Here is a 72,089-nt window from a genome sequence, read left to right on the forward strand (position 1 = left end):
TTTCATGTGCCTTAATAACAAACTTGTATGCCATCTGTAAATATGAATTAAATTGTTTAAAAAAAATCAGTTGGGATTTTGAAAGAAGGGGATTAGAACCCCAAAGTAATAGTGGTAAGAAAGATCATAAAGGTCCTTTCAGGTACATGGGGGGGTAATAACTTTTTGGAAACCACTATTCACACTATGTGGATTATAAACATGTAGGAGGTGTAACAGTGATGAATGGCAATTCAATGTACAACAGTAGTCTTCTGTAACAAGCAATATGAGGTAAATGTGTTTACATCCATCCATGACTGAATGGTTTGTTGAACTCCTTTACAGGTTTTGTAAGTAAGTAGTAATAGGTCCTCATTCAGCAGTCTGAATTAGCCTAGAGGCTCCAAAACATCAATGTTTACAGAAGTTTGGAGATTATTCCACAAGTAAGGTGCAAAGAGCTGATTTCCCTTATTCTGTACAGGCCAAAGGAATTCCCAGAGCTAGCCATCCCTGAGACTGTGTATGATAACGCCAACTCTTATGTCTAATGGTTATTGGAGATGTTAGCTACAGAGGGAGTTTATGTCAAAGAGAGCAATGTATGGACCTACGTGACCTACTTTCTGATAGGCTCCCGAGGCTCCCGAGTGGCGCAGCGGTCTAAGGCACTGCATCTCAGTTCTAGAGGCATCACTAGAGACCCTGGTTCAATCCTGGGCTATCACAACTGGCCGTAATCGGGAGTCCCATAGGGTGGCGTATAATTCGCCCAGCGTCGTCTGGGTTAGGGGAGGGTTTGGCCGGGGTAGGCTGTCATTGTTCTTAAAGTGACTATGCATATATGATGAACAGAGAGTAGCAGTAGTGTAAAAGAGGGGTTGGCTGGTGGTGGTGGGTGGGACACAATGCAGATAGCCCGGTTATCCAATGAGTGGGAGCACTGGTTGGTCGGCCCAATTGAGGTAGTATGTACATGAATGTATAGTTAAAGTGACTATGCATATATGATAAACAGAGAGTAGCAGCAGCGGGGGGCACACAATGCAAATACCTGCCATACCAGGCAGTGATGCAGCTGTAGAACCTTTTGAAGATCTGAGGACCCATGCCAAATCTTTTCAGATTTAGGAACATTTTGTATTCGTACTATGGTGACGACACCTATATAATCTAAAATGGGCGTAAATAAAACAATATAATCTAAGATGGGCGTAAATAAATCAGAAGTGAGACAAAAAGATAATGGTGGTGAAATGCCAAAGTGTATTAATCATTTACATAAAGAGGAGTAACTATGTATGCTATGTAAGGATAAAACTGTATAAAAGGAGTATGCTGAGACTGGAAAAGTCAGTTGCTCCATGGATCAACTCGGCTTGTTGCTTTGTAATAAAATCTATTTGAATTCACAGGTTCCGGTATCTGAGAAATATTATTGGACCAATATTTCCACAACAGTAGATAATGCATGTTTCATTTGTTTTCTTGCTGTATTTAAATATCCCGTATCCAACTGAATCTGTGGCACAAGAAAACATTTATGGTTACAATAGTATCCATTCGTCTCAAGACAAGGGTTTAGCTGTCCTAAAGTTAACCATATCTACATGTACATACTACCTCAATCAGCCTGACTAACCGGTGTCTGTATGTAGCCTCGCTACTTTTATAGCCTCGCTACTGTATATAGCCTGTCTTTTTACTGTTGTTTTATTTCTTTACCTACCTATTGTTCACCTAATACCTTTTTTGCACTATTGGTTGGAGCCTGTAAGTAAGCATTTCACTGTAAAGTCTACACCTGTTGTATTCGGCGCACGTGACAAATAAACTTTGATTTGATTTGACAAACCCCTGTTGCAAATGCAGAATCAGAGAAAATTGTAACCCTTTTCCCTTCTCCCATTTTACAGGCAGTGGTTCAGTGCCAAAAGTTCAGCCTGTTGAGCTGAGAAAGTATCTGGTAATGGTTGTTGTATGTGAGTGGTTCTATCAACTGTCACAATACCAAACCCTGCATGTTTCTTCCCTGTAGTTTGATCTATATATGCAGAACCGTCAACGAAAAGCTCCAAGTCAGCATCAGTCAGGGCAGTGTCAGAGAGGTCAGGTCCTTTTTCCCATCTTCGAATATGTACTGGGGACACTGGAGGAAAGGGTCTGGGCCTCTTTTTTGCTGATCGTCAGGAAAAGGTGTTCTGATTTCCTTGTGGCCAGACACCTCCTCTTCCCCCTCTCGGTGGTTGATTTCCTCCACGTCCTCCTTGGTGGCCAGGACCAGGCTGGTAACCTCCTTGTGCCTGCTGGGGAGATGCTCCATAGATTGTGGGTTGCTACTGATATCCACCTTGTTGTTGGTATCCTCCTCTGTTTCCTCCTCTAAAATGTCCTCTCCTTCTTCGGTTCACTCCAGGTGTTGTAGCCCATCCTTGATATTGAGGATTTTGTGGACATTGGTTCCTCGTGTGTCCAAATTGTCCACAACCCCAGCATTGCATAGGTGGCATTCTGGGTGATGGTGGGCCCCATGGTTGCGGGTTCCCATAGGTCTGAGGGGGAAATTGTGCATAAGGTACTATGGGCTGTGGTTGCGGCGCATGTCCACTTGGGGGCACTGTAGGAGCAGGAGTGTTCATCATCACCATGTCAGGCTCACCTCCTGTATTACTCTTCTCCAATTGCGCCAATAGGGCCTTTTTTACTGCACCATCAAGCCCCTGTTTTCTTGATTTCTCTGCTTTCTTATCACGAAGCCAGTTCTGGCAGTGGTGTCTCATATAGTTCTTGCGTTCCCTACCTGCATTTCCATCCCAGCCCACGACATCCCTCAGTTGCTTCTGTACTTATTCTGGGAGGTTGCGGCAGGCTCTGTCATAAAACATGTTCTCGGTGGCTTCAGAATGGTTATGGTGCTTTCCAAACTCCTCAAGCCATTTCTGTTTCAGGTTATCTATCCAATCTCCAAAAGTATAGTCTGATACTGTAACGGCAGTCTAAGTCGTCCTCCTCATCGGACGAGGAGAGGCGAGAAGGATCGGAGGACCAATTTGCAGAGTGGTAAGTTTCCATGATATTTAGTAGACACGAAAACAATACACGATACAAAACAACAAACGAACATACCGTAACAGTTCTGTGTGGCGAAACACTGACACAGGAACAAACACCCACAAACCAAACGTGAAACGCCGGCTGCCTAAGTATGATTCTCAATCAAGGACAACGATTGACAGCTGCCTCTGATTGAGAATCATACCAGGCCGAACACAAAAATACCAACATAGAAAACACACATAGACAACCCACCCCAACTCACGCCCTGACCATACTAAATAAATACAAAACAAGGGAAATAAGGTCAGGAATGTGACAGAACGCCCCCCTCAAGGTGCGAACTCCGTGCGCACCACCTAAAACTCTAGGGGAGGGTCTGGGTGGGCGTCTGTCCGCGGTGGCGGCTCTGGCGCGGGACGTGGACCCCACTTCAACATTGTTTTTGTCCGCCTCCTTAATCGCCCCCGTGGCCTCTTATGAGCGGCGATCCTCGCCGTCGACCTTGGCCTGGGGACCCTAGCCATGGGTCCCGAATGGACAGGATACTCCGGCAGCACTGGAGTGAAGGACGCCTCCGGCAGCTCCAGAGTGAAAGGCGATTTTGGCATCGCCTGGCTGACTGCAGGCTCTGGCGGATCCTGGCTGGCTGGCGGCTCTGGCAGGTCCTGGCTGACTGACGGCTCCGGCAGGTCCTGGCCGACTGACAGCTCCGGCAGGTCCTGGCTGACTGACAGTTCCGGCAGGTCCTGGCTGGCTGGATCTGGCAGGTCCTGGCTGACTGACAGTTCCGGCAGGTCCTGGCTGGCTGTACATACATAAATCCAGTGTCTTCCCTCAGGTAAGAACACCATAAATAAATCCAGTGTCTTCCCTCAGGTAAGAACACCATACATAAATCTTGTGTCTTCCCTCAGGTAAGAACACCATACATAAATCCAGTGTCTTCCTTCAGGTAAGAACACTATACATAAATCCAGTGTCTTCCTTCAGGTAAGAACACTATACATAAATCCAGTGTCTTCCCTCCAGTAAGAACACCACACACAACATTTCTTTAAAAACCCATGCCTTCCCTCAATCACTTGTCACCCAGTACCTCAGTACTGACTTGGTTCATCCTAATCTATAACCAAGTTCCTCACACAAGGTTCCATTAGACCCTCAGGAATTTCTAACTATTACACCTGGGGTTCTGTGTCATTTATCACATATACCTCATATTACGGGCTTGTACATACATTTAGGTATCGACTGTTCCTGTAATTATCAACCCCATGAGTGAGGTGCCACTTACATACTGGAATGAGTCATCAACCACACAGTGCTAATTTCATACTTTTGGATTAACAGGCGTCTGCTTGCCTTATAACTTGATGCGCTGCACAGTGGGACGAAGATCATCCAGACGCAGTGGTCACTCACTCCAGGCAAGCTCGCCAAATGTTGGGTGGTCCTTTGATGTAAGTTTCATTTAACAATCACTATTTGAGATAGATGACACAGACGCAGGAACCTTGGTGTACAACTCTTTAGTAATAAAATGCAATTGCAGACAGAGATTCACATACAGAATACGTCCGTAGTCTATAGTAAAGATCTGTGTGGCGAAACAGGAGACAACACTCTTTATACTAATGGATGTGGACAACCTACCGTCAATCATACCTTAACATTGTTGCATTGGATTAGATACAATTTATCTAAGATGAGAAAAACATATCTAGACTGTGGTTTCTCAATCTACTATAAACCAGCCTTGAGGCTGCATGACATGAGAACTAAAGCAGTACATCTCCATTAGCCAGTACTTGTCCATCTTTGCGCATTGCAAGCATACAAAGGTTATCACATATATAGAGTAATCATAGCATTGGTGTAGCCCCACACCTGATTCCCAGGGTAAACCCCAACAGAAGACCCTATAAATTGTCAAAGACACCAGCCACCCTAGTCACAGACTGTTCTCTCTGCAACCGCACGGCAAGCGGTACCAGAGCGCCAAGTCTAGGTACAAGAGGCAATTAAACAGCAACTACCTCAAGTAATAAGACTGCTGAACATCTAGTCAAATGGCATCCAGACTCAGCCACTCTCGCCCATCCTCTCTTTTTGGTCTCTGCAGTGACCCCGCAGTTATGAAGTCTCCCCAGCAGCAACCTTTTCCTGGCTGCTATTTCCTCCACCATCACTTCAAGCTCTTGTTTGCTGAAGTTTTTATGCCACTTTCCTTGGTTATCCATTTTTGGTTTTGATATAGCTAGTCAATATGGCTATAATGACTAATGTGTGAAAAACAACAAAATAACCAAATCCCAACATCCCTGTCACATAGGCTTATTTATTGTTTTCAAGCACGTCACTAACGTCAATGCCACCTGCCTCCTCGAGTTCCTTTTTTGTGAAGAAGAAGGATGGAGGTCTGCGCCCGTGTATTGACTATCGAGGTATCACCAGATCACTGTTAGGTACTGTTACCCGCTACCTCTCATAAACAGTGCGATTGAGTCAATGCACGGGGTACGCTGCTTCACCAAATTGGATTACAGGAGCGCTTACAACCTGGTGCGTATCCGGGAGGGAGACGTGGAAGATGGCTTTCAGTACCACCTCAGGGCACTATGAGTACCTCGTCATGCAGTACGGGTTGGTGAATGCTCCATCAGTCTTCCAGGCCTTTGTAGACTAGATTTTCAGGGACCTGCACAGGCTGGGTGTAGTGGTGTATATTGATGACATCCTGATATACTCCGCTACACGTGTCGAGCATGTGTCCCTGGTGCGCAGGGTGCTTGGTCAACTGTTGGAGCATGACCTGTACGTCAAGCCCTAAAAATGTCTGTTCTTCCAGCAGTCCGTCTCCTTCCTAGGCTACCACATTTCCACTTCAGGGGTGGAGATGGAGAGTGACCGCATTTCAGCCGTGCGTAATTGGCCGACTCCCACCACGGTAAAGGATGTGCAGCAGTTTCTAGGATTTGCCAACTACAACCGGAGGTTTATCCGGGGCTTTGGTCAGTTAGCGGCTCCGATTACCTCACTGCTGAAGGGGGGACCGGTGCGTTTGCAGTGGTTGGCGGAGGCGGACAGGGCTTTTGGTCAGCTGAGAGCTCTGTTTACCTCGGCTCCCGTGCTGGCTCATCCGGATCCCTCTTTGGCGTTCATAGTGGAGGTGGACGCGTCCGAGAGTGGGATAGGAGCCGTGCTCTCTAAGCACTCGGGTACGCCACCGAAGCTCCGCCCCTGTGCCTTCTTTTCGAAGAAGCTTAGCTCAGCAGAGCGAAACTATGACGTGGGGGACCGGGAGATGTTGGCTGTCGTCAAGGCCATGGATCACACCCCCATACTCCCGGCCTCTTGCCTGGTGGCACGGGTAGTGTGGGAGCTGGACGCGGACATCGAGCGGGCGTTACGTACAGAGCCCACTCCCCTCCAATGTCCAGCTGGGCGTCTGTATGTTCTGTCTGCTGTCCGTGACCGTTTGATCTATTGGGCCCACACGTCACCCTCCTCTGGTCATCCGGGCATAGGTCGGACAGTGCGCTGTCTTAGTGGGAAGTACTGGTGGTCCACTTTGGCTAAGGACGTGAGGGTTTATGTTTCCTCCTACTCGGTGTGCACCCAGTGCAAGGCCCCTAGGCACTTGCACAGAGGGAAGTTACAACCCTTATTCGTTCCACAACGGCCGTGGTCGCACCTGATCTTCCTTCCTCACAGGGTAACACCACAATCCTGTTCGTTGTGGATCGGTTTTCTAAGTCCTGCCGTCTCCTCCCTTTGCCCGATCTCCCTATGGCCCTACAGACGGCGGAGGCCCTGTTTACACACGTCTTCCGGCACTACGGGGTGCCTGAGGATATAGTTTCTGATCGGGGTCCCCAATTCACGTCTAAAGTCTGGAGGGCGTTTATGGAGCGCCTGGGGTTCTCGGTCAGCCTTACCTCAGGTTTTCACCCTGAGAGCAACGGGCAGGTGGAAAGAGTCAACCAGGAGGTGGGTAGGTTTCTGCGGTCCCATTGCCAAGACCGGCCGAGGGAGTGGGCGGTGTTTCTCCCCTGGGCAGAGATGGCTCAAAACTCCCTCCGCCACTCCTCTACTAACCTGTCACCTTTTCAGTGTGTGCTAGGTTACCAGCCGGTCCTGGCACCATGGCATCAGAGCCAGTTCGAGGCTCCTGCGGTGGATGAATGGTTTCGGCACTCGGAGGAGACATGGGACGCTGCCCATGTGCGTCTGCAAAGGGCCATCAGGCGGCAGAAGATGAGTGCCGACCGCCACCGCAGTGAGGCCCCGGTGCATACACCGGGGGATCGGGTTTGGCTCTCAACCCGAAACCTGCCCCTTCACCTGCCCTGCCGGAAGCTGGGTCCGCGGTTTTTAGGGCCATTCAAAGTCCTGAGGAGACTGAACGAGGTTTGCTATAGGTTACAGCTCCCCCCTGATTACCGTATTAACCCCTCGCTCCATGTGTCTCTCCTCTTCCCGGTGGTGGCTGGTCCGCTCCAGCAGTCTGAGGTACGGGAGGTTTCACCGACTCCATCCGGATCGCCCTGCGTCTCGTCCCCCGGATTGTCCCCGAGGCCGGTGTCGGCCTCGTCACGGGGGGGGGTACTGTCACGACTTCGAAGTTGTTCCCTCTTCTTGTTCAGCGGCGTTTGGCGGTCGACGTCACTGGCTTTCTAGCCGCCACCGATCCATGTTTCATTTTTCCTTTGGTTTTGTCTGTATACACACCTGGTTCTCATCTCATAATTATGTTAATTATGTTCCTTATTTAACCCTCTGGTTTCCCTTTCTGTTTTGTGCGTGATTGTCTTTCGTGTATTCCAGTATGTTGTAATTTTGAGTCCTGTTTTGTCCTTGTTTACAACAGGATTTTGTTACATTTTTGGATTGAGTAAATCAGTTATGGTTACTCTTATCTGTGTCCTGCGCCTGACTCCTTAGCTATCTTTTAGATAGACTCTGACACAATGTCTCCTTCTCCTAACATAAGCCAAAACCATTTGCTTATCTGTCAGAGGAAATGACTATATTTTATTCAGGCTTTCTTTTTAACTACACTGCACAATAAAAAGCAGGTTTCATGTACAACTGCAGTATATATTGCCAACATCCAAAAGTAAGAAACAAGAAACAGTCTTGCTGTGTCTCCATATGACTCTCCACAGTGTGCATTAGAGGCAATATTTTTCCTATCTACTGTAGTTATTAGCTTAATAAGATAATAGAGGTGCAGATACGTTATTAGTAAAACTACACACTGAATATTTCCATGGAAATATAGCATGACAAGTGGGGTTTCATCACTCGTGAGATGCTTGTTGTAATGGTCAGAAGCATTAATACATTTCTCATATTGGTGTTTTTGGAGGATGAATATAGATTGGTTTTCATATCTTGCTAAAATAGTCTGGTAAAGACGTTCAATTGTTTCAGTTCAATGTATCTGAGGTATCTGAGGTTTGGTTCAACAGTATTTCCATCAATCACTTCTGAACACATCGAGTCTCTTAAATGTGATAAGCTGAAATTTCAGAAGTATAGGATGCGGCAAGAGCCTTTCCACCCTGTTGTGGAGTGTGTGTGTGTGTGTGTGTGTGTGTGTGTGTGTGTGTGTGTGTGTGTGTGTGTGTGTGTGTGTGTGTGTGTGTGTGTGTGTGTGTGTGTGTGTGTGTGTGTGTGTGCGTGTGCACTCGTGCATCTGTTTTTAGGTATAGATACGTGACAGCATACATGTACTGTTTGGTATGTGATCTGTAGACTGTCTCTGACTGCTTCAGGAGAATGTAGTCATCTTTTCCCGCCTCACTGCAGAACTGACCACAATACAGAGAATCTGGATGCAAGAGCAAAATTATCAATGTCCTTGACTACATGTTGTCCATAACACCAATGGTTGGTTTCCCAGACCCAGATTAAGCCTACCACTGGAGTAAAAATATGTAAATTGTCCATTGAACATGCTTTTTAGTCCAGGACTAAGCATAAACTGTCTCTGGGAAACAGACCAAAAGAGATTCTGTTTCGATGACAAGGTAGTAATATGGTTTGAAGAAAAAAAAACATTTAGGGAAAATAGCACGTTGATCTTCACCAATGGCCTGAAAATGATGACATAGACAACAATACATGTTTTTTGCATTATCTAGAATAATCAAAATCAAATTATGTAAAATACTAACAAAGACGAGGGAATGGTTGAAGTCAATTTATTCTGCTTGCTTTTTTGTTTTACAAAATAGAACATTTCAAACAGAGCTAAAAGCATATGATTTTGTATTTGCTGTACCTCAAGGGTCTTATAGAAGAGGGATTTATTTAGGAGGTAAGCCACCCCTTTTTTAACAAACAAGGCCATCCACCATAGCCTGATCCACCAGCCTGACCGCTGGGCTCAAGTGTGAATGTACAGAATGTACAGATGTAGGATCTTATTTTGATCACACACATTTTCTAAGGATTTTCCTGCACGGCAGGAAATGCAAATTCATAGTGAATTTAGGCTTCTAAAGTTTGTCATTTCCAATTTGAAATTTCAGACTAGATTTGCCCTAACGAAAAATTGACCAACCCCTACAAAAATGTCCATTTACCTCTACTGGATCAGTATCCCGAAATCGGGACAGTTGCTGATCAGTATGCGATATTTGACGAGAATGGCTTTGTTAACAAAAGACAACTTTCCGGGACATAGACATGTCTTATATGGTCAGAAAGCTTAAATGATTTTCAATCTAACTGCAGTGTCCAATTTACAGTAGTTGTTACAGCGAAAAAATACCATGCTATTGTTTGAGGATAGTACAAAACAGCAAAATAATTTTATTGAGGAAAGTGGTTTGATACATTCACCTCTGACAGTATACAGTATAATGTACTTACATTCTGTACTCTTGCTGTGATTTGGAAATACAGCATAGTTTTGTTTGATAAAATCTATTTTTATATGCTAACATGATCCATGTTGTTTACAGTGTTTCGCATGAATTCCAACTCTTTCAACTTGCAACAAAACAATCTATGAAATCTAACCGGTTAAACCTTGGTTCACCTGGTCAAGTTCAGTTTCTGTGCAATCCTCAGACACTCTAGAAGGCAACCACATTTTGTTTCATCATTCATATTGGCAACCCAACATGTCATTTAATCCATGGAGGACAGCCATCATTATGCACCAATGAGACGGGGGGTGTTCACTTGATTAAAAGTATCTTGGTCCAATGACCACCTATCATTTTGAAACATAGCTAGCTAGATAGCCAAAGAGCTGAGCTTTATATGAGTATGCGATGGCCCTTTGTAGGACTAACGGCCATTGTCCTATGGCTGCACGCAACGCGATTCATTCTCCATTGAAATTCCAAAGGAAGCAGGGCAGTTTATGTTACGTAACGCTTGCTTTCTTCTACAAAGTTTTCTCAACACTGGAACAGTACAACATGGCTACTAAGAGTGTAAAAGCTGAATCGAACTTCAAGAATACACATTTGGATGAAATTATTACAGAAATTGACCGAGAGTCTGACAGAAGGAGTCCTGCGGGCAAGAAAGATTGGAAGGGAAATGAACATTACTTTTAGATAAGTAAGTAAAGTATATTTTTGGCTCTCGTGCTAATCCAGTTGCTTAAATAGTTGCATATTCATTTAAGATATTTGTCTTTGATTTTTATATACATTACCATTCAATACTTTGGACACACCTATTCATTCAAAGGTTTCTCTAAATATTTTATATTTTTTACTTTGTAAAATAATAGTGAAGCCATCAAAACTATGAAAAAACACATATGGAATCATGCAGTAACTAAAAAAAGTGTTAATTAAACAAATCAAAGTATTATATATTTGAGATTCTTCAAAGTAGCCACCCTTTGCTTTGATGACAGCTTTGCACACTACTGACATTGTCTAAACCAGCTTCATGAGGTAGTCACCTTGAATGAATTTTAATTAACAGGTGTGTCTTGTTGAAAGTTAATTTGTGGAATTTCTTTCCTTCTTAATGCGTTTGAGCCAATCAGTTGTGTTGTGACACGGTAGGGGTGGTATACAGAAGTTAGCCCTATTTGGTAAAAGACCAAGTCCATATTATGGCAAGAACAGTTCAAATAAGCAAAGAGAAATGACAGTCATTACTTTAAGACATGAAGGTCAGTCAATGTGGAACATTTCAATAACTTTTAAAGTTTCTTCAAGTGCAGTCGCAAAAATCATCAAGCGCTATGATGGAACTGTCTTTCATGAGGACCACCACAGGAAAGGAAGACCCAGAGTTACCTCTGCTGTAGAGGATAAGTTCATTAGCTTTACCAGCCTCAGAAATTGCAGCCCAAATAAATGTTTCACAGAGTTCAACATCAACTGTTCAGAGGAGACTGTGTGAATCAAGCCTTCATGGTCGAATTGCTGCAAAGAAACCACTACTAAAGGACACCAATAAGAGGAAGAGACTTGCTTGTGCCAAGAAACACATTAGACCGGTGGAAATCTGTCCTTTGGTCTGATGAGTCCAAATATGAGATTTTTGGTTCCAACCAGTGTGTCTTTGTGGAACGCAAAGTAGGTGAACGGATGATCTTGGCATGTGTGGTTCCCACCTTGAAGCATGGAGGAGGAGGTGTGATGGTGTGCTTTGCTCGTGACACTGTCTGTTATTTACAATTCAATGCACACTTAACCAGCATGGCTACCACAGCATTCTGCAGCGATGCGCCATCTCATCTGGTTTGCGCTTAATAGGACAATCATTTGGTTTTCAACAGGACAATGACCCAACACACCTCCAGGCTGTGTAAGGGTTATTAGACCAAGAAGGAGAGTACTGGAGTGCTGCATCAGATGACCTGGCCTCCAAAATCACCTGACCTCAACCCAATTGAGATGGTTTGGGATGAGTTTGACCGCAGAGTGAAGGAAAAGCAGCCAACAAGTGCTCCGCGTATGTGGGAACTCCTTCAAGACCGTTCGGAAACATATTCCAGGTGAAGCTGGTTGAGAGAATGCCAAGAGTGTGCAAAGCTGTCATCAAGGCAAAGGGTGGCTACTTGAATAATCTTAAATATTTGTTTAATACTTTTTTGGTTTCTACATGATTCCATATGTGTTATTTCATAGTTTTGATGTCTTCATTATTTTTCTACAATGAGTAGATGTGTCCAAACATTGACTGGTTCTGTATGTATTTATAATGTATAGACCTGAGGCATACAATATATTAGTATACTCTATGCGTCTTATTGCCTACTAATCCACATATTTCATTCATGTTAATGTCCTGCAGTTCTACACATTTTGCCAAAGGAATTGAAAGAAAATGTTGCAGTTTTAAAGCACATTTCCTGCAGTTTAACACATTTTGCTATGGGATGACGGCCGCTTACATCACTTATGAATAGAAACCATACAGCAGTAGATGTTTTAGATACATATTTACAGTAACATGATATGTGATAAATAAAGGTCATCCTGAAAGAAACAGTATTTCTGTGAGACAAAGCTACAAAGGTGTAATGACAGTGTGCCTGCAGAAGACTGTACAACCCATCCGGCTGGGCTGAGGTTGCTGGTCTGTCGGGGATTGAGCTGTATACGTGGTACGTATCAGACTAGAAAAAAGAAACAGACAGTTTAACTTCAGTCCTTTGAATCTACAGTACTGTACATGTAATGTATTCTAAATGGGTTTAACATCAATCTGAAACTGAGTCGTTCACAATCACCAAACACAGTGGCTGATTCGGAATTTACACTGTCATTTTCAGATTACTTTCCATTCTCTTCAACATGGCCTGTACAACACAGAGGGAGCTTGAGTTAAAGCTTGAGTTAAGCTGTGTGTGTGTGTGTGTGTGTGTGTGTGTGTGTGTGTGTGTGTGTGTGTGTGTGTGTGTGTGTGTGTGTGTGTGTGTGTGTGTGTGTGTGTGTGTGTGTGTGTGTGTGTGTGTGTGTGTGTGTGTGTGTGTGTGTGGTTGTGTGTGGTTGTGTGTGGTTGTGTGTGTGGTTGTGTGTGTGGTTGTGTGTGTTACTTTGCTATGCTTGCTCCTGACACAAACCACCCTGTAGACTTACAGCTCTGTTCTCTCACTCTCAAGATGCTTTGACTAACACTTTATTTTATGTTTTAAGTTAGTATAGTTGACATTGAGTGACAAAGTCAACCATTGTGCTGAGGGTCACAAATGAACGTCCCAGGTGGGGAAGACAGGGACAGGAGACATTCTGTTACAAACTCACCTGAGGGCAATAACGTAGACGGTACATAGGTGATGCGAGAATAGATCCCAGCATCCCTTGAATCCAACATGCCTGCACTGATCACAGCTACCATCAACAAATCACCTACAACATAAACAAAATGAAAATGTAATTACAATATGTGTTTGTACATGCATGTGTGTAGTTGTGTTAGTAGTGTGTGCAGTGTTTGATGTATTTTGTTTGGAACATACATTGGCTGTGATCATCCTGTCTGGCTGTAGGTCTGTACAACATAAAAGTATAAGAAGGTTGTGGTAAGAACATCTCATCATGGACAATACAGAACTAAAGGTTGATACAATCTGCATCATATTCACAAGGGGAATTCTTACCTCTGAGAATTGGTTTTCTCTGAAAAACAAATTAGGCTAAATGAATGATATTCAATACAGCCTACCCTGTACAATATGACCGTCATGAGTTGATAGATATAGCCTACCCTATACAATATCACCAAAAGGAGTTGATAGATTAACCCATGTCAACGGCACTTGGAAAATGTTTCATAATATTGTGTATAAAGAATCAGAAGTACTCACTGGTCCTCCTGCAGAGACAGACAGCTGTCAATCCCATCAGGAACACGCCCACCCCAGAAGCCACACCCACTACTGCCTGCCGTATTTGCACAGCTATTTGGTGACATTGGGAAGGTCATTAGTTTGTTTCCCCAGGATCAATTCTACATCTCAAGATTTGATCTCATAAAATGTGTCATTAAATTATGAGGTTGCATGTCTCAGTTGTGTATAAAAGACAGGTAGGCAGCTAGAGAAGGACACATACCTGGAACACTTTCCTGACTGTTTGAATTCACAACAATGTCTGTGGAGCTTTGACCTAATGTGCACATGGAAGAGAGATACCCTTTATTAACAATTTAGGTTTGAGACCTCTCCATGTTTGGATTTGCAAATCCAACAGGTGTATTGGAACGGGGAAGTGCTCGGGGGCTGTGTGTGACTGTCCAAGTAGGTGTTTGAGTGAGAAAAACGCATCGTCCCGACAACATCAAAATAGCCTTTCCAGAGTCTGAAGTCAGGAGGACTTCGAATTAGGTGTCAGACTAATTAATGACTCCCTTACCTGTAAAGTTATATAGATCACTGTGTGGAGAGAGAGAGAAAAATCCTGTGTTCTCTCTGTAGTCACAGCTCACATCTCTCCTCTCCTGCAGACGACTGAACAGATTCTTCTTAGACACACTGAAGGTACAGAGTATTCTCAAGGATGACTTCCACCTCATCCTAATGGCCTGAGCCTCTTTGTAGGCCTGAGGCTGGTCTCCAGTGTACAGGTTACAGCTATGAACATTACTGACAGACTCAGGAAGTACACAAATAATGGTGATGCCATGAGAAGATTCGTCATTGATATCAATGTCTGGTTTCTGTAGTTCACCTGTGAGGAGAAAACAACTATACTGTCGATAGCATACATTGATTAATTACATATAAAGCCAAAATGATGATGTAATGATGGATTTTATATGTGATTACAGTAAGTCAAACTCACAGTATTCATTTGAACAATAATCTCCTACCAATAGTGACAGAAGCAGTGTCACTGTACGTTGATTGTTAGTGAGTCTCTATGGTGTAGAAACATATAAATGTGTATCTTTGAACGTTGCATTTAAAAAACATTCCAGGTAATCCATACTTACTAACAGTATGGAAAATCCATAAATAAAATGTTCAACTGTGTCAGTATTTATGTTTGTACAAAGTACAGTAAATCCTATCATTATGTGAAATGAAGATGTTTAGGAAATACAACATTATAGATCACATTTCCAAGGAGAGCATAATGCATATGGTATAACAATGTATTATGGTGTTTTATACTATATATATACTATATTATACTATTATATTATAGTGTGTTACATTGTATTATAAGTGTATGATTTTATTAACCACCTACTTACCCTGAATAATGACTGAGACAGGGTCACTTAATGGAGATGTGTGAGAACTCTCTACCGCGTAGTAACACGTCAATTTGACCACAGCTGGAAATGTTTGATCTGCCCTCTTGAGCAGCTCAGTTCCTGTGAGTGTCTGAGTACAGGATGAGTCAGGCAGATAAATAAATATCCCCTCTATGTAGAAGTAACAGTGAGACACAGAGACAGATGGAGGAGTCTGACAGCTCAGCTGAACTGAGTCTCTCTCTCTGATGACTGTAGAGCTGACTGTCAGCCTGGGAGGAGGTGGGTCTGTGAGATCAGAAGAATAGTGTCTCTTTGAAAGTTGCATTAAAAAAACATTCCAGGTAACCCATACATACGAACAGTATGGAAAACCCATAAATAAATTTTTTAACTATGTCAGTATTTATGTTTGTACAAAGTACAGTAAATCCTATCATTATGTGAAATGAAGATGTTTAGGAAACACAACATTATAGATCACATTTCCAAGGAGAGCATAATAAATATGGTATAACAATGTATTATGGTGTTAATACTATATATATATACTATATTATACTATTATATTATATTGTATTATAAGTGTATCATTGTTTAAACCACCTACTTACCCTGAACAGTGACTGAGACAGGGTAACTAAAGGGAGATGTGTGAGACCTCTCTATAGTATAGTAACACTTCACTTTGACAACATCTGGAAATGTTGGATCTGCCCTCTTGAGCAGCTCTGTTCCTGTGAGTGTCTGAGTACAGGATGAGTCTGTAAGATTCTTCCCCCCCTCTATGTAGAAGTAACATTGAGACACAAGGAGAGATGGAGGCGTCTCACAACTCAGCTGAACTGAGTCTATCTCGTTGATGACTGCAGAGCTCACTGTCAGACTGGGAGGAGGAAGGTCTGTGAGATCAGAGGGATGATGTCTCTTTTCATTTAATTATAAATTCATTGTCAATGATTAAGTACTCATAGATATTGTACCAATTGATATACGTTTGAAAAAGTAAAACAATGAAGTCACTGCTGTCTATTAGAGGATAACAGTGCATCTTCAATAATGTAGTTTAGGTTAACACGATAACTTTGATTGATTGTAAAATTACTTAGTAAAAATAGTTCGACAAAAAAAAGGTAAAGAATTCCAGTTTAAAACACAACGACCTGGGTAATGAGTTTGGGCTTCGATGTATTGGAAGGTGTCTGGAAATAACAAAATAGGTCTTGATCAGGAAAATGTGCCATTCTAAATAATAAATAAACATGAGAGACAGGAACACTTTGCACAAGTTGGTAAAGTATCATATACTACAATAGATCCATGGACATGTTTTCAAGCAGTAGTCATTCTGATCTAAACAAAATACAATGACAGAGAAAAATACATCAATAAGATGATCAATGGAATAAGACACAATTATTACAGCCATGAGATTCAGAAATATATAAAGAGTTCCTGAAGTAAAATATTAAAAGAGGAGAGAGAATCCTGTAGCACTAACAGATGATGGAACTTGGAATGGAGGAATAACTCACCCAAAAGGAGGATGACCAACAACAGTTGACCAGCCATATCAGGGATGAACAACTCCATTTATCAGACAGCTACAGACTGTTAGTCTGACTTCACAGAAGATGGTGACTGTGTCAGAGAGGATTGTTTGAATAGAGAAGTAGATGCGGAGCTTGTTCACAGGAAAACCACAGACAGCAGAAACCTGTCTCATACGGAAAATGTGGCTAATGTTGCTGATGAACATTCAGAATAATTTGTAGTTATTTTTGTTGTCTGTAGATATTTGCAAAGGAAAATGAGAATGAGCGTTTCTTCCCAGTTTCAGTCCATTTTTCTTCTGTTTGGTGCCTATTGAACACGACCCAGGAGTTGAAGGCCAACAGACATCACCGATAGCAATCGATAGAGTTAAAGACTTTCTGATTCAGAGTATGAGAAGCCTAATACAGGCTGACAGATTCACTTTCTTTGTCATGTATAAGTTGCATTTGATTTATTGTATGATGTTGCAATGCAAACCTTTGGATGAAACAAAACACTGTGACCAATGTCAGACAAGACTTTTTTTTTTATTACTTAACAATGGCATTAAGTTTTTGTATTTAAGTTATTCTTGAAGACATTTTTTTAATCAGTTTGGGTTATTGAATATGTCATTTTGGGACTGTACTATTTGTAATAGTAAATGTTTTATGCTGTACAGTAAAGATTTAGGAACAAGTTGAATGTGTGTCCAGCATGCTGAATGAATACTTGTGTTGTAACGGCAGCCTTCCTCCTCTTCGTCTGAAGAGGAGGTGTAACTGGGATCGGACCAAGACGCAGCGTATTCCGTGTTCAACATATTTAATAAACTGATGATAACGTGAACACTTACAAAACTACAAAATAACAAATGTGGCAAACCGATACAGTCCTTTCTGGTGCAGACAAAACACAAAGACAGGAAACAACCACCCACAATCCCCAACACAAAACAAGCCACCTATATATGATTCCCAATCAGAGACAACACAAAACATCTGCCTGATTGAGAACCATATTAGGCCAAACAAAGAAACGGACAAACTAGACACACAACATAGAATGCCCACCCAGCTCACGTTCTAACCAACACTAAAACAAGCACAACACACAAGAACTATGGTCAGATTGTGACAGTACCCCCCTCCTGAGGTGCGGACTCCAAACGCACCCCTAAAACTCAAGAGGAGGGTCAGGGTGGGCATCTGTCCGCGGTGGCGGCTCCGGCGCAGGACGAGGCCACCACTTCACCATTGTCTTTGTCCCCCTCCTTAGCGTCCTTTGAGTGGCGACCCACGCCCCCGACCTTGGCCTAGGAATCTTCACCAAGGTCAAGACAGAGAGGTAGCTCAGGACAGAGAGGTAGCTCAGGGCAGAGGGGCAGCTCCGGACTGAAGGGCAGCTCTGGACTGAAGGGCAGCTCCGGACTAATGGCAGCTCCGGACTGAGGGGCAGCTCCGGACTGAGGGGCAGCTCCGGGCTGAGGGGCAGCTCCGGGCTGAGGGGCAGCTCATGACTGGAGGGCAGCCCATGACTGGAGGGCAGCTCATGACTGGAGGGCAGCTCATGACCGGAGTGCAGCTCATGACTGGAGTGCAGCTCATGACCGGAGGGCAGCTCATGACCGGAGGGCAGCTCATGACCGGAGGGCAGCTCATGACCGGAAGGCAGCCCCTGACTGGCAGGCAGCTCATGACCGGCAGGCGGCTCTGGCAGCTCCTGACTGGCGGGCGGCTCTGGCAGCTCCTGACTGGCGGGCGGCTCTGGCAGCTCCTGACTGGCGGGCGGCTCTGGCAGCTCCTGACTTGCGGGCGGCTCTGGCAGCTCCTGACTGGCGGGCGGCTCTGGCAGCTCCTGACTGGTGGGCGGCTCTGACGGCTCGGGGCAGACGGGCGGCTCTGACGGCTCGGGACAGATGGGCGGCTCTGACGGCTCGGGACAGACGGGCGGCTCTGACGGCTCGGGACAGACGGGCGGCTCTGACGGCTCGGGACAGCCGGTTATACCGGACCGTGCAGGTGTACTGGCTCCCTCAGATGGCGCTAGGCAGGCAGGCAGCTCAGATGGCGCTGGGCAGGCAGGCAGCTCAGACGGCGCTTGGCAGGCAGGCAGCTCAGACGGCGCTGGGCAGACGGGCAGTGCAGGCGGCGTTGGACAGACGGCCGACTCTGACCTGCTGAGGCGCATAGTAGGCCTGGTGCGTGGTGCCAGAACTGGTGGTACCGGACTGGAGACACGCACCTCAAGGCTAGTGCGGGGAGCAGGAACAGGGCACACTGGACTCTCGAGGCGCACAGTAGGCCTGGTGCATGGTACCGGCACTGGTGGTACCGGGCTGAGGGCACGCACCTCAGGGCGAGTGCGGGGAGAAGGAACAGTGCGTACAGGGCTCTGGAGACGCACAGAAGGCTTGGTGTGTGGTGCCGGAACTGGAGGTACTGGGCTGGAGACACGCACCATAGGGAGAGTGCGTGGAGGAGGAACAGAGTTCTGGAGACACACAGGAAGCCTGGTGCATGGTGTAGGCACTGGTGGTACTGGGCTGGGGCGGGAAGGTGGCGCCGGATATACCGGACCGTGCAGGCGTACTGGCTCCCTTGAGCATCGAGCCTGCCCAACCTTACCTGGTTGAATGCTCCCTGTAGCCCGACCAGTGCGGGGAGGTGGAATAACCCGCACTGGGCTGTGTTGGCGAACCGGGGACACCATGCGTATGGCTGGTGCCATGTATGCCGGCCCGAGGAGACGCACTGGAGACCAGACGCGTTGAGACGGCTTCATGGCACATGGCTCAATGCCCACTCTAGCCCGGCCGATACGTGGAGCTGGAATGTACCGCACCGGGCTAAGGACATGTACAGGAGACACCTACCGTTTTTCCGCATAACACGGTGTCTGCCCGTACTCTCGCTCTCCATGGTAAGCATGGGAAGTGGGCGCAGGTTTCCTACCTGACCTCGCCACACCACCCTTTATCCCCCCCCCCCCCCCCAATACATTTTTGGGGTTTCTTCTCGGGCTTCCAGCCATGCTTCCGTGCTGCCTCCTCATACCACCGCTCCTGGGCTTTAGCTGCCTCCATCTCTTCACGAGAGATTCTCCAATGTGAGCCCAGTGTCCTTTTCCCTCCAGAATTTCCTCCCATGTCCAGTAGTCCTGTGTAGTGGGCCGCTGCTGCTGCTGCCCGCAGCCACGCTGCTTGGTCCGAGATTGGTGGGTGGTTCTGTAACGGCAGCCTTCCTCCTCTTCGTCTGAAGACAACACAAAACATCTGCCTCTGATTGAGAACCATATTAGGCCAAACATAGAAACGGACAAACAAGACACACAACATAGAATGCCCACCCAGCTCACATCGTGACCAACACTAAAACAAGCACAACACACAAGAACTATGGTCAGAACGTGACATGTGTGAACATGCGCTTATTTCCCATGATGCTCCAGTCCTCATACATGAATTGCCTCTGCATCGTGACAGTGTGAAGTTGTGTTTGAGAGTGGTGTGTGTCTCCTCACCTATCGTGTAGACAGCCTGTGCAGTGTTATGAGAGAGGCGGCATATTTTTGGGGTGTTGCATGTGTAAATATGTGAAAAGAAGTGTGTGTGTGTGTGTGTGTGTGCGCATGCATATGTGTGTATGTGTACTTTAGGTGTCTGTGTGTGTGAGCGCATGTGTATGTGTAAGAGACAAAGAAAGAGCGCGAGTGAATCAAAACACTGTTGCAGGAAACCCCCTGAGAGAAAGAGAGAGAATGTTCTGTTCAGCATGGATACTGTGTTTAAAACCTACTGTAGGAGGCTGTCTCCACTGCCCCGGACGTTTGCTATTGTATGTGCTGTATCAGAATATTACTATTGAGTGTTGGCCAGCTTGTTTATATTCATTCAATAAAGGTGACTTTCTTTCAGACTTGTATGCTGGCTGGTCTCTATGTAAATAGTACTGTGTGTCCGGTTATAAACTACACATGAAGAACTGAGATCACATGCATACTTTCACTATGTATCATAGCTATGATACCTCTCCTACAGTATTATAGCCACCTCTCGTCACCTAAGAAAACTAACCTGCCGCTTGGTTGACCATGCTGTACAAATGTGCATTCATGGTACTGTATATAAAACAATTTAATGATCAGCCTGTGGAGTGTAAGTCATTATTTACTGTGTGATTGAGTTGTTACCACTAATGAACAGTCTCCATTCTACTACTATACTGCATCTGTATAAATGTAAATGGACAACAGAAGACACACAAAGTGTCTCTCCTAGAATGACTAAGACGCTCGTTTGACTTTTTGTCATCGGCAGATGCTGTTTTTTCATCTCTCCAAGCTCAAGGTTAGTGAGATAACATTGTTAAAGGTGTTATAGTAAGATGTTCACACACTTTAGTTTTACAGTAGTTATTCCAATTTAACGATTTTAGTTACCACATTAATTGAAATGTGCTAACAATAATTTTAGTCAGTCCCTGTCATCTGTGTTGTAAAAGGCTAGTTAACTTAATATGGAGATGTCTTCACCATCTCTCTGTGTTCTCTGTTTGTGGGTTCAATGATATTAATGAAGTGAACATAAGACTTAGACAGTATTCGAGAGTTCACAGATTGCGGCAGTGTGAAATATTATTTTCCTCTGATCTCACAGACTTTCCTCAGCCTAGTCTGACAGTGTGTCCTTCAGTCATCAGAAAGAGAGACTCAGTTCAGTTAAGCTGTCAGACTCCTCCTTCTGTCTCTGTTGAGCAGTGTTTCTTCTACAGGATCTCAGCTGCTCAGATGAACAGCTCAAAGTTAACCTGCTGAGGTCAAAATACATTGTCAGTACAGTACTAAAGGTTAGCAGGTTAGATCCATATACAGTGAGCCTTCTACCATCACAATTCAGGGTAAGAAGACTATCTGAATGTTTGTAAACAATGTGCTGTTGTGCCATTTTACCATGTTCCTCTTGGGCTACTTTTTCATACTGTTTGTTGTAATGCTAGTTATCAAATTACTTCAATCTGCACGCAGGGACAAAAAAATGGTATCCATAAATTAAGCTGACTCTATGTAAGTAGAAAAAGATGATGGGACATTGGGCCCATAGACTTTAAAGTGAGAGGTTCTTTGCGCCTCCGTCCGTGTGCCCTTCTGGAATGCCTTTCCTTTTACAAATCAAATCAAGTTATATTTATCACATACACATGGTTAGCAGATGTTAATGCGAGTGTAGCGAAATGCTTGTGCTTGTAGTTCCGACAATACAGTAATATTGTCGCGCCCTGACCTTAGAGATCCTTTTTATGTCTCTATTTTGGTTGGTCAGGGCGTGAGTTTGGGGGGCAATCTATATCTGGTGTTCTATGTTGTCCTTGTTTTGTATTTCTATGTGTTTGGCCTGGTAGGGTTCCCAATCAGAGGCAGCTGTCTATCGTTGTCTCTGATTGAGAACCATACTTAGGTAGCCTGTTCCCACCTGTGTTTGTGGGTGGTTGTTTTCTGTTTTGTGTGTTCACCTTACAGGACTGTTCGTTTGTCTTTTTTGTTGTTTCGTCAAGTGTTTTGTATTTTATTAGAGGTAATATGAACACTTACCACGCTGCACCTTGGTCCTCTTCTCCTTCTCCCGACGACGTTCGTTACAAATATCTAACAAGTAATCTAACAATTTCACAACGACTACCTTATACACACAAATGTAAAGGAATGAATAAGAATGTGTACATATAAATATATGGATGAGCGATGGCCGAACGGCATAGGCAAGATGCAGTAGATGGTATAGAGTACAGTACATACATATGAGATGAGTAATGTAGGGTATGTAAACATTATATAAAGTGGCATAGTGGCTAGTGATACATTCATTACATCCAATTTTTTATTATTAAAGTGGCTAGAGATTTGAGTCAGTATGTTGGCAGCAGCCACTCAATTTTAGTGATGGCTGTTTAACAGTCTGATGGCCTTGAGATAGAAGCTGTTTTTCAGTCTCTCGGTCCCAGCTTTGATGCACCTGTACTGACCTCGCCTTCTGGATGATAGCGGGGTGAACAGACAGTGGCTCGGGTGGTTGTTGTCCTTGATGATCTTTATGGCCTTCCTGTGACATTGGGCGGTGTAGGTGTCCTGGAGGGCAGGTAGTTTGCCCCCGGTGATGCGTTGTGCAGACCTCACTACCCTCTGGAGAGCCTTACGGATGTGGGTGGAGCAGTTGCCGTACCAGGCAGTGATACAGCCCGACAGGACGCTCTCGATTGTGCATCTGTACAGATCATTAGTACCAATCTCTGACATTGAAAACACAACCACAACATCCACACAACCTCTTTATTGTTTCTTCAATTTGATTTAATCCAAACTGGTGATTGTTGGTCAATGGGAGGAGGAGTTGTAAGACAACTGTCCTGTCTGTATTCTGTGTTGTTGACTCAGGTGACCATCGTATAGAGATCACTTCTGTTTGGATCCCGATGGAGGGTGGGGCACTTTTCTACAACAGTCACGATATCAGCCACGAGGAGGGAAACACACACACACACACACACGCACGCACGCACGCACGCACGCACGCACGCACGCACACACACACACACACACACACACACACACACACACACACACACACACACCATGGAGGACAGAGGGGGGCAGGTGGTGGTGGGGGTGGTGGGGTGTAACAGTCTTGGTTGTTTTCCCACTAGAAGGGTTTGTGTGGTTTTCTACACACTCAACTGTCACATACGTCACCACATCTGGGTACACCAGGACAACGGCATTGAAGACAACAACAAACAAACACACAACACAGAGACTGGCTGGACAAAGCATCTGCAGAAAATAGTCTCTTTGCTACTTTAGTGAGCTGCAAAAACAGGATGTCTTCCCCTCTGTGCAGAGACTCAGGTCTCACTCTAACCCAATGGTGTGTGTGTGTGTGTGTGTGTGTGTGTGTGTGTGTGTGTGTGTGTGTGTGTGTGTGTGTGTGTGTGTGTGTGTGTGTGTGTGTGTGTGTGTGTGTGTGTGTGTGTGTGTGTGTGTGTGTGTGTGTGTGTGTGTGTGTGTGTGTGTGTGTGTGTGAGAGAGTCTCAAAATAGATTTCTCACACTGCAACAGGAATGTAACATTAGCTCTTCTAAGTGAGAAAGGAATCATTTTCTCACTCCTTTCCTTTGGGCTGTGTCTCAAGGTTTCTTAGGCCAGACTATCCTTCTTGAGAACCACAGACAGGGAATGTTGCTTTCTGCTAAGGAGTTTTTTCTTGTAATGTACAAAACAGAGGAAAGTCACATACGTCACTCCACACACTGAATAAGGGTTTTCTCTATCCGTTGGCCAGTTAAGAAAATTAAATAAAACATGTATTTTTATCCTCGTTTTTTTGGGGGGACAATATTCTGACCACACATAGACACACTCCATAGATCTTTCTGTCTCTCTCTATATAAATATCTATATATATATATATGTATATATATATATATATATATATATATATATATATATATATATATATATATATATATATATATATATATATATATATATAATATGTATATGATTTGAACGAGACACAGGCCACCTTGTTGAGAAGGAGAAAACGAGTCACTAGAAAGAGAAGAAGAAAGAGAAAAGGGGAGATGAAGAAGAAGAGGAGGAGGCAGGAGGGAGTCAATGAGCAGGAGAGAGGGCTCTAAAGGTAATGCAGGAAATCTCATTCACCTGGGTGTCCATGGATGGCATTAAACGTATAAAATCTATACCTTCCTTTTACCATTTCCTGAGAGTCTCTCCAGCTGATCCAACATTATGTACAACACAGTCTTCTACAGTTTAATAGCACACCAGGTTTTGGGATCAACTCCCTATTGAATGACATGGATGTACAATGTCCAATGGCCATGTCTCTCAGCTGTTTCTCTGGTTGGACACCATGTTGTGTGAGCACCAGTGATCTAAAAGCACCATTAGAAGTATCCCTGCAACAGGGGAGGAGGAGGTGCATAGGTGCATATCACGCTGAGAAACACATTATAACAACGGAATCTGATTGGTGTATGTTCTGAATAGACCATTCTGATTGGTACTCGTGCTGCTTTAATACATCTAAACACCTTTTGATTGGTGCCCTTGTCTCATGACTGGATTCAAATTGGCATTATTAGTTCTGACGTCTGCATAGATTGGAGTTCTGACTGCATCTGGTTCAACTGAGGAAACAGGAGAGATACACAGACGGCAGCCCTAAGCCCAAAGGCCCTGCGACACCCCCAGTACAGGGCCCTGCCCATAAGGCCATGCCAGACTGCACATTAACGGCACAAGGAAACCTTCAGTACTCGAGGCAAGGCCCGTGGCTGCCCATTGGTCAGATAAGAGCTCTAGTGGCTGTTTTGTTCTGATGCACTTAACACAAAGCACTCATAGCCAATAGTCTAGCACTGCAAATTAAACACACTCAACAGATTACAAAATAAAAATATGAAACTTCACTTTTAGAGACACAGCAAAGGAACTTCCTCTGAAATAGGTTAGCTGTTAACGCATATGTATATGTGAACCAAAGCTGTAACTGTATGGCACTTCATTAAATATGTGGAAAGAGAGCAGGCTGTCTCTGACAAAGAGAAAACAACAAAAACAACATAGTAAAAGAAGCACTGTGAGGCTGCTGTGTTAGACTGTCAGTAGGGTGGAGACTGCCAGGCAGGGGAGCCAATCACAGCCAGCCGGGGGTCAGCAGGGTGGGGCAAATCAGGTAAACAGGGCAGAGTCAGTCAGGTGATTCGATCAGAGAAAGGACTGTTGATACAGAGAAACGAATCAGGTGGAAAGCTCAGGTAAGCAAGGCGGAGACAGGAGGGTGTGGTGCATGAATCAGAATTAGTTGGGTAACATAGATAATGAAGATGTCTTATCTGCATAATATGCTGATGTGATATACTTGTTATTAGAATGTATCCCTTTGGACTTTGGTGTTGGCAGTTGCACTTCTCCCTCAGCTGGGGCTCAGTCACTTGGGGCCCAGAGGGCAGAGGTCAGGCTTGTCTTTTACATGTCTCTGGTGCTATGCAGAATATCAGAAAGGGAAGAGGACAGGATGGAACATTGTCTTCATATGTGAATGTGTCTTTACCTATTCTTAAATCTTCTGAAGGGATGGCGTGATTAATGGGGAACCAATTACTTGTCTCCACACTGTCTGTTCGCAAGTCACTCCCTCCGTTGGCATTGGGGGGAGGTGAATGGCAGTGTCTGGAACCATTGTATGTCCTCTCTGATGTTGCACTTATCCTGGGATAGTGTATGACATAGAGGCTCACTCCCCTCAGTGAGATTGCCCAGGAGAGGAGTCAAGAAGGGGTTTAACTTGAGATGGGAGTATCTCGAGTTGACAATTGATTTATGCCATTGGATGAGTTGGTGTTTTTGTGCTATGAAGTTCCAGGAACGAGATTAGAACCTCGTCTCAGGGACCAAACTGAACGATAATTTATAGCGAATGCAAATGTATCAGGCTACAGGATACTCCTTTCTCATTATAAAATCTTAACCTTGTGATCATCTGTGGTTCGTCATGTACGTTGAGAGGGGTGTATCTTGGCTATAAAAGATCTTTGTACTTTTGTGTTGTCACTATCAACGGTTCATTAGAAATGGCGAATCGTTGAAAGTCAGTGCTATCTTATTATTAAATATGTAGTTTAAGTATAACTCTGACTGGTGTGTGAAGTTTGTAACTCTCCTCATTTGGTCATGCAGAAATTAGCCACCACAAGAGTGAACCAATTAGACGCAGGTTGGTGAGAACGGGGGAGCAAGCCAGGGCTGGGTTCAGTACATTTTTAAGTTCTGGAACATTCAATTGAACAGAAACAGTGCTGTACTGAATGACCAGTTGAAAAAAGGGGAGGGGTTGGCTTGTGGGTTGGGGACTGCTGTCAGCATGGCCACTGCCTTTTAAATACGTCACTCATTGCTTCAAGCCACACCCCGCCACATCCACCCAAACGGGAGGAAATGTACCTCAAAGTCTATTCAAGAACTTACAAGAACGTTTTGGGGAAATATTTTGTTCAGTACAAACCGTTCCGCAACGTACCAAATGTTCAATTGAACTGAGCGCACCTCATGTGAACAGGGCAGGGATAGTTGTTAGATCTTAGCCAGGTGGGTGAGGGGGTGCAGCTAGTGTTATGAGAGCGGGCGGGGCTCTGTGGAGACGTCAGGTGACAGACAGGTGAGCTGAGCATCTTGACAACTATACCAGAGTGGCTGTGTGAGTTTGGCTGTGTGAGCAGAACCACGGAGCTGAGACCAGACAGCCCAGATGTCTGTCTGTCTGTCTGTCTGTCTGTCTGTCTGTCTGTCTGTCTGTCTGTCTGTCTGTCTGTCTGTCTTTCTTTCTTTCTTTCTTTCTTTCTGAGTGGGACCCAGTCTGTCCAACCCAGTCTAACTTCACAACACCTATGTGTCTGTAGGAAGACTCCTCCCCAGAGTCACTCTCAAAGAGCTGCAGCTGCCCCTCTTCACATGATGGCTCTTCAGTCACCTGTAAAAACACACACAATAGTACAATCAGCACTACGGTCTTTGCTGTCCGCTTACAGTGATTGTCGACTGAACACTAACCAGTAACTCACAGTGCTTTATTCTACATCTATAAATGTATCCCAGTTGGAACATTCCTGGAATCAGGAAGGAATAAGCATTTCTGGAAAACCTGGGAGTTTTCTGAAGTTACCGGAATTTGCAACCCTAAAGAGGACTCTCCAAGTAAAGTTGGACTGACAGAAGTGGGTTGTACCTCAACTATCAGTCTCCTCGTCTGGCCCTCCCACCTGCTTCCTCCCTCCTCTTCCTCCTCCTCCTCTGTATCCTCATCAAAAAATAAAATAAAGGCCCAATTGAAGTGTGGATTGTATGGGGGTAACAAAAGGTTGGTAGATAGTCAATGAATTTCAGCATCGTGGAATGGCTGTGCTCCTCCAATGGCAACTGAATCATCTACAAACAAGAGAGGGAGAGAGAGAGAGAGTTATCAGTTAGCAAAAAATAAATACCACAGCACACTCCTAACACAGAGAGAGAACAGAACAGAAGAGAAAAAAAAGAGAAGAAAAGTAAGAGAAAGAGAAATAGAAAAGGCAGGAAGTTGTTTCAAAATGTCTCACCTCTCAGAACAACATCAGAGCTTTGGTTGTCATGGGCACGATTACGCCCACATCCCCTCCTCGTCATCCTATCGGTAACGGTGTTATATGGCCAGCAGAAAAGGTCAGCAGGAAGTGAAGAGTAGAAAGGAATTAGTAGAAGTCAAATGTTATGTAAGGGATAGTCAACGAGGGGCTATGCATTCTATGGAAAATAATGAACGGCGTGGAATGTGTGTTCCACGACGCGCCGGCTATAGCTCCGTAGTGATCCCGTACAAAAACATGATTACAGTTTAAAACTGCGGTAAAAGCGCAGTAACTGCAGTCGACTGTGGTATTTTGGACGCAGTAAAGGCAGAATAACTGCAGTTGAACAGCAGTTATACTGCACTGTAACTGCAGTTAAACTGCAAAATTACTGCAGTTATACTGTAGTGTACTGCAGTTATACTGCACTTTGACTGCAATATTTTTTTCTTAAGGGTAAATGACCATAATTAAATAAAAAAATACAGAACAGTCTCAACAGCAAATTATTGCAGGATGTCCAAGGATATGCAGTAACACATTTGCTGCTGGGTATTCATCATCTCCTCCAGCTGACACACAAAAAGAGGATGTGATTACTCACACTCTCTTTCACTCTCCCTCTCTTTATTTCTCTCTCTCATGCACAACCTTGAGAAACTATGATGAGAAATCTTTCACTTTCTGACTCACACAAACACTATTTGTATAAGCACACCTTATTTTACCTTTATTTAACTAGGCAGGTCAGTTAAGAGCAAACTCTTATTTTCAATGACGGCCTAGAAACCATGGGTTTACTGCCTTGTTCAGGGGCAGAACGACAGATTTTTACCTTTTCAGCTCAGGGATTCAATCTTGCAACCTTTCGGTTACTAGTCCAACGCTCTAACCCCTAGGCTACCTGCCGGCCTGGGTCCATGGTGTTGTTCTTCGAGGATCCCCCATTATCTGACCAGGCTTCTTGTCCCCCTGGGGGCCTTAGCAGCAAGCTACATTCCCTGTCTGTGGTTCTCACGAAGGATAGTCTGGCCTAAGAAACCTTGAGACACAGTCCAAAGGAAAGGAGTGAGAAAATGATTCCATTCTCATTTAGAAGAGCAAATTCTCATTCTTGTTCCAGTGTGAAAAATCTATTTTGAGACTCTCGCACGCACGCACGCACGCACGCACGCACGCACGCACACACACACACACAAACACACACACACCATTCGGTTAGAGTGAGACCTGTGTGAGTGAGGACTATCACTACATTCGTTAAAATGGAGGTTTGGTGTGACTCCGTCGTTGCAGATGTATTGTCCAGCCAGTCTCTGTGTTGTGTGTTTGTTTGTTGTCGTCGTCAATGTCGTTGTCCTGGTGACCAAGATGTGGTGACGTATGTGACAGCTGAGTGTGTAGAAAACCACACAAACCCTTTTAGTGGGAAAACAACCAAGACTGTTACACGCCCCCACCCCCACCACCACCTGCCCCACCTCCGTCCTTCATGGTGCCTGTGTGTGTGTGTGTGTGTGTGTGTGTGTGTGTGTGTGTGTGTGTGTGTGTGTGTGTGTGTGTGTGTGTGTGTGTGTGTGTGTGTGTGTGTGTGTGTGTGTGTGTGTGTGTGTGTGTGTGTGTGTGTGTGTGTGTGTGTTCCTCCTTGTAGCTGATATTGTGACTGTTGTAGAAAAGTACCCCATCCTCCATTGGGATCCAAACAGAAGGGATCCCTATACGACTGTCACCTCTGAGTCAACTTCAACATAGAATATAGACAGGACAGTTGTCTCACAACTCCTCTCCCGTTGACCAACAATCACCAGTTCGGATGAAATCAAATTTAAGAAAAAAAAGACAACATGTGGACTTCAATGTCAGAGTTTGGTACAAGTGATCTGTAAAGGAAAGGAAACTTTACCATCATGGGGAACGGATTCAGAATCCTGAATTTTCAGGTCATTTACTACCGAATACTTGAAGTAGGGGGTTCTCCTACTAAGAGAAGTGAATATACAGCACCTGGTATATAGAACATGGTAGAAAGCGTGGAACACTTCATTGTACTGATGCATGCAGATTTTTACGTAATGTGCCAACAGAGAGTGAAAGGTTGGAGAGAATCTCCTATCCTCTATGCAGAGCGAGATCTTGATGTGCAATCAAACTGTTAAGGATTCATCAATGGCCTATCAGTTAACATACACCAGGGTTGTGTTCATTAGGGCACGCAATGTTTTAAAATGTTTTGCAACAGAAAATGAGAATGAGCACTTCTCATTGGACAAGTCCAGGTAGTCTCTCCCTGTTTCAGTGCATTTTTCTTCTGTTTGGTGCCTAATGAACACGACCCAGGAGTTGAAGGCCAACAGACATCACCAATAGTAATCGAAGGAGTTAAAGACCTGATTCAGAGTTTGAGAAGCCTAATACAGGCTGACAGATTCACTTTCTTTGTCGTGTACAAGTTGCATTTGATTTATTGTATGATGTTGTCACGTTCTGACCATAGTTCTTTTGTATTTTCTTTGTTTTAGTGTGGTCAGGGCGTGAGTTGGGTGGGTAATCTATGTTTTCTATTTCTGTGTTGGTTTTCTGTGTTTGGCCTGATATGGTTCTCAATCAGAGGCAGCTGTCAATCGTTGTCCCTGATTGGGAGCCATATTTAGGTAGCCTGTTTTCTGTTGGGTTTTGTGGGTGGTTGTTTTCAGTCTTTGTGTGTCTGCACCAGACAGAACTGTTTCGGTTGTTTCTTTGTTTGTTTTGTTATTCAGTGTTCAGTTGTGGATTATTATTAAAAATCATGAACACTTATCACCTGCACCTTGGTCCTCACCTTCTTCCACCGACGACAGCCATTGCAGATGTTGAAAATGCAAACCTTTTGATGAAACAAAACACTGTGACCAATGCCAGACAATACTTTTTTTTTTAATTACTTAACAATGGCATTAAGTTTTTGTATTTAAGTTATTCTTGATGACATGTTTTTATCAGTTTGGCTTATTGAATATGTCAGTTTGGGACTGTACTATTTGTAATAGTAAATGTTTTCTGCTGTACAGTAAAGATTTAGGAACAAGTTAAATGTGTGTCCAGCATGCTGAATGATTACTTGTGTGAACATGCGCTTATTTCCCATAATGCTCCAGTCCTCATACATGAATTTCATCTGCATCGTGACAGTGTGATGTTGTGTTTGAGAGTGGTGTGTGTCACCTCACCTATCGTGTCCCCCTAGTAGACAGCCTGTGCAGTGTTATGAGAAAGGCGGCATATTTTGGGGCTGTTGCGGGTGTAAATATGTGAAAAGAAGTGTGTGTATGTGTGCGCAGGCATACGAGTGTGTGTGTGTGTGTACTGGAGGCTGTCTCCAGTGCCCCAGACGTTTGCTATTGTATGTGCTGTATCAGAATATTACTATTGAGTGTTGGTCAGCTTGTTTATATTCATTCAATAAAGGTGACTTTCTTTCAGACTTGTATGCGGGCTGGTCTCTATGGAAATAGACTGTATGTCTGGTTATAAACTACACATGAAGAACTGAGAACACATGCATACTTTCACTATGTATCATAGCTATGATACCTCTCCTACAGTGTTATAGCCACCTCCCGTCACCTAAGAAAACTAACCTGCCAGTTGGTTGACAATGCTGTACCAATGTGCATTAATGGTACTGTATATAAAACAATTAAATGATCAGCCTGTGGAATGTAAGTCATTATGTGCTGTGTGATTGAGTTGTTACCGCTAATGAACAGTCACCATTCTACTAATATACTGCATCTGTATAAATGTAAATGGACAACAGAAGACACACAAAGACATTTGAAGGATGTTTTATTTCACCCAGAATGAGAAAGATGCTCGTTTTACTTTTTGTCATCGGTAGATGTTGTTTTTTCATCTCTCCAAGCTCAAGGTTAGTGAGATAACTGTAACGGGTGACGCTCTCCTCATCCTCGGAAGAGGTGAGGAGAGAAGGATCTTCAGACCAAAACGCAGGCTCAGGGAAATAAGCCATCTTTATTATAAATTACGATGGCACACGAAACGAAACAAAACACTTTCCAAACTACAAAATAAGAAAACGACGTTGACGCAACCTGAACATAAACTTACATAACTAAACATAAACTTACGTACAGGAAAACAGACGACATCGAAACGAAACGAAACAAACAAACGCTACAGTCCCATGTGGTACGAACAGACATACGGACACAGGAGACAATCACCCACACACAAACAGTGAGAATGCCCTACCTAAATATGACTCTTAATTAGAGGCAAACGCAAACCACCTGCCTCTAATCAAGAGCCATACCAGGCAAACAAAACCAACATAGAAACAGATAACATAGACTGCCCACCCAAAACACATGCCCTGACCAAAACACATAAAAAACAACATAAAACAGGTCAGGACTGTTACAGTACCCCCCCCTCAAGGTGCGCACGCCGGGCGCACCAGCACAAAGTCCAGGGGAGGGTCCGGGTGGGCAGTTGACCACGGTGGTGGTTCCGGCTCAGGACGCTGTCCCCATACCAACATAGTCACTCCCCTCTTCTGTCTACCCCTTCTAATGACCACCCTAACACTACCCTCCCCTAAATAAACGGCCAGCACCGGAACAAGGGGCAGCACCGGGACAATGGGCAGCACCGGGACAAGGGGTAGCACCGGGACAAGGGGCAGCACCGGAACAAGGGGCAGCACCAGGATAAGGACCAGCACCGGAATAAGGGACAGCACCGGGACAAGGGGCAGCACCGGGACAAGGGGCAGCACCGGGACAAGGGGCAGCACCGGGACAAGGGGCAGCACCGGGACAAGGGGCAGCACCGGGACAAGGGGCAGCACCGGGACAAGGGGCAGCACCGGGACAAGGGGCAACACCGGGACAAGGGGCAGCACCGGGACAAGGGGCAGCACCGGGACAAGGGGCAGCACCGGGACAAGGGGCAACACCGGGACAAGGGGCAACACCGGGACAAGGGGCAGCACCGGGACAAGGGGCAGCACCGGGACAAGGGGCAACACCGGGACAAGGGGCAACACCGGGACAAGGGGCAGATCCCGGCTGAAGGACTCTGGCAGGTCCTGTTTGGACGGCTCTGGCAGGTCCTGGCTGGACGGCTCTGGCAGGTCCATGCAGGCTGACGGCTCTCGACACTCATGGCAGGCTGACTGCTCTCGACGCTCATGGCAGGCTGACGGCTCTCGACGCTCATGGCAGGCTGACGGCTCTCGACGCTCATGGCAGGCTGACGGCTCTCGACGCTCATGGCAGGCTGACGGCTCTCGACGCTCATGGCGCTCTGACGGCTCTGGCTGCTCATGGCGCTCTGACGGCTCTGGCTGCTCATGGCGCTCTGACGGCTCTGGCTGCTCATGGCGCTCTGACGGCTCTGACTGCTCATGGCTCGCTGGCGGCTCTGGCAGATCCTGTCTGGTTGGCGGCTCTGGCAGATCCTGTCTGGTTGGCGGCTCTGGCAGATCCTGTCTGGTTGGCGGCTCTGGCAGATCCTGTCTGGTTGGCGGCTCTGGCAGATCCTGTCTGGTTGGCGGCTCTGGCAGATCCTGTCTGGTTGGCGGCTCTGGCAGATCCTGTCTGGCTGACGGCTCTAGCGGCTCCTGTCTGGCTGATGGCTCTAGCGGCTCCTGTCTGGCTGACGGCTCTGTAGGCTCATGGCAGACGGGCGGCTTTGCAGGCTCATGGCAGACGGGCGGCTTTGCAGGCTCCTGGCAGACGGATGGCTCAGACGGCGCTGGGGAGACGGATGGCTCAGATGGCGCTGGGGAGACGGATGGCTCAGATGGCGCTGGGGAGACGGATGGCTCAGATGGCGCTGGGGAGACGGATGGCTCAGATGGCGCTGGGGAGACGGATGGCTCTGGCCGGATATGGCGCACTGTAGACCTGGTGCGTGGTGCCAGAACTGGAGGCACCGTGCTAATGACAAGCACCTTCCTACTAGTGCGGGGAGCAGGGACAGGGCACACTGTATTCTCAAAGCCTACTCTACCCCTGATGCGTGGTACCGGCACTGGTGACGCCGGGCTGAGGACAAGCACATCAGGATTAGTAGGGGGAGAATATACAGTGTGTACAGGGCTCTGGAGACGCACTGGTAGCTTAGTGCGTGGGGCCGGAACTGGAGGCACCGGGCTAGATACACGTACTACAGGGAGAGTGCGTGGAGGAGGAACAGGGCTCAGGATACGCACTGGTAGCCTAGTGCGTAGTGTAGACACTGTAGGTACTAGGCTGGGGCGGGGAGGTGGTGCCGGAAATACCGGACCGTGGAGACGTACTGGCACTCTTGAGCATTGAGCCTGCCCAACCTTACCTGGTTGAATGCTCCCGGTTGCCCGACCAGTGCGGGGAGGTGGAATAACCCGCACCGGCCTATGTAGGCGAACCGGGGAAACCATGCGTAAGGCAGGTGCCATGTATGCCGGCCCGAGGAGACGCACTGGAGACCAGACGCGTTGAGCCGGCCTCATGACACCTGGCTCAATACTCAATCTAGCCCTACCAGTGCGGGGAGGTGGAATAACCCGCACTGGGCTATGCACTCGTACAGGAGACACCGTGCGCTCTACTGCGTAACACGGCGCCTGCCCGTACTCCCGCTCTCCACGGTAAGCCTGGGAAGTGGGCGCAGGTCTCCTACCTGCCCTTGGCCCACCACCTCCTAGCCCCCCCCCCAAGAAATTTTTGGGAATTACTTACGGGCTTTTTCGGCTTCCGTGCCAGACGCGTTCCCTCATAGCTCCGGTTCCTCTCTCCGGTAGCCTCCGCTCTCCTCAGTGCCTCCAGCTGTTCCCATGGGAGGCGATCTCTACCAGCTAGGATCTCCTCCCATGTGTAGACACCCTTTCCATCCAAAACATCGTCCCATGTCCATTGCTCCTTTCTCTCCTGTCCTTTACTCCGTTTAGTTTCCCTTTGCCGCTTGGTCTTAGCTTGGTGGGTGATTCTGTAACGGGTGACGCTCTCCTCATCCTCGGAAGAGGTGAGGAGAGAAGGATCTTCAGACCAAAACGCAGGCTCAGGGAAATAAGCCATCTTTATTATAAATTACGATGGCACACGAAACGAAACAAAACACTTTCCAAACTACAAAATAAGAAAACGACGTTGACGCAACCTGAACATAAACTTACATAACTAAACATAAACTTACGTACAGGAAAACAGACGACATCGAAACGAAACGAAACAAACAAACGCTACAGTCCCATGTGGTACGAACAGACATACGGACACAGGAGACAATCACCCACACACAAACAGTGAGAATGCCCTACCTAAATATGACTCTTAATTAGAGGCAAACGCAAACCACCTGCCTCTAATCAAGAGCCATACCAGGCAAACAAAACCAACATAGAAACAGATAACATAGACTGCCCACCCAAAACACATGCCCTGACCAAAACACATAAAAAACAACATAAAACAGGTCAGGACTGTTACAATAACATTGTTAACCTGTCTCGCCCCTCCCCGTTCCGCTAGCGGAACTCCTCCCACATTCCACTGAAAAGGCAGAGCGCGAAATTCAAAAAATATATTTTTAGAAATATTTAACTTTCACACATTAACAAGTCCAATACAGCTAATGAAAGATACACATCTTGTGAATCCAGCCAACATGTCCGATTTTTTAAATGTTTTACAGGGAAAACACAATATATATTTATGTTAGCTCACCAACAAATAGAAAAAAGCACAGACATTTTTCACAGCACAGGTAGCAAAATCAAAATCAACCAAACTAACCTAGAACAAACCAAAGAAACCAAGAAACAACTTAATCAGATGACAGTCTTATAACATGTTATACAATAAATCTATGTTTTGTTCGAAAAATGTGCATATTTGAGATATAAATCAGTTTTACATTACTGCTACCATCATAGCTACAGTCAGAAATAGCACGGGAGTAGCCAGAGTAAATACAGACACCAACGTCAACTACCTAATTACACATCATAAAACATTTCAGAAAAATATATGGTGGATAGCAAACGAAAGACAAAGATCTTGTGAATATAGCCAATATTTCCGATTTTTAAAATGTTTTACAGCGAAAACACCACGTATATTTATGTTAGCTCACCACCAAATACAAAAGACAGACAGACATTTTTCACAGCACCGGTAGCATGCAGATAGCATGCACAAAGCCAACCTAACTAACCTAGAACCAACCTAACTAACCTAGAAACAACTCCCTCAGATGACAGTCCTATAACATGTTACACAATAAATCTATGTTTTGTTCAAAAAATGTGCATATTTGAGCTATAAATCAGTTTTACATTACTGCTACCATCATAGCTACAGTCAGAAATAGCACGGGAGTAGCCAGAGTAAATACAGACACCAACGTCAACTACCTAATTACTCATCATAAAACATTTCAGAGAAATATATGGTGGATAGCAAATGAAAGACAAAGATCTTGTGAATACAGCCAATATTTCCGATTTTTGAAGTGTTTTACAGCGAAAACACAATATATCGTTATATTAGCTTACTACAATAGCTATCACACAACAGCATTGATTCAAGGCAAACGGTAGCGATAGCACAGTTCGACAGATATATGAAATAGCATCCCAAATTGGGTCCTTATCTTTGTTGATCTTCCATCAGAATGTTGTACAAGGGGTCCTTTGTTCAGAACCGTCTTTGTTTGGATCCAGAACGAACTATTTCCCTCTTGAATTAGCAAGCACACTGGCCGTGCGGCGCTAACCTCTCCTTCTTGAACAAATTCCTCCAACGCATCACGTCTAAAGTCCCGAATAAATTTCAATAATATAATTAAACTATATTGAAAAAACATACTTTAGGATGATATTGTGACATGTATCAAATAAAATCGAAGCCGGAGATCATATTCACCTATAACGACGGTTTTCCAGGAGGCGATTCCAGGTCCAACTTCGCGCCTTCCAAAAAAGAATAATGGCGGACCTCTCACTCCAAGAGGTTGTATTCAATCCCAGAACGAGATAATCAAGTCATTTCTGCTCTCACTTCCGCATGACACCCAGGGGAAGGTGTATGACGTGTTTCTACAGTCATAAGTGACATGCCCTTTTATAGACAAGCTCTTGAAGAGAGACCTCGCTTTTGGAAATCTCACTTCCGGATAGGAAATGGGCTGTAAAAAGAGTTCTGTTTCACTTAGAGAAATAATTAGAACGGTTTTAGAAACTAGAGAGTGTTTTCTATCCAATATTAATAATAATATGCATATTGTACGAGCAAGAATTGAGTACGAGGCCGTTTAAATTGGATACGATTTTCCCCAAAAGTGAAAACAGCACCCCCTGTCCTTAAGAAGTTTTAAGGGTGATGTAGTAAGATGTCCCCACACTTTAGTTTTACAGTAGTTTTTCCATTTTAACGATTTTAGTTTCTCCATTAAATGAAATGTGCTAACGATATTTTAGTCAGTCACTGTCATCTGTTTAGTAAAAGGATAGTTAACTTAATATGGAGATGTCATTCACTGTCGCTCTGTGTTTTCTGTTTGTGGGTTCAATGATATCAACGAAGGGAACATAAGACTTAGACAATATTGGAGATTTAACACATTGCCGTAGTGTGAAAAACTATTTTCCTCTGATCTCACAGACCTTCCTCAGCCTAGTCTGACAGTGTGTTCTACAGTCATCAGAGAGAGACTCAGTTCAGCAGAGCTGTCAGACTCTTCCATCTGTCTCTGTAGCTCAGTGTTTCTTCTACATAGTAGGAAGAGTGAATTTACTCTAGCTTCTCTCTGTAGACATACACTCACAGGAACTCAGCCGCTCAGATGAACAGGTCACAGTTAACCTGCTGAGGTCAAAATACAATGGCAGTAAAGTGCTAAAGGTTAGCAGGTTAGATCCATATACAGTGAGCCTTCTACAGTCACAATTCAGGGCAAGAAGACTATCTGAATGTTTGTAAACAATGTACTGTTGTGCCATTTTACCATGTTCCTGTTGGGCTACTTTTTCATACTGTTTGTTGTAATGCTAGTTATCAAATTACTTCAATCTGCACGCAGGGACAAAAATGGTGTCCATAAATTAATCTGACTCTATGTAAGTAGAAAAAGGGGAGGTAACATTTGGCCCATAGACTTGCCTTTAACTTGCAAAGACAAAGGGTTGAGCTCCTTGTTCCCGTTCTGATCCTCGTTCGGTTCTCTTCTCTTAACACATATGGACTCAGTACATAAATAAAGCATCTGGCCAATTACACAAGACTTTAGTTCTGGGTAAACCGAGATTGTCTGAAATTACAAGGAGCGATTAGTAAAACTCAAACTCAACCACTAAAACAAATACAGCTGTCAAACACATGAAACCAAAAAGTCTAAGACAAATATTTTACTCAGACAGTTAGTTTGTTGGTTTTGAAAATGTGATTGAAGCCATCGAATGATGCAAAATATCAGCTGTTAAAGTCAAACAGCTACAGACAACAAAAATAACTATGAATTATTCTGAATGTTCCTCTGCAACGTTAGCCACACTTTCCGTATGAGACTGGTTTCTACTATCTGTGGTTTTCCTGTGAACAAGCTCCACATCTACTTATCTATTCAAACAATCCTCTCTGACACAGTCACCATCTTCTGTGAAGTCAGACTAACGGTCTGTAGACGTCTGATAAATGGCGTTATTCATCCCTGATATGGCTGGTCATCTGTTTTTGGTCATCCTCCTTTTCGGTGAGTTATTCCTCCATTCCAAGTTCCATCATCTGTTAGTGATACAGGATTCTCTCTCCTCTTTTAATATTTTACTTCAGGAACTCTTTATATATTTCTGAATCTCATGGCTGTAATAATTGTGTCTTATTTTATTGATCATCTTATTGATGTATTTTTCTGTGTCTTTATATTTTGTTCAGATCAGAATGACTACTGCTTGATAACATGCCCATGGATCCATTGTAGTAACTGATACTTTACCAACTTGTGCAAAGTGTTCCTGTCTCACATGTTAATTTATTATTTAGAATGGCACATTTTCCTGATCAAGACCTATTTTGTTTTTTCCAGTCACATTCCAACACATCGAAGCCCAAGGTCATTACCAAGGTCATTGTGAGCGTTTAAAACTGGAATCATAATTTTTATATTTTTTTTGTGTCAAACCATTTTTTATTTTGTGTCAAACCTAAACGACATAGTTGTAGATGCACTGTTATCGTCTAATAGACAACAATGACTTAATTGTTTTGTTTTTAAACATATATCAAGTGGTACAATATCTATGAGTACTTAAATATTGAAAATTAATTTATAATTAAATGAAAAGTGACATCATCCCTCTGATCTCACAGACCTTCCTCCTCCCAGTCTGACAGTGAATTCTACAGTCATCAGAGATAGAGACTCAGTTCAGCTGAGTTGTGAGACTCCTCCATCTCTCCATGTGTCTCACTGTTCCTTCTACATAGAGGGGAGATTTATTTATCTTCCAGACTCATCCTGTACTCAAACAATAATAGGAACAGAGCTCCTCAAGAGGACAGATCAAACATTTCCAGATGTGGTCAAAGTGACGTGTTACTATACTATAGAGAGGTCTAACACATCTCCATTAAGTGACCCTGTCTCAGTCATTATTCAGGGTAAGTAGGTGGTTAATAAAATCATACACTTATAATACAATGTAACACACTATAATATAATAGTATAATATAGTACATCTATAGTATAATACACCATAATTCATTGTTATATAAAATGTTCAACTATGTCAGTATTTATTTTTGTACAAAGTACATTAAATCCTATCGTTATGTGAAATTAACTTCTTCTGGCTGCAAGCCCGAGGCCGCCCACAATATGACAACAGCCACTTCAAGTGCAGGGCGCGAAATTCAAAATATATATTTTTGAAATATTTAACTTTCACACATTAACAAGTCCAATACAGCAAATGAAAGGTACACATCTTGTGAATCCAGCCAACATGTCCGATTTTTAAAATGATTTACAGCGAAAACAGCAAAAAAATAAAAATAACCTCATTACGACATAACGCTTACGTTATGTCGACCGAGTGCCCAAAACCTGGGCGCAAAACTAATAGTACACAGTTCGACAGATATATAAAATAGCATCATAAAATGGGTCCTACTTTTGCTGATCTTCCATCAGAATGTTGTACAAGGTGTCCTTTGTCAAGAACAATCGTTGTTTGGATGTAGAACGTCCTTTTTCCCTCTTGAATTAGCAAGCGCACTAGCCAAGTGGTGCGAAGCTCTCCTTTCTGAACCAAGGCACACAACGCAACACGCCTAACGTCCCGAATAAATTTCAAAAATCTAATAAAACTATATTGAAAAAACATACTTTACGATGATATTGTCACATGTATCAAATAAAATCAAAGCCGGAGATAGTAGTCGCCTATAACGAAAGCTTTTCAGAAGGCAATTCCAGGTCCAACCTCGCGCCTTCCTGAAAACAGGAAATGGGTGACACGTCATTCCAAGAGGATGTATTCCATCTCAGACCAAGATAAACACTCCATTTCTTCTCTCACTGCATCTTGACATCCAGGAGAAGGTGTATGACGTGCATGTATACTAATAGGTATCATGCCCATTTATAGGCAGGACCTAGAAGAGAGCATCGATTTCAGATTTTCCACTTCCTGGTCAGGAAGTTTGTGCCAAATGAGTTCTGTTTTACTCACAGATATAATTCAAACGGTTTTAGAAACTAGAGAGTGTTTTCTATCCAATAGTAATAATAATATGCATATTGTACGAGCAAGAATTGAGTACGAGGCCGTTTGAAATGGGCACCTTTTATCTGGCTACTCAATACTGCCCCTGCAGCCCAAACAGGTTAAGATGTTTAGGAAATACAACGTTATAGATCAAATTCTTAGGGAGAGCATAATAAATATGGTATATGTTTTTCCCGTACCGTTAGTACTGTATGTGTGGATTACCTGGAATATTTTTTAAATGCAACTTTCAAAGAAGCACACTCTATTCTTCTGATCTCACAGACCCACCTCCCAGGCTGACAGTCAGTTCTACAGTCATCAGAGAGAGAGACTCAGTTCAGCTGAGCTGTCAGACTCCTCCATCTGTCACTGTGTCTCACTGTTACTTCTACATGGAAGGGAGAGATCCTAAACCCTCTCCCTGTCAGCAGACTCTCACAGGGACCGAGCTGGCGAAGTGGGCAGGTCAAACTTCACCTGCTGAGGTCAAATTTGTATGTTTCTACACTGTAGAGACTCACTATCAATCAACGTACAGTGACACTGCTTCTGTCACTATTGGTAAGAGATTATTGTTCAAATTAATACTGTAAGTTTGACTTACTGTAATCACATATAAAATCCATCATTATATCATCATGTTGGCATTATATAAAATTAATCAATGTATTCTCCTCACAGTTGAACTACAGAAACCAGACATTGATATCAATGATGAATCTCTTGTTGACATCACTATTACTTGTGTACTTCCTGAGTCTGTCAGAGATGGTAGTAGCTGTAACCTGTACACTGGAGACCAGCCTCAGGCCTACAAAGAGGCTCAGGCCATTAGGATGAGGTGGAAGTCATCCTTGAGAATACTCTGTACCTTCAGTGTGTCTAAGAAGAATCTGTTCAGTCGTCTGCAGGAGAGGAGAGATGTGAGCTGTGACTACAGAGAGAACACAGGATTTTTCTCTCTCTCTCCACACAGTGATCTATATAACTTTACAGGTAAGGGACTCATTAAATAGTCTGGCTGACACCTAATTCGAAGTCCTGACTTCAGACTCTGGAAAGTCTATCTTGATGTTGTCGGGACGATGCGTCTTTCTAACTCAAACACCCACATGGACTGCCAACAGGTAGGCTACACATTCGTTTTGTTTCTTTTTATAAATGTACATCAAATCAAACTTAATTTGTCACGTGTGCCAAATAAAATAAGTGTAGACTTTACCTTGAAATGCTTACTTACAACACTGCAGTTAAGAGCTAAGAAAATATTTACCAAGTAGACAAAAATAAAATGGCGAGTAGCAGCAGTGTACAAAAAGGATGTACTGGGCTATTCGCACTACCCTCTGTAGCGACTTACGGTCAGATGCCGAGCAGTTGCCATACCAGTCGGTAATGCAACTGGTCAGGATGCTCTCGATGGTGCAGCTGCAGAACCTTTTGACCAACTGTGGACCATTGCCAAATCTTTTCAGTCTCCTGAGGAGGAAAAGGTTTTGTCGTGCCCTCTTCACAACTGTCTCGTTGTGTTTGGACCATGATAGTTTGTTGGTGATGTGGACAACAAGGAACTTGAAACTCTCGACCCACTCCGCTACAGCCCCGTCGATGCTAAAGGGGGCCTGTTCGGCCCGCCTTTTCCTGTAGTCCACAATCAGCTCCTTAGTCTTGCTCACATTGAGGGATAGGTAATTGTCCTGGCACCACACTGCCAGTTCTCTGACCTCCTCTCTATAGGCCGTCTCATTGTTGTCGGTGATTAGGCCTACCACTGCTGTGTCGTCAGCAAACTTAATGATGGTGTTGGAGTCGTGTTTGGCCAAACGGTCGTGGGTGAACAGGGAATACAGGAGGGTACTAAGTACAGGGCCCCAGTGATAAGGGTCAGCGTGGCAGACGTGTTGTTGCCTACCCTTACCACCTGGGGCGGCCTGTCAGGAAGTCCAGGATTCAGTTGCAGAGGGAGTTGTTTAGTCCCAGAGTCCTTATCTTATTAATGAGCTTCGTGGGAACTACGGTGTTGAAAGCTGAACTGTAGTCAATGAACAGCATTCTCACATAGGTGTTCCTTTTGTCCAGGTGAGAAAGGGCAGTGTGAAGTGCGATTGAGATTGCATCTTCTGTGGATCTGTTGGAGCGGTATGCACATTGGAGTGGGTCTAGGGTGCCCGGGAGGATGCTGTTGATGTGAGCCATGACCAGCCTTTCAAAGCACTTCATGGCTACCGACGTAAGTTCCACGGGGCGGTAAACATTTACGCAGGTTACCTTCGCTTGCTTTGGCACAGGGACGATGGTGGTCTGCTTGAAACATATAGGTATTACAGACTCGGTCAGGGGGAGGTTGAAAATGTCAGTGAAGACACTTGACAGTTGGTCCGCGCATGCTTTGAGAATATATCCTGGTGATCCGTCTGGCCCAGCGGCTTTGTGAATGTTGACCTGTTTAACTTCTTCTGGCCGCAGGGGCAGTATTGAGTAGCTCTGATAAAAGTGCCCATTTCAAACGGCCTCGTACTCAATTCTTGCTCGTACAATATGCATATTATTATTACTATTGGATAGAAAACACGCTCTAGTTTCTAAAACCGTTTGAATTATATCTGTGAGTCAAACAGAACTCATTTGGCACAAACTTCCTGACTAGGAAGTGGAAAGTCTGAAAACTATGCTCTCTTCTAGGTCCTGCCTATAAATGGGCATGATACGTATTAGTATACATGCATGTCATACACCTTCCCCTGGATGTCAAGAGGCGGTGAGAGAAGAAATGGGGTGTTTATCTTGGTCTGAAGTGGAATAACAGCTCTTGGAATGACGTGTCACACATTTCCTGTTTTCAGGAAGGCGCGAGAAGGAGCCTGGATTTGCCTTCTGATAAGCTGCCGTTATGGACGACTAATATCTCCGGCTTTGATTTTATTTGATACATGTGACCATATCATCGTAAAGTATGTTTTTTCAATATAGTTGAATCAGATTATTTAAATTTTTTCGGGAGTTTTGCCGTGTTCCGTTCTATTCCGTTTGTTGACATGGAGAGATTCGTGCCACTTGGCTAGTGTGCTTGCTAAATCGAGAGGGAAAGAGGCCGTTCTAAATCCAAACAACGATTGTTCTTGACAAAGGACCCATTGTACAACATTCTGATGGAAGATCAGCAAAAGTAGGAAACATTTTATGATGCTATTTCATATATCTGTCGTACATGTGAACTAGTCGTTGGCGCCCAGGTTTTGGGTACTCTAGCTATACCGAAGCTGTATGTCGTAATGAAGTTATTTTTAGAATTCTAACACGGCGATTTCATTAAGAACTAATTGATCTATCATTTCCTATACAACATGTCTTTTTTAGTTGTGTTTATGAATAGCTATTTGGTCAGAATATGTGTGTCAGAAAAAGTGTCAGAAAAAAATCCGGACGTTGTGGGAAAAAGTAGCTACGTTAGCACAATGTATAACCACTGATTTCAGCTCTAAATATGCACATTTTCGAACAAAACATAAGTGTATGTATAATCTGATGTTATAGGACTGTCATATGATGAGGAATATCAAGGTTAGTCAAAAATTATATATCTTTTACTGGTTTGTTACGATCGCTAACTTTTGCTACTGGGAAATGGCTTGTGTTTCTGGCTATTGTGGTAAGCTAATATAACGCTATATTGTGTTTTCGCTGTAAAACACTTAATAAATCGGAAATATTGGCTGGAATCACAAGATGCCTGTCTTTCATTTGCTGTACACTATGTATTTTTCAGAAATGTTTTATGATGAGTATTTAGGTATTTGGCGTTGGTGTCTGTAATTATTCTGTCTGCTTTCGGTGCAATTTCTGATTGTAGCTGCAATGTAAACTATGATTTATACCTGAAATATGCACATTTTTCGAACAAAACATAGATTTATTGAATAACATGTTATAAGACTGTCATCTGATGAAGTTGTTTGTTGGTTAGTTTGGTTGGTTCTTGGTTAGTTAGGTTGGCTTTGTGCATGCTACCTGTGCTGTGAAAAATGTCTGTCCTTTTTTGTATTTGGTGGTGAGCTAACATAAATATACGTGGTGTTTTCGCTGTAAAACATTTAAAAAATCGGACATGTTGGCTGGATTCACAAGATGTGTACGTTTCATATGCTGTATTGGACTTGTTAATGTGTGAAAGTTAAATATTTAAAAATACACTGCTCAAAAAAATAAAGGGAACACTTAAACAACACAATGTATCTCCAAGTCAATCACACTTCTGTGAAATCAAACTGTCCACTTAGGAAGCAACACTGATTGACAATACATTTCACATGCTGTTGTGCAAATGGAATAGACAAAAGGTGGAAATTATAGGCAATTAGCAAGACACCCCCCAAAACAGGAGTGATTCTGCAGGTGGTGACCACAGACCACTTCTCAGTTCCTATGCTTCCTGGCTGATGTTTTGGTCACTTTTGAATGCTGGCGGTGCTCTCACTCTAGTGGTAGCATGAGACGGAGTCTACAACCCACACAAGTGGCTCAGGTAGTGCAGTTCATCCAGGATGGCACATCAATGCGAACTGTGGCAAAAAGGTTTGCTGTGTCTGTCAGCGTAGTGTCCAGAGCATGCAGGCGCTACCAGGAGACAGGCCAGTACATCAGGATACGTGGAGGAGGCCGTAGGAGGGCAACAACCCAGCAGAAGGACCGCTACCTCCGCCTTTGTGCAAGGAGGTGCACTGCCAGCGCCCTGCAAAATGACCTCCAGCAGGCCACAAATGTGCACGTGTCTGCTCAAACGGTCAGAAATAGACTCCATGAGGGTGGTATGAGGGCCCGACGTCCACAGGTGGGGGTTGTGCTCACAGCCCAACACCGTGCAGGACGTTTGGCATTTGCCAGAGAACACCAAGATTGGCAAATTCGCCACTGGCGCCCTGTGCTCTTCACAGATGAAAGCAGGTTCACACTGAGCACATGAGCACATGTGACAGACGTGACAGAGTCTGGAGACGCCGTGGAGAACGTTCTGCTTTCTGCAACATCCTCCAGCATGACCGGTTTGGCGATGGGTCAGTCATGGTGTGGGGTGGCATTTCTTTGTGGGGCCGCACAGCCCTCCATGTGCTCGCCAGAGGTAGCCTGACTGCCATTAGGTACCGAGATGAGATCCTCAGACCCCTTGTGAGACCATATGCTGACACATGCACATTTGTGGCTTGCTGGAGGTCATTTTGCAGGGCTCTGGCAGTGCACCTCCTTGCACATAGGCGGAGGTAGCGGTCCTGATGCTGGGTTGTTGCCCTCTTACGGCCTCCTCCACGTATCCTGATGTACTGGCCTGTCTCCTGGTAGCGCCTGCATGCTCTGGACACTACGCTGACAGACACAGCAAACCTTTTTGCCACAGTTCGCATTGATGTGCCATCCTGGATGAACTGCACTACCTGAGCCACTTGTGTGGGTTGTAGACTCCGTCTCATGCTACCACTAGAGTGAGAGCACCGCCAGCATTCAAAAGTGACCAAAACATCAGCCAGGAAGCATAGGAACTGAGAAGTGGTCTGTGGTCACCACCTGCAGAATCACTCCTGTTTTGGGGGGTGTCTTGCTAATTGCCTATAATTTCCACCTTTTGTCTATTCCATTTGCACAACAGCATGTGAAATGTATTGTCAATCAGTGTTGCTTCCTAAGTGGACAGTTTGATTTCACAGAAGTGTGATTGACTTGGAGTTACATTGTGTTGTTTAAGTGTTCCCTTTATTTTTTTGAGCAGTGTATATGTCTTTTGAATTTCGCGCCCTGCACTTGAGCTGGCTGTTGTCATATGTGTACCGACACCGGGCTGCAGCCATAAGAAGTTAACCTCTTTGGGCTCAAGGGGCAGTATTGAGTAGCCAGATAAAAGGTGTCCATTTCAAAAAGGCCTCGTACTCAATTCTTGCTCATACAATATGCATATTATTATTACTATTGAATAGAAAACACTCTCTAATTTCTAAAACCGTTTGAATTATATCTGTGGGTGAAACAGAACTGGACTTAGAGCAATTTTCCTATGTGTATGTCAGAATGCAGAATTTTGCTGGCTGTTTTGAGACCTGTGTATTAATTTGCCTGTCCTCTATTGGTTGAGATGCACTGCATACGCCTTCCACTAAGTGTCAGCGAATAGGGAGAGTTGAAATGGAGTTTCTACGTAGGTCCCAAAGGTTATAAATTGCTTGGAACCGAAGTGTCCCATCTTTCCACTCTTCGCTCTGACGCAGGAAGGGTAGTGACGCAGGAAGGGCATGTCATTTTAGAAGCTCCCGTATTATCTCCTAGATATATCCGGCTCTGTTTTTATTCGATATAGGTGTTGAAGACATCGTAATGTTGTTATTTTAAACCAAATTATATCAGTTTATGTCAGTATATTGCGATTTTCGGGTATTTATTTTCGTGACGTTTTAGGAAGTTTGGTATCTCTGGCCCACATGGCTATTGTTTATTGCTAATTGCAACGTTGAAGACGACGTTCTCCAACCTAGCAACGATTATTTTGGACAAAGGACACTTTTCCCAAGATTCTGATGGGAGTTCATCTAAAAGTAAGAACTATTTATGCTGATAATTCATTGTTCTGTTGAAAAATGTCAAATACATAAGACGCCATTTCCTGCAGTGTAGCCTTGCGTTATCGCAGCCTGTATTGCGCAGTAAGGTTAATTTTAAAAATGTAATTCAGCGATTGCATTAAGAACTAATTTGTCTTTCAATTGCTGTCCAACCTGTATTTTTTTAGTCAAGTTTATGAATAGTATTCGATAAGAAAAGGTGCCTTTACAAGATGGCGCCGGACAGATTGCTTGACGTTATGGACACTATTCTCATTGTCTAAGCACGATTTGTGCCGCTAAATATGCACATTTTCGAACAAACTCTATATGCATTGTGTAATATGATGTTACAGGACTGTCATCTGAAGAATTCTGAGAAGGAAACAATTAATATATTTTGGTGGTTTATACGTTAAAGCTATTTTTGCCTTGAATCAATGCTGTTGTTATGTTTGCTATTGTGCTAAGCTAATATAAAGCTATATTGTGTTTTCGCTGTAAAACACTTGATAAATCAGAAATATTGTCTGGAATCACAAGATGCCTGTCTTTCAATTGCTGTACACTATGTATTTTTCAGAAATGTTTTATGATGAGTATTTAGTTATTTGGCGTTGGTGTCTGTAATTTTTCTGTCTGCTTTCGGTGCAATTTCTGACTGTAGCTGCAATGTAAACTATGATTTATACCTGAAATATGCAAATTTTTCTAACAAAACATATGCTATACAATAAATATGTTATCAGACTGTCATCTGATGAAGTTGATTCTTGGTTAGTGGCTATTTATATCTTTATTTGGTCGAATTTGTGATAGCTACTGATGTAGTAAAAAACTGATTGAGTAAAAATAGTGGTGTCTTTTGCTAACGTAGTTAGCTAATAGATTTACATATTGTGTCTTCCCTGTAAAACATTTAAAAAATCGGACATGTTGGCTTGATTCACAAGATGTGTACCTTTGATCTGTGTCTTGGACTTGTTAATGTGTGAAAGTTAAATATTTAAAAAAATATATCTTTTGAATTTCGCGCACTGCACTTTGAGCTGGCTGTTGTCATAAGTGTACCGACGTCGGGCTTGCACGCCAAACAGGTTAAATAAGTTTTACCAAATTTTTACCAAATTTTTACCAGACACATCAGCAACCTGAGAAAAAAAAATCCTAGACCACCTTTACTCCACACACAGAGATGCATACAAAGCTCTCCCCTGCCCTCCATTTGGCAAATCTAACCATAATTATATCTTCCTGATTCCTGCTTACAAACAAAAACTAAAGCAGGAAGTACCAGTGACTCGCTCCGGACGCTTATAAGTAATCCCGGCTATGCCCTCAGACGAACCATCAAACAAGCAACCGTCAGTACAGGATTAACCTGTTGGGGATGGGGGCGCTGTTTAGACTATTTATGCTAATGTGGCTAATTTTTTAAACGGCTTCCCACAAAATCCTTGATCGTACAATATGCATATTATTATTATTATTGGATAGAAAACAGTCTATAGTTTCTATAGGAGTTGAAATTTTGTCTCTAAGTGGAACAGAGCCCATTCTACAGCAATTTCCCTGACATGGAGTCAGATTTGAGAAACGTTGGCCACTTTTCTGAAGTCATTTAAAAGGGCTCTGTCGTTGCTATGACTATACGGACACTTCTTACGTCTTCCCCTGGATGCCTTTACGTGATGACGATTCCAACGGGCTCGATTGCTCGTTCACAGGCCCTACAAATGAAAAAAACCTTTAGCTAGCAAGTCTTTTCTTGCTGCGTAACGCGCGTGGAAGACACCGACCCTCTCCTGTTCCAAGCGTTAGTTTAGCCTGTTATATTTCTCCGGTCATCTTTTCACTCGTTATAGGAGTTACAAACATCACAAAGTAGTTAATTTAAAGCGTTTTATAGCAATTTATATCCGTTTAGTGCGATTTTGGGACATTTATTTTTGCAACGATGTGAAAAGTTGGGTGCGCTTTTCAGTTCATCCCGAACGTATTTGACATTTCCACATGGCAAGAGGACAGCTTTCCACCAAAAGACGATTTCTCCCAAGAAAGGATCCTTTGCCCAAGATACTGATGGAAGAACAGCTCAAGGTAGGACATTTTTATTATGATAAATCGTGTTTCTGTCGAAACATTTTAGTGGCTTAGGACGCCATGTTTTTTGACGTAGCTTCGCTTGGCGCAAACTGTATTGAAAAGTAAGGATAAATTAAAAAATGTAATAACGCAATTGTATTAAGAATTAAATTGTCTATCAATCCCTGTCCACCCTATATTTTTTAGTCACGTTTATGAGTATTTATGTATAAGAGTAGATCACTGTCTAAGTGGCGCAAGGACGTTTTCTTTACCAGCTTGTCTACATTTCACATTGTCTAACCATGATTTTGGTGGCTAAATATAAACATTTTCGATCAAACTGTATATGCATGTTGTAATGTGATGTTACAGGAGTGTCATCGGAAGAATTCTGAGAAGGTTAGTGAAAAAATTAATATCTTTTGGCGATGTTGACTTTTATCGCTCACTTTGGCTAGAATCAATGCTGGGCTGCTAATTGCTATGTGCTAAGCTAATATAACGATTTATTGTGTTTTCGCTGTAAGACACTTAGAAAATCTGAAATATTGTCTGTATTCACAGGATCTGTGTCTTTCGATTCGTGTATGCTGTGTATTTTTACGAAATGTTTGATGATTAGTAGTTAGGTAAACACGTTGCTCATTGTAATTATTCTAGTCCATTTGTGATGGTGGGTGCAATTGTAAACTATGAAGTCTACCTGAAATATGCACTTTTTTCTAACAAAACCTATCCCATACCATAAATATGTTATCAGACTGTCATCTAATGAGTTTTTTTGTTGGTTAGGGGCTATAAATATCTTAGTTTAGCCGAATTGGTGATGGCTACTGGTGTTGGTGGACAAATAAAAGATGGTGGAATATGCTAATGTGTTTTTAGGTAATAGATGTACATCTTTACATATTGTGTCTTCCCTGTAAAACATTTTAAAAATCGGAAATGTTGACTGGATTCATAAGATCTGTGTCTTTCATTAGCTGTATTGGACTTTAATGTGTGAAAGTTAAATATTTAAAAAAAATATTTTTTTTGAATTTCGCGGCACTGGTTTTTCAGTGGGGGGGGGGGGGGTGTGCCGCTAGCGCCACGCTGATCCTAGACAGGTTAAGATTGAATCCTACTACACCGGCTCTGACTCTCGTTGGATGTGGCAGGGCTCGAAAACTATTACGTACTACAAAGGGAAACCCAGATGCGAGCTGCTCAGTGACGTGAGCCTACCAGATGAGCTAAATGCCTTTTATGCTCGCTTCGAGGCAAGCAACACTGAAGCATAAACGAGAGCACCAGCTTTTCTTGATGACTGTGTGATAATGCTCTCGGTAGCCGATGTAAACAAAACCTTTAAGATTACTTTGTGGCTCTGCTGGGTTTTTTTTTAATAACAAAGCACATTGCAGCAGTAAGAAAGTTCCTGGTTCTACTTTGCCTCTCATCATCACAGTGAGTCCTACAGCAGGTGTATTGGTCCTCTAAAGGACCGTCTTTGCAAATACTGTTTCCCATTGTACATTCAGTCAAAGGTCTGGGTTTTAACAATAATGTGCCACATTATAATATTGTGAACATGTCATCTTTCTATTGACTGAGTTCTGTTGTTTAAAAAAATGGAATACCTTAATTCTTGTGTAATCAGATACACAATTAACTTGTCTTGTATTGCTTTCCAGCAGGTTTGACTGTTAGTTCTACTTTGACCCCCAACCCCCCAGTGAGACCAACAACCAATAGGACCACTAAATGTAACTTAGTTTGCAGTTTACATGTTTATGTTCACATTAATTCACTAAAGCTCTGACCGGATTAACAGTAGATATATTCATAGCTGCTTGTAATTCCAGTCCAGATTTGTGTACTTTTAGTCCATCTGATTTGTAGGTAATGTGTAGTGTACTTCTCTCTTTCTGCTTAATTAAGGACTTTCTTGTGTAATATGAGTTCTCTTCTCACCAGGTTTGACCTTTCCTTTGACCCCCAGTACACACACTTCATCAGGTGTGTTAGTCATCTTTGCCTAGTTAGCAGATAAGCATCCATCTCTAGCTGATTACCTGTCTTTTCTTAAACAAATGAAATATTAAAATCAACTCTTGACATTTAATATTGACCCTGGGAATACGAGCTAATGACCTTCCCAATGTCACCAAACAGAAACAAGTGTGCAATTATGGCAGGCAGCAGTGGGTGTGGTTTCTGGAGTGGTCATGTTCCTGATGGGATTTACAGCTGTTTATCTTTGCAGGAGGACCAGTAAGTACTTCTGATTCTGCATAACAAATAACTCACAAACATTTTCCTTTGTCATATTAATTTAATTGCCTTTGACAAGGGTTAACCTTTCAACTTCTTTTCATGATATTGTATAGGGTAGGCTACATCTATCAACTCATTTTGGGGATATTGTACAGGGTAGGCTATATTGAATATCATTCATTTAGCCTAATCTGTTTTTCAGAGAAAAACAATTCTCAGAGGTAAGAATTCCCCTTGTGAATATGATGCAGATTGTATCAACCTTTAGTTCTGTATTGTCCATGATGAGATGTTCTTACCACAACCTTCTTATACTTTTATGTTGTACAGACCTACAGCCAGACAGGATGATCACAGCCAATGTATGTTCCAAACAAAATACATCAAGCACTGCACACACTACTAACACAACTACACACATGCATGTACAAACACATATTCTAATTTCATTTTCATTTTGTTTATGTTGTAGGTGATTTGTTGATGGTAGCTGTGAGCAGTGCAGCCATGTTGGATTCAAGGGACGCTGGGATCTATTCTCTCATCACCAATGTACCGTCCACGTTCTTGCCCTCAGGTGAGTTTGTATCAGATTGTCTTCTTTCCCTGTCTTCCTGACCTGGGACGAGAATTTGGGAATTTCAGCACAATAATACTTTGTCACTCAATGTCAACCGTACTAACTTAAAACATAAATAAGGTGTTAGAGCATCTTGAAAGCGTGAGAACAGAGCTGTACGTCTGCAAGGTGGTTTGAGTCAGGAGGAGAAGTGTGAAGTGACATTAAGAACAGCAAAGTAACACAGACACACACACAGACACATACACACACACACACACACACACACACACACACACACACACACACACACACACACACACACACACACACACACACACACACACACACACACACACACACACACACACACACACACACACACACACACACACACACAAACACAAATACACACAAACTCTAACTAATTCTCCCTCTGTGTTGTACAGGCCCTGTTGAAGAGAATGGACAGTCACCTGAAAAAGACAATGTAAGTTCAGAATCAGCCACTGTGTTTGGTGATTGTGATCGGCTCAGTTTGAGATTCATGTTTCTTCTGTTTAGAATACATTACATTTACAGTACTGTACATTCAAAGGACTGAAGTTAAACTGTTTGTTTCTTTTCTCTAGTCTGATACGTACCACGTATACAGCTCAATCCCCGACAGACCAGCAACCTCAGCCCAGCCGGATGGGTTGTACAGTCTTCTGCAGACACACTGAAACTACACCTCTGGCTCTCTGTGGCTATGTCTCACATGTCTCATACAAATACCCTCTTTCTCATGATGTCCTTTATTATCCTCACTAGGGTATGCTAGCGTCCCACCTCGTCAACAGCCAGTGAAACTGCAGGGCGACAAATTTTAACAACAGAAATCCCATAATTACAATTCCTCAAACATACAAGTATTTTACACCATTTTAATGATACACTTGTTGTAAATCCAGCCACAGTGTCCGGTTTCAAAAAGGCTTTACGACGAAAGCACACCAAACGATTATGTTAGGTCAGAGCCAAGTCACAGAATAACAAAAAGCAGAAATAGAGATAAAATGAATCACTAACCATTGATGATCTTCATCAGATGACACTCATAAAACGTCATGTTACACAATACATGTATGTTTTGTTTGGTAAAGTTCATATTTATATCAAAAAATCTGAGTTTACATTGGCGCGTTAGGTTCAGTAGTTCCAAAACATCTGGTGAATTGGCAGAGAGCCACATCAATTTACAGAAATACTCATAATAAACATTGCTAAAAGATACAACTGTTATGCATGGAATTTTAGATTCACTTCTCCTTAATTGAACCGCTCTGTCAGATTTTTTAAAACTTTACGGAAAAACTACACCATGCAAAAATCTGAGTACAGCGCTCAGAGACCAAAACAACCCAAACAGACATCCGCCACGTTGTGTAGTCAACAGAAGTCAGAAATAGCATTATAAATATTCACTTACCGTTGATGATCTTCATCAGAATGCACTCCCAGGAATCCCAGTTCCACAATTAATGTTTGTTTTGTTTGATAATGTCCATCATTTATGTCCAAATAGCTACTTTTGTTAGCGCGTTTTGTAAACAAATCCAAAGTCACGAAGCGTGTTCACTAGGAGCAGGCGAAATGTCAAAAAGTTCCGTTACAGTCCGTAGAAACATGTCAAACGATGTATGGAATCAATCTTTAGGATGTTTTTAACATAAATCTTCAATAATGTTCCAACCGGAGAATTCCTTTGTCCGTAGAATTGCAATGGAACGCAAGCTAACTATCACGTGAAAGCGCGTAGTCAGCTTATGCCTCTCTGGCAGACCTCTGACTCAATCCCCTCTCATTCACCCCCACTTCACAGTAGAATCCTCAACAAGGTTCTAAAGACTGTTGACATCTAGTGGAAGCCTTAGGAAGTGCAATATGACCCCATAGACACTGTGCATTCGATAGGCGATGAGTTGAAAAACTACAGACCTCAGATTTCCCACTTCCTGGTTGGATTTTTTCTCAGGTTTTTGCGTGCCATATGAGTTATGTTATACTCACAGACATCATTCAAACAGTTTTAGAAACTTCAGAGTGTTTTCTATCCAAATCTACTAATTATATGCATATTCTAGCTTTTATGGCTGAGTAGCAGGCAGTTTAATTTGTGCATACTTTTCATCCCAAATTCCCAATGCTGCACCCTACCCTAGTGAAGTTTTAACACTCATCAAGTTACTGAATACATCTCTTAGCAGGTATTATACATTTTACATATGGACACCTGGATTCTGTTAAATGCCTATTCATATTATCTGTTACTGTGGTAGCATTTTTATTATGGAGTTTTGGAGGAGTTTGGAGCATATAATTTTTTCCTCCTAGTAAATGCTGTATTTATGTATATTCTGTGTGATTCCTCCTTCCATAACAGTTGGATACAATTTATTAAATAAAATGTCTTCGTACAGACAATTTAAAATCACAAAATCATTTGTTAATCTATTGCATTATGAGGCTATGGAGTGTTTGTTTACATTTACTTTGTACCAACATTGTAGTAAAGCAAGCTTATATTTTGGGGTCTTGATTGGGAATCACAGTTTAACTAAGCTGCTGTAGTAATGAGGCCTTTATAAGTTACATTCTTCATGAATCAATGGGTTGATATAATTAAAGATTGCCTCTTTAACCCTTTCACACGTACCATCACACGGGTGTGATCGTTCTACAGTGGTCCCTGAAGCGTACGATCGCACCCGTGTGATTAGAAAGCTCGTTTAGAACGGCCAGTTTCGAATGACGCAACAATCAGCGTTTGAGTTGGCCACACTTTTTTCAGAAACTATTTACACAAACACAGTCCTTACAAAGTTATGTCCAGAATGTGAGCAGTTTATTTTTGGATTCAATGTTCAGATATTCACAGAAGAATATATAGCATAACACAATCATCCTACCCGGAAAAATGTAGGCTACATTTGTCCTAGCGCTAACTGAGGAAAGATTGACCTAACACACGCAGTCATATTTTTTCTAACTCTCGGCTGACAAACTACAATATGAATTAGCTAATAGCAATTACTATGTATAATTAATCACATCACGGGTGAGCTCACAATTGATCGAAATAATTAGGTAAAGCACTTTTTAGAAATCGAAAGTAATCCGACGATTAGTTTCAGCGCGCACCCATGCATTTTTTCCTCACAGAAACCGAAGACAATAAGAGAAGACGAGATGAGTTTGGTCTGTTTATAGTATGCATGTTGAAGGGGTGTGTCATCTACCATCGTTCACATCCCACCATTCATTTCCGGAAGTCCTCAAAAAATGACTGAACTCTTACTCACCTCTTTGTTATAACATCTTTGGTCAAACAGACGATTACGTGAACCCAGAATGCATTGAATGTCAACAAACATGGCTACACAGCTGGAATTAGCTTAGCTCATCATAATCAGTACAACCTTCAAAAAAGTATTTTACACACATAATATGTGCCCATTACAATCTGTGCAAGAATCGGAATGCATGATTTGTCACCTAGATTTGAAAACATGTGAATAAAACCGTAAATACACAAATAATTGCCACACAAAACATTTTCTGATAGTGATTTATTGATACAAGTGGCGCGTGCCGGCAGTCAACCACGTACGCTCTCACTGTAAACCATTCAGTGTTGTTGTTTATGTATGTAGCTAGTGAGCTAAGCTGAAGCATTAGCAATGTCTTTCAAAAGGAGACAACAAACAAATGTGTAAATTCTGGAGATTTTTTAAAATTCTGACAATGAGTCTGAGTATGAAAGTCAGGAATCAGATTCTGACAGTGAGGAGGAGCTGCCCCCCAACCTTGTAGCCATTGAGAACCCTGAATCTGAATTTCCCTTGTCCACTGACGAAGTCCCAGGTCCCTTTGAAGATGCTGGTGGTGATGGAGGCATACCAACAGTGGATGAAGTACAGGAGTTCTGTGGTAGCTGGAAGGCCACCAGTCATTTCACCCCTCCTGGCCCTGCTGATTGCTTTGACGAGTCCCAGTCTGGAGTGCAACGCCCCTTGCCATTTCCATCTGAGGCAGAGTGCTTCAAGTTGTTTCTGACAGAGGAGCTGGTGGGAGACATAGTAGAGACCAATCGCTATGCCTTGGAGCTACAGGATAAGAGAGAGCCAGGAGTGGGGGACAACCACAATTAGTGAAATGTATACATTCCTGGTGACAGTAAAGACTGCTTTCTAGTTCTGCTGCTATGACTGCATTTCATCAACGCTACTACCATCCTAAATGACCCGTTATACAAAATAAGAAATGTTAACAGCTGGCAGTAAAGTGGCATGACAAACGAGACGTCCATGTCCTCTCCACTGTCCATACAGCAACCATGTCGGCCACAGGGAAGGTGGACCACCTGACGGGAGAGAGAAACAAAGGTCCATGTCCTCTCCGCTGTCCATACAGCAACCATGTCGGCCACAGGGAAGGTGGACCACCTGACGGGAGAGAGAAACAAACCAGACAGAGAAACATCAAACCAGACTGCGTGCTTGACTATTACCTCAAAATGGGGGCAGTGGATAAGGCTGACATGATAAACAGCTTTGTGGAATGCACTCAGAAAACGACCAAGTGGTATAAGATATTTTTCCAGGGTAGTGTCAAAATACAACATGCCAATACTTCTGACGCATTTAGCATTGTTTTACAGAACTAATAGAATAATGTAACTAGCTACATAAGCACGATTGAATATAACACCATAAAAGGTGAGTAACATGAGTAACGTTACCTAGCGTGTCCGCGGTTATAAGGAATATACACAAATATATTATGCTCCATTCACACAGTGAGCTACAGTAGAAACGGTATAACATGACACAATAACGTAATTAGGCACTTACTTTGATAGAAACGCAGTCTTGATTTGAAGATGGGTCTCTGTAGTGACGCTTCTAGCACTGAGACGCTGTGCCACTTGGGAGTCATAAGGCCAGGGTAGCTTCGAAATACAACACACGCTAATACTTCCCTGACGCAATTAGCATTGTTTTCCAGAGCTAATAGGAGAATGTAGCTAGATACCTAAGCATTGAGTATAACACCATAAATGTTATGAAATGAGTAACGTTACATCGCGTGTCCGCGGTTATAAGGAATATACACAAAAACATGATGTTACAGTAGAAACGACATAACACGACATGCAGAAACTATTATAACGTATTAAGGCACTTTGATAGAAACGCACACATTTCCAAAGGTATTATTGGTAACGAAAACTTACTTTGATTTCGATGCAGGCGACAGGTGGAAAATATGAACACGTGTATGCAGGACGGCAGATGAGTAAATGTCCTGCACAAACAATTGAGAAGTGTTTGGGGAATTTTGTCCGGGTCAGAAATGTCAAAAAAATTAATTGGTCCGCAAAAGTAAAAATGACTACTTTTATGTGAATGAATGAGGCGGAACACACCTCATTTCAAACTGTTATTAGAAAATAAAAAACTTGTTAGAAAATAATTTAAAATTGACAAATAAAACAGGCTGCGTGCTTTGGTTTGAGGGCAGTGCAGATTAAATGTACTGTTACATAACAATCACATTCTTGAATGGAGAGAACGTTCTAACATCACGTGCATAAAAAAACTCACGCTGGGGCGACCGTTAGAGATATTTGGAACTCACGCATGAAAGGGTTAATACATACATACTGTAGGCCTACAAACGGATTTAGCTTTTGCAGACACCTTTTCATCTTTCTTGGGTGGATAAGAAGATGGTGAAATTACTTCTTCGGAGGCTGCTGCTTTTTTGGGTGGCATTATCAAACTATTAATCTCAAATTAGACTATATAAAAATGTTAGCTTAAAAATAAAAAAAACGGTATTTTCTAGCCTCTAAACAAAAAGGGATTCCAGCTTTATGCCCTTCAAGTATCTCCGCCAAAAACCACAGGCTAAATCAGAACAGATTCTGACAATTAGGTAGCAGTTTAATTTTGCTGATCAGCTTACCAGCAATGCTCTGGCATATTCTTTTTATGTTTACATTTAACCTTTATTTAACTAGACATGTCAGTTGAGAACAAATTCTTATTTACAATAGACCGCTGCACCACACGGAAGAGCCTAAAAATGTTTGGTAATTCATATGTTTGGGGGCAACAGGTAGCCTGCCATATCAGTTCTGTTATACTCAGAACCATTATTGTAACAGTTTTAGAAACTTTAGAGTGTTTTCTATCCATATCAATCAATATGCATATCCTAGCTTCTGGGCCTGAGTAACAGGCCGTTTACTTTGGGCACGCCTTTCATCCGGAGGTGAAAATACTGCCCCCTACCCAAGAGAGGTTAACCATTTTCAAGCTGTCAGGCATTCCTTTGGCAGCAAGAGCCTCTCGATGGATGCTGCAGTGTACCCAAGTGGCGTCGGGAGCAACTGCTTCCATTCGCATTAACACTTAGCTATGTCTCCCTGTCATGGCTTTTGCGCCATCAGTACAGATACCAACACATCTTTACCACCAAAGTCCATTTGATGTGACAAAGCTGTCCAGTACTTTAAAATATCCTCTCCTGTTGTCTTGGTTTGTAGAAGAGGATGTCTATCTTAATTGGATCTAAAGTAGGGATATCATCAGATCGAGTCTCATTCCATGACCACATTTGTGACTCACACAGGTTTGTGGCGCTACAAGAGACTAATGTTCGGTGTCTTCTCTGCTTCAGAGACAAAACGGCACATCATTCGCCAAGACCTACAAGGCATTGAGGGGGCTCACCCTCAACAGTGACAAATGTGAATTCCAACCAACAGAGATGGAGTTCATGGGCCACGTTCTCTCGAAGAACGGCGTCAGAGCAGCACAGTCAAAGGTGGAAGCGTTGCAAAACACACGCAGACCGACAAAATTATGCTGAAGTAAGGAGTTTCTTAGGACTGGTAAACTACTGCGGCAGATTAATCGCTAATCTGGCAACCACATCTGCACTGCTGAGAAGACTCACAAAAACATCATGCAAATGGACATGGGGAGATGAACAAGAATCATTATTGAACATGCTGAAGAACGTACTGGCCAGTTCACACGACATGAGCTACTTCAATCAAGATGCAGAAACACACGTGAATGTGGATGCTAGTCCAGTGGGGCTACGGACTATCTTGAGTCAGAAGCAAAAAGATGGTTCACACAGGTTCACACTACGCTAGCCATGCTCTCACAGATGTAGAGCGACAGTATTCTCAGACTGAGAGGCACTCGCCATAGTCTGGGCCTGCAAGAAGTTTCATGTGTTTCTCTATGGCAAAGACTTTGTAATGGTAACCGACCACAAGCCTTTAGAGACCGTTTATTCTCCAAAATCCAAACCATCAGCGAGGATTGAGAGATGGGCACTGAGAATGCAGCCTTACAGATTCAAGGTTGTATACAAGCCTGGGCCTCAGAATGCAGCCGACTCACTGTCACGGATGACTCTGAACCTTCCGGCATCTCTATACTATGGGGACGACCACATTTACTTCATAGCCAAACACGCAGTGCCATGTGCATTCCTCCACCAGAGCTGGAAGAAATGTCAGCAATGGATTTAGTTCTAGCTACTCTACGAACAAGCATCAGACAGGGGGAATAGAGCACACATGACACTGCATACCGACGTGATCAAGAAGAACTCTCTATTGCCGGACGGATAGTTCTACGAGGCAAACACATTATTATTCCACGAGCAGCTCAGAAACAGACTTTGATGTTAGCACACGAAAGGCATCAGGGGATAGTAAAAACAAAACAGACTGTTTTGCTACCACAAAAGTGTGGTGGCCAAACATTGATTAAGAGGTTGAACGGGCGGCATCCCGGGTGGCGCAGTGGTCTAGGGCACTGCATCTTAGCGCTAGCTGCGCCACCAGAGTCTCTGGGTTCGTGCCCAGGCTCTGTCGCAGCCGGCCGCGACAGGGAGGTCCGTGGGGCGACGCACAATTGGCCTAGCATCGTCCGGGTTAGGGAGGGTTTGGCTGGTAGGGATATCCTTGTCTCATCGCACTCCAGCGACTCCTGTGGCGGGCCGGGCGCAGTGCGCGCTAACCAAGGGGGCCAGGTGCACGGTGTTTCCTCCGACACTTTGGTGCGGCTGGCTTCCGGGTTGGAGGCGCGCTGTGTTAAGAAGCAGTGCGGCTTGGTTGGGTTGTGCTTCGGAGGACGCATGGCTTTCGACCTTCGACTCTCCCGAGCCCGTACGGGAGTTGTAGCGATGAGAGAAGATAGTAATTACTAGCGATTGGATACCACGACAATTGGGGAGAAAAGGGGATAACATTTATTTATTTAAAAAAAAAAGAAAAAAAAAAAGAGGTTGAACGGCTCGTGAAGTCCTGTCCAGCATGTCAAGTCAATGACACACCACCAAAGCAGGTCCACACAATCAGAACAGAGCTACAGTACCAGCTAAACCATGGCAATTCCTAGCCATTGACATGTGTGGGCCGTTCCAACAGGAGAACACCTCCTCGTATGTAACAGTCCTGACCTGTTTTATGTTGTTTTTATGTGTTTATGGTCAGGGCGTTAGTTTTGGGTGGGCAGTCTATGTTATTTGTTTCTATGTTGGTTTTGGTTTGCCTGGTATGGCTCTTGATTAGAGGCAGGTGGTTTGCGTTTTCCTCTAATCAAGAGTCATATTTAGGTAGGGCATTCTCACTGTTTGTTTGTGGGTGATTGTCTCCTGTGATGTCTTCGTCGTTGTCGATGTATTTCACTTTCGGGACTGTTTGGCTGTTCGTGTGTTTTGATGTACGTTCCTGTTCGTAAGTTTACGTTATGTAATGTGAGTTTATGTTCAGGTTTCGTTCTACGTCGTTTTGTTATTTTGTAAGTTTTGAAAGTATTTTGTTTTGTTTCGTGTTGCCATCAGTTCATCATTTATAAATAAAAGATGGCTTATTTCCCTGACTCCGCATTTTGGTCTGAAGATCCTTCTCTCCTCACCTCATCTGAGGATGAGGAAAGCGACAGCCTTTACATCGTAACATCAGACTACTACTCAAGATGGGTTGATGTGAGAATCCTAAACTGCATCACCACCACCAATATAATCAAAAGGGTGACGTTTTCAGTCCATGGGTATCCTGAGTCTATTGTGACGGATAATGGTGCTCCTCTCACCGCGAGTGATTTCCGAGCATTTGTGGAGGGAAACGGGATCCGACACCTACGCATCATTCCATACTGACCTCAGGCCAATGGCGAAGTTGAAAGACACAACAGGACGCTTGTCAAAGCAATTCGCACCACTCAATCAGAAGGGAAAGATCGTCGCACAGAACTACAGACGTTTCTCATGGCCTACAGGAGTACGCCACAATCAGTCACAGGCCGCAGTCCAGCTGAACTGTTGTTCAACCGCCAAAATAGAACCAAACAGACAGAGCTGTTGTGGTAGCGAAACTCATCCAAAACTCATGACTCCAATATTAGCAGGCAGTGTTTAGACTGTCCACTTTGAAGTGTTAAGACAGAGTGGCTGTCTTAAGATTGGCTGTCAAAGATTCACAAGTTCCGGTATCTGTGCAAATATTTGACTCAAGATATTCCACAACACTGTCAGCCGACATGCAGCCAGGAGCTGCGCCACACGACAACGCCATTGGGCTTGATGATGCTGAAAGGAAGGAGAAGGGCTGACAGATCGCAGACAGATCTAGGAGAGCAACTGAAAGCACAATCCAACAAGGTGACATGCTTCTGTTACAGCAACCAAAGCAAAACTACCTTCGAACCAGAGATATTTTATTTTGAGCACTAGATAATGTTTTGTTACGTTATAATGCATAGATCTACAGTTTAGAGATCATAATGTTATCATAATGGTTAGTGTTAGGGATTTTGTTAATAAATAGTTAAAACAAATTCTAGCTTTAGATAAAACTATAACTAATTGAACTCTGCATGCCTGGTGAAAAGAGATTTGTGTTGTGGGTCATAAAATAAGCAGAAAGGGTTGTTAAACTATGGTTGAACTGACCCAACTTAGCCCTGTGATGTTTAGATAAACTTTTTAGGTCTTCTATTATCTTGAGTTGTCTGCTAAAGTGGTAATCAATTATAGTGAGGCTTCAGGATAAATGATTATATGGTGTTTCATGTGAGTGCCCTGTGAGGTTAGAATGAACTTTAGAACCTGTTTTCTATTTGTCAGGACAATGAGACTTAATTCTGTAATCTATGACATCATATCTTGTATATAAACCTGTGTTTATGATCAAATGGGAGCTTGCTCCGAGAATAAACTCTATTATCTAATTTTAATAAGACTGTATCCTGTCTATTTTATGTTAATAAGTATCTTACAAATTCTTATAAATAGACAGATTGAATTTAATTAATGAGTACATTAGAGGAATGATTTAATTCCACTAACAATTGGTCCTTCGAGTGGATTTCCAAACTTTGCCTCTGTCATCCGAAGATATTAGCCGAAAACCGTGCACGGGCGGGTCAAGACCCGTTATGTAAAGTCCTGGCCTCTGAATTGAGGTTAAAAAACAGGCGGGTATATATATATCTGAGGTCGACAGAGACGGTGACGGAATCAAATCGGCATTGCTTTTCCCAGTCTGCAAGACAAAGGTAAATAGTCTTTATTCTCGAATGTGGGGGGTATGATGTAGGTTATCTTTGATTTTAAATTCTAAACGTGTTTAGCATTTATCAATAATAGTAGCTTCGGATATTCCAAACCGATTGTGGGTTACTTGTATGACCGAAATACAAGATGGATGGATGTTATAGGTCCGAAAAGACCTATGGTGGGTGCATGACCGTAAAAAAAATAATGATGAGCTTGAATAATCCGAGTCTTGCAAACTGTGAGGATTATTGAGGGTGGGGTATAGTACGTGTTGTTAGGACGGTCGTTTTGTACAAATAGGACAGCCAGTAATTCAAAAGACATACCTAAATATAAATTCGGTTTGGTGAGAAGGCAGGGTAATCCTAGGCGAACGGAATAACTGAATTTATTAATACTGAAAGAAAGTAATATCCAAAGAGGTGGGAGGGAAACTTAATATAGCGAAGTGAGATTGGATAAATACAACCAGAGTTTGACCAGGGAAGTGTGTCCCCTGGGTAATAACTGATAGTTTATAGTGAGATCTAATGTCCGATCGATAACAACGCTATAGATAAAGTTTCCAAGGAAGAGAATCATATAAATTCATACACATAGATTATAACTTGGGTAAAAGTAGTAACACACACATAGAGAAATAAATAAATAAATAGAAAGACATAGATAGGTGATAAATACCATAACTACTAGTAACGGTAAGGATTTATCAAACATGGGTAGTAAATCCTCTAAGGAGGTCCCGGTATTAACGGGAGACCAGCGTTTTATGGAACTGAAAGATAAAAGGAATTTAGAATTCTGTCCAAATTGGAGTAAGCATTATGGATTTGATGGTAGGCTAAATGTTGAAAAACTAGAATTACTTATCAAACAGATACATAAGAAGTGTGGTAAGGATGAGAAGAAGCAGAATAAACAGGGGTTAGCCACAGCTAGAGTCTGGCTTTCGGAAGCTAGGAAAAGAGTAGAGGGTGATAACAGAAAGAAATCTAAAGAGAGCCAAAATACGCTGCACTCCGCTCCCACAGATGAAAAAGTTAGCCGAATGGAGGGGGGTGGGAGTCAAATACTATGTCCTTCTCTAGTAGACCAGATATACAGAGGTAATACTGTTGATGAGATAGTAGTGGTGAGAATACGGCTGCAGGAGATAACGGTACAACCACCCAAAATTGTGGAGTCTGCTGAAGCCGAAGGAGGAATAGTCGGTGTAGAGAAAGAAAATAAGTCGAGAAAAGTGGGAAATGCGAGTCCAAAGAAAAAGAGAAAATGTTTTAATTGTAATGAAACTGGACATTTCGCCCGGGAGTGTAACACTCCCTGCAAACATTGTGACAGGATTGGACACAATCACCGAGATTGTAATATAACTAAGGGAAAGGTCAGGCGCGACTATCGGGAGAAAAAATAGTTGAGTTCTTGATGGCGGTGCTGGAAGAAATATGTTACATGAGTAAACATAATCTACATTTATTAAAAGGCACGAGATCTGTTTCCTAGTCTATAAATGTTGATTTTATTGTTTGACTGCTAATCTATTAATTTGGCATGGGGGAAATATAGCCGGAACAAGACTTGTAGCTTTTAAATTAGGGCTATTTTTGTAGTTTCTGTGTTGTCACCAAGAATACAGATGAATGTAAAGTGGGTTTAAATACGGATAATGTTTTGTTATTCACATGGCCTTGGTGGATCAGTGGTAGAATTCTCGCCTGGAACGCGAGAGTCTTGGGTTCGGTTCCCGGTAAATGCTTTGACTAGAATCAGAGTTTTTGATTCTAATTAAACTATTTGGATGTTTTGCCTAGAAAGTTATAGTTGCTAGTGTTTGTATAAGATATAAACTGAACGTTTTAATAGATTGTATAGGTTAAATTAATAGACTAATTCGTTCCACTTATAATAATAACGAAGCGAATTTCGATGCAAGAGACAGTTGCCTAAATTAAAGAAATTCTAAACCATAGCGGAGAGATAATGGTGATAGAAAGTGATTACCGAAATGTTTTCATTCTTATAGATTGACTGACATATGTTATAATTTTGGCGCTGCGTGTGTTATTTTTAAAGAAATAGGATACATTTCATAAGTGTGAAGAGCAAAGAGAAGAGGAAGTTATAAAGTTTGGTTTTTAAGCTTACAATAGGGGTAAGGAAAAAAGTGGAAATGAGAGGGGTTATATATATATATTTGCCCATTGGAAAAAAGGAATAGAATATGTAAAGTTGACAGTGATTTAGATGTGAGTAAGGAAGAGAGTTAGTTGCTGTGTAGGCTACTAATTTTCAGAGTAAGTTGTTAGAGGTTCGTTATGGAATAACGTAAAACTGCATCATTACGTTTGATAAACGATAACGTTATTTAAATTGGTTTGACCGTTGTTCAGGTACACTCTTTTCTGTACTTCTGGCAGTACAATTTTGATTGAGAGATGTTGTAAGTTCTGATTCAACAGATGTGATAAATTAGGTTTGGTTTATCGAACCCGTACTACTGTTGATGCAGACAGCCAACAATTATTTACAATTCATTGAAAGTCGTGGCGGCTTGGGTCTGGGTTGAGCGCCTGTTGATGACATCACTCACAAGGCACTTTTGTCGCCACGGCAATGATGTTGTGACTGGGGTGTGGCAGAGAAAAGTGTTTGTGTCATTTAGAAAGAAAATGCGTCCATTATGGTTTTGAGTCACTTTTCAGAAGTTGATAAACATTTCCAGATACATTTTTAAAAGTAGCTGTAAATCGTCAGGGTAGTTAGGAAAGATGCTAAAAAACTAGCAACAGATTCGCTAGGTGGGCATCATTGATATATGGTGTTTATTGGAGGGAGATTTGAATGTCTGAATCGTAAAACATAGTAATAATGGATTCTGATGGTTATAATGGATTCTGATGGTTATTGATTATAAACATTGTATTCTGGTGTGTTTAAGTAAGATTCCTTCTTCCGGGACGGATGGAAGTTATCTAAAATATGTAAGTTGAAGGAGCCATGGGAAAATACGTTTACATTTTTATTAAATACCTGGGATTAAATTACTGATTTCTTACACTGAGAAATGTAAGACATTTGCGACAGAGGAAAAAAGTAATACGGTTAGATGATAAATATCAGGTTAATTGCATCTAAGGCTAGCATGTTCACTTAAGTAGGCATATACATGGACGTTGTTTAAAACTTATGATTAATGATTTGAGGTAAATTGGAAATTATCATTAGGTTGGGTTAATGGTTCACTTTTCAGTTTCTGAATCGATGTAGCAGAGTGAATGCTAGTTAGGCTTTGTGTTTTTCCTGGGAGAGTGGGAGTTTTATGGTCTCTTGAATGTTTCCTGGGACTATTATCTTGGGGAGAGATTGAGGAGTGAGATGGAGGCCATAAACGACCAAATTGGAAAGGGCCTGAAAGGTTTTTGTTTTTTCATTAAGGTTTGCAAATATACACACATAAAACATTTGTTAGGACTGTTTTGTTTTAGTGCAAAGGTATTTTAAAGAGGCATGTTCACATATGGAGTTTTATGAGTTTTTATCTTCTGAGTTTTAATTACACAAGTGAATTTTTTGATTTTAAGGATAAAGGGTTCTTTAAAATGTCTAGGAACATGACTATACAGGGGTTGACCTTTATCGTGGCTGTCTCTTGAAGTCTGATCAGCTTCAGGGGAGGGCCATGTAGTTAATGCATTTGTTGTCATTTGGGATACTAGTTTTGAGGTAAATTAATTGACTATTATTGATTTGGTATTACAACTGGAAAAATCCCCTTTGTCATCAATAATAAATGAGGGAAGATATGATACATTGAGGTTTGGACAGGAGATATTTTAAGCCAATAGGGCAGGAAAATACATAAGATTTCAAATTATTTATGAGAAGAAATAAGTTTTAGTTCTTAGGAGTGGTAATTTACTGTGGATAAGGTATCCACACTGTAAAACATATGTTAATTATTTGTGAGACTGAGTTTAAGTTTAACCAATATTATTATTTAATAAAAAACAGTGGACTCCTGGGGGAGAGAGCTTATTAGTAAAGAAAGGATTTGATATGGTTACCATTTGTTTTGGCCATTAGAAGATTTTTATTTAAATAGTATTAAAATTGACAGGGGTATATGACATGTGTGATGATTTGGGATTATTGATAGGTTGGTTAAGGTTATGTAAGGATTTTAGAGATTGACACTATAAGACATGTTGTTTTTTTAAATCCATGATTTTAGATAAAGCCAAAACAGTGAGACACTTAGTTAATATTTGGATGAAACACATAGTTGTTATTGACTATTATGAGAAAAAGGCATACAGAGGGGTCCGCCTTGCACTGTTGAGATCTTGAAGGTTTGAGAGCAGAGTGGAGAGGGGGGAACCAGGACATGAGCAAGGTAGGCTGTGAAATAAGATAGGTGAGAAGAGGGATACGGTTTAAATCAATAAATATATATATATATATTTAAGAACATATATAAGCAGCACAGATACCTTTTTAAGTAGATAAGTAACTTGACAGAGAATTGGAAAAGGATAGATATGAATGGACGCCCAAGGGAGAATTGGACATGCGGCGAATGAAAGGGGCGTTCCTACATGATAATGTCAGACATAAGGATAATTTACACTAATTTTACCTAAGTCATTGGTTAGGTTAGACAAGGTTGTTAACTGGCAGAGCCAGGTAACAAAGGGGGGATGGGTAAGTTGTGGTCTAGGATAGGATGTGGCCTATTGGATGATAAACTAATAAAAAAAAAAAAATCTAGCTAAATAAGCAGATATAGAAATAGAAAGAAGTATTGTTAATTACATGAAAAGGTTGTTTGTTTAACCAAACCTGTATGTCCAAGATTTTATGCACTACAGATGAATTACAGGTGAAGTCACTCAATCCAGTCCCTGAGGCTTGTTGGGGGGACCATACCAAGACTCCTGGTAACAGCTAGTTGAAAGAGCTACCCGGATTCATATCACACTGCGGGAGGGTAAGACACATTGACACTGTCGAACAAGCACAGTGTCCGAGAGGAGAACTGGAATTAACAGAATTCTGGGGGCCATCTCTCGGATGAAGATTTCCTTTTCCCGTCATTCCATTCCTGTGTTTGTTCATAGAAGTGAAAGTGTGTCTGGCTTCTTGCTGATGATATTTTCTCTGGGAGAGGGTAGGGCTTTATAGGTGAGCGGTCCATCCTGAGCTGTCTGGTTGTGGGAGCCATATTCCTGATACACCATGAACCCCAAGAAGGCCAGAGGGTAATATTGACCCATAGTTAGAGAGGATTTTGTATTAACCAAGCATAAGAGATCACTTGATCTGGATAAACAGGAAGTGAGAGTGGGATTGGGAAGGAAGTCTCAGTGGAGTTCTATGTAGACCAAATGGGGCCTCTGACTCCTTGGCAGTTTAGGACTAAGAGCAGCCATGGTGGAAGACATCTATGAAAGTCCCTGTGTAGCTCATGGAAACAGGTTATAGCTCACATCATGAGAGAGGGCTACATAAATCTACATACCCAGTATGGACGATGGAGAGTAGTGAAAGTAAGGTTTTCAGTTGACAACCTATTGCCATTCCGAGTACGAGAAGTTAGAGTAGATGATAGTCAGCCAGAATACAAGCAGAGCCCCAGACAAAGCAGATACTGACCGTAGAGTTGTCCAGAGCCAAGGCCGATGTGGATGGTTCAGATGAAAGATTTTAAGGAAGTGATTGAGGTGGAAACTGTTATGGGATTCTAACCTATGGTTAGGCATGCCTCAGCAAAACCTCAGTTCATAACCATTTCCTTTCCATTTGATGGAATTGCTACACCCATGAAATGGCATGTATGATAAAGCGGTTCAAGAGGGCAGGAAGCTGAACTATGACAGTTGCATTGATCTGTAATATGTGTCCCCAGGTGCCGATTACATCCAGATTTTCTCTTTCACAGTGACAGGATTTTATGGATCGCTACATAACACACGGATGGGAAGTAGGGGAAGTCAGTACATGCAATAGGACTGAGAATGTTACAACCGAGAAGACAATGAGGGACCTGACTGGCAGATGAAAAGGTTTAGAGTGTGGAGGTATGAAGCTGTGACCTAACCTGCCTACCAATTGGAACGGTAGTTATGCACTAGTGCAGTTAGGCATGCTCTTTACCCTTACTTAGATCCAATTCAAAGCGAGGAATTAGATTTTAGCAGGATTAGAGTCAAGTATTTTCTAGTGGTCCACTCTCAATAAGAATGCGGACTAGATCAATTATACCAGAGATGTAATGAATGGCTTGGCAGAATGGAATAGAATCGCGTTAGATATGTTATTGGCAGAAAAGGGTGGGGTTTGTGTATTATTCGGGTCGATGTGCTGTATGTCTATCCCAAGTAACACAGCTCCGGATGGATCAGTGACCAAGGCCTTGGCAGGTTTAACCACCCTAGCTCACGAGTTGGCAGTGACCTCAGGGGTGGATACTTTTCTGACTAATTGGTTTGACAATATGTTTGGGCAATGGAAAAATGTCATGATTACTGTGTTGTGGGCTACCTTCACCTGTGTGACTGTGTTAGTTTTGTGCGGATGTGGTTTGATTCCGTGTGTGAAAGTTCTCATTTCCAGGATTCTGGAGAAATCGATGACACAACAGATGATAAAGTACGGACCAATTCTAGGCTCTGACCAGTGGAAGGATGAATGTATGGGCCCCGATCTAGTGGAACATGACTCCGGATCTTTTAATTATGAGGAACCGAGATTGGACGAGACTGTATTTGACGTTTAGAGAATTTAGACGGTTACATGTTTCAATGTATAGACTGTTTCTTTAATGAAGATTGTAACGAAAATCCTAATAGAAGTGTTATAATTCTGATGTGAGTTAGAACAGTCATTGATGTTGATGGAGTGTAAATACATATATTGATTTGGTTTTATTCTTGTATAAACATTTATGTTTCTATATGATATTTAGCTATGAATTGTTTTGTTATTTAGGGTGGATTGTTAGGGATTTTGTTAATAAATAGTTAAAACAAATTCTAGCTTTAGATAAAACTATAACTAATTGAACTCTGCATGCCTGGTGAAAAGAGATTTGTGTTGTGGGTCATAAAATAAGCAGAAAGGGTTGTTAAACTATGGTTGAACTGACCCAACTTAGCCCTGTGATGTTTAGATAAACTTTTTAGGTCTTCTATTATCTTGAGTTGTCTGCTAAAGTGGTAATCAATTATAGTGAGGCTTCAGGATAAATGATTATATGGTGTTTCATGTGAGTGCCCTGTGAGGTTAGAATGAACTTTTGAACCTGTTTTCTATTTGTCAGGACAATGAGACTTAATTCTGTAATCTATGACATCATATCTTGTATATAAACCTGTGTTTATGATCAAATGGGAGCTTGCTCCGAGAATAAACTCTATTATCTAATTTTAATAAGACTGTATCCTGTCTATTTTATGTTAATAAGTATCTTACAAATTCTTATAAATAGACAGATTGAATTTAATTAATGAGTACATTAGAGGAATGATTTAATTCCACTAACATTAGTCAAACATCTAAGAAGAGGATGGGTGTAGCATATTAGCGACATCTAGTGGTACAATACCAGTGGTGCACTATGGGTCACCAGAGGAATGGAGGGAGGCGATTCTTGGTGGACCAGGAATAAAGTAGAACTGAAGCAAATAGAATTGCTTTATTTTCTCAATTTTTTTTATTTTCACAAATTTGCCAAAAAAGAGGTTGATACTTGATTAAAGTAAATAAACCCATTTATATATTTTTGTATAATTAGAATGACTTTCCTTGCACCAGGTTTGACTGTTAGTTCTACTTTGACCACTGACACTCCAAGTAAAGGTAAGTATGTCCACTAGACTTTAGTTTAGTGTGTAATAAGTTGTGTTGTTTGGTAATTGTTGATAAAGGGTATCTCTCTTGCATGTGCACATGAGGTCAAAGCTCCACAGACATTGTTGTGAATTCAAACAGTCCAGAAAGTGTTCCAGGTACGTGTCCTTCTCTAGCTGCCTAAGTGTCTTTTATATACAACTGAGACAACTGAGACATGCAAATTCCCAATTTAATGACACATTTTCTGAGATCAAATCTTGATATGTGGTATTGACTCTGGCAATACAAGCTAATAACCTTCCCAAAGTCACCTAACAGAAACAGCTGTGCAAATATGGCAGGGAGCAGTGGGTGTGGCTTCTGTGGTTATGTTGCTGGTGGGATTGACAGCCTTCAATCTCTGCAGGAGGACCAGTAAGTACTTCTGATTCTGCATAACAAATAACTTGCAAACATTTTCCTTTGTCATATTAATGTCTTTGCCTTTGACATGGGATAATATTTCAACTCATTTTGTTCATGTTGTATAGGGTAGGCTATATCTATCAACTCATTTTGGTGATATTGTATAAGGTAGGCTGTATTCAATATAATAATATGGCCTAATCTGTTTTTCAGAGAAAAACAATTCTCAGAGGTAAGAATTCTCCTTGTGAATATGATGCAGATTGTATCAACCTTTAGTTCTGTATTGTCCATGATGAGATGTTCTTACCACAACCTTCTTATACTTTTATGTTGTACAGACCTACAGCCAGACAGGATGATCACAGCCAATGTATGTTCCAAACAAAATACATCAAACACTGCACACACTACTAAAACAAATACACACATGCATGTACAAAAACATATTGTCATTACATTTTCATTTTGTTTCTGTTCTAGGTGATTTGGTGATGGGAGCTGTGAGCAGTGCAGGCATGTTGGATTCAAGGGATGCTGGGATCTATTCTCTCATCACCAATGTACCGTCCACGTTCTTGCCCTCGGGTGAGTTTGTATCAGATTGTCTTCTGTCCCTGTCTTCCTGACCTGGGACGAGAATTTGGGACCCTCAGCACAAAAACACGTTGTCAACCAATGTCAACTATACTAACTTAAAACATAAATAAGGTGTTAGTCAGAGCATCTTGAAAGTGTGAGAACAGAGCTGTACGTCTGCAGGATGGTTTGAGTCAGGAGGAGAAGTGTGAAGTGACATTAAAAACAGCAAAGTAACACACACAACCACACCCACACGTACATAACTCAGTCTCCCTCTGTGGTGTACAGGTCCTTTTGAAGAAAATGGAAAGTCATCTGAAAACGACAATGTAAGTTCAGAAACACCCACTGTGTTTGATGATCGTGAACGGCTCTCCGTTTCAGATTGATGTTACATCCTTTTAAGTTACATTACATTTACATTACTGTAGAAT

The 72,089-nt window shown here is 42.6% G+C and overlaps 1 protein-coding gene across 1 annotated transcript; it reads left to right on the forward strand.

Moving 5' to 3' along the window:
* Positions 1 to 40,173: 40,173 nt before the first annotated feature.
* On the forward strand, positions 40,174 to 54,610 carry LOC129842311 (uncharacterized). Its single transcript, XM_055910814.1, has 9 exons — positions 40,174 to 41,694; positions 51,044 to 51,115; positions 51,327 to 51,368; positions 51,525 to 51,623; positions 51,829 to 51,847; positions 51,957 to 51,988; positions 52,099 to 52,203; positions 52,635 to 52,675; positions 52,818 to 54,610. Exons 1-9 carry the CDS (start codon positions 41,337 to 41,339, stop codon positions 52,908 to 52,910), a joined length of 861 nt encoding a protein of 286 aa, XP_055766789.1. The 5' UTR covers positions 40,174 to 41,336; the 3' UTR covers positions 52,911 to 54,610.
* Positions 54,611 to 72,089: the final 17,479 nt, after the last annotated feature.

Source organism: Salvelinus fontinalis, chromosome 3 (genome assembly GCF_029448725.1).
Source record: "Salvelinus fontinalis isolate EN_2023a chromosome 3, ASM2944872v1, whole genome shotgun sequence".
In the NCBI taxonomy this organism is placed as follows: Eukaryota; Metazoa; Chordata; class Actinopteri; order Salmoniformes; family Salmonidae; genus Salvelinus; species Salvelinus fontinalis.

Bases quoted from the DNA above. Each gene is read 5' to 3' on its own strand.
- LOC129842311 (XM_055910814.1), top strand. From the start codon at position 41,337: ATGTTGGCATTATATAAAATTAATCAATGTATTCTCCTCACAGTTGAA. The intron at 51,116-51,326 runs GTAACTTAGTTT...TCTTCTCACCAG, and splicing joins AACCAATAGGACCACTAAAT to GTTTGACCTTTCCTTTGACC. The intron at 52,676-52,817 runs GTAAGTTCAGAA...TCTTTTCTCTAG, and splicing joins AGTCACCTGAAAAAGACAAT to TCTGATACGTACCACGTATA.